The sequence below is a fragment of the Festucalex cinctus genome, chromosome 20 (assembly GCF_051991245.1).
Source record: "Festucalex cinctus isolate MCC-2025b chromosome 20, RoL_Fcin_1.0, whole genome shotgun sequence".
NCBI classification, from domain to species: domain Eukaryota; kingdom Metazoa; phylum Chordata; class Actinopteri; order Syngnathiformes; family Syngnathidae; genus Festucalex; species Festucalex cinctus.
The window spans coordinates 154,912-227,000 of record NC_135430.1 but is presented as its reverse complement, the minus strand read 5'-3'; the positions used below and the strand labels follow the sequence as shown (position 1 = coordinate 227,000).

Here is a 72,089-nt window from a genome sequence, read left to right as displayed (position 1 = left end):
TGAAGAGCTCAAAGCCTCCTGTACTGTCAATGGAACATCACAAGTTACACGATAACAATAATCAACATCTATTGACCCTTCATCTTCAGTTTTTACTTCGTATTCATAATCAGTATAATACTGCGGGGGTCTTCTTTCTCTCTTTGGATAGCGAGGACTTTGGTTTCCCTCATCACTTTTTAGATCACTATTGGACTCACACAACTCGCTTTTTACTTTTTGTGGAATTACATTGGACAAATCAAGTTTCGGTTGCTGAAGGTCAGCTCTCATTTTGTGTTGGAAATAGTCGTGCAAATCATCTGTCTGAGTATCACATTCATTTGTATTCTTTGTGACAAACTTCACTAGCCTGTTTTTCATTACTTTACCCGTATTTGGATAATAGATTAAAAATGCAGGACTGTTTTTATCATAGCCAACAAATATTCCCTTTTCACAGCGCGTGTCTAACTTTTTCTTATCATATTTGTAGGCAAAACACTGTACCAAATGCTCTCATTTTGGACAAATCGGGTTTCTTCCCAGTTAATATGAAATATGGGGTTTGTTGAAGACGTCTATTCACGCATCGATTTCTAATTATAGCTGCAGTTTGTACTGCATATGTCCACAACTCTTTTGGTAGTCCGCTCTCAATTAACATACATCTTGCCATTTCAAACAGAGTCCTCCATGCTCTTTCTGCAGTCCCATTCTGATGGGGTGAGTAAGGAGCTGAGGTTTCATGTTTGATAGCGTTTCGACTGAGCAGAGACTGAAACAAAGAAGATGTAAATTCGGTTCCATTATCTGATCGCATACATTTTATTTTCCCATAAGGAGCAACATCTGCTATAAATTTTTCCGTAGCTTTAACTGTGTCACTCTTGGTTTTGAGGAAATAAGTGAACATAGCTCCTGAGTAGTCATCTGTAAATGCTAAAGCAAATCGAAAACCATCTTTTCCAGCTGGTTCTATAGGTCCAGCCAAGTCTGCATGAACAAGTTCCAAAATGTTTTTAGCTTTTTCATCAGAGGCTGTGTTTCTGCTCTGTGCAAATTTACCTTTGATGCACACTTCACATTTCAAATTACATTTCTGACTTTTCCCTTCAATTTTCATACCTTTTGTGACACTTTCCAGCTTTAACACGTCATCATAATTGAGGTGACCCAATATTTCATGCCATGTCTGGACATCATAACACACATTGCACTCATCAATATCATTTTGAATGGTACTCAAATAATATAGTCTGTCTTTTGTATTTATGTCAAAAATCATACCATCTTTATGGATGAGTCGATTTTGTCCCTCCTTAAAGATGACTGTGGCTCCCTGCCCCGTTGCCTCTGTGACCGAAAAAACGTCTTGGGAAAATGACGGGACGTAGAGCGCCTCCATCAAGTTCACGTTGACATCGCGGCCTTCGCTGTTCCTTATGCGCACTTTGGCCGTGCCTTTCTTCAGCGCAATCCCGCTTGTCCGCGCTCCGTCAGCCAACTCAAGAATGTGGCGCTGAGGTTTGAAGCTCGGATCAAACTCCTCAAATTTTTACTGCGGTCAAGCCAGCCGCCACTCGAAAAGACGAAGTCAAGCCAGCCGCCCCAACGATTGTTAATACTGTGCATTACGGTAACATGCCGACGTGCCCCTGCGCTGGCCACCTTCAAAATAAAAGATCCTCAACACCTGGTTTAGGGTTTAAAATAAAGAATCATAAAAAAATAACGGTTTGTTATTCCAGAACCAGACCAGTTCTAAGGGACACTACACCACCCCAGGTATCCAGCCAAAGTACTTTGAACAAAATCTGATGTTGCATTTCAAAATAAAACTCATTTGAACATTGCAATCTCGACTATAATCCCTGATTTAAAAAAATCATTAAAAATTCATGGTTTGTTATCCCAGGACCAGACCAGTTCTAAGGGACACGACACCACCCCAGGTATCCAGCCAAACTACTTTGAACAAAATCTGATGTTGCATTTCAAAATAAAACTCATTTGAACATTGCAATCTCGACTATAATCCCTGATTTCAAAAAATCTTTAAAAATTCATGATTTGTTATCCCAGGACCAGACCAGTTCTAAGGGACACGACACCATCCCAGGTATCCAGCCAAAGTACTTTGAACAAAATCTGATGTTGCATTTCAAAATAATACTCATTTGAACATTGCAATCTCGACTATTATTGTTGATTTCAAAAAATCATTAAAAATTCATGCTTTGTTATCCCAGGAACAGACCAGTTCTAGGGGACACTACACCACCCCAGGTATCCAACCAAAGTACTTTGAACAAAATCTGATGTTGCATTTCAAAATAAAACTCATTTGAAAATGAAATCTCGACTATTATTGTTGATTTAAAAAAATCTTTAAAAATTCATGGTTTGTTATCCCAGGACCAGACCAGTTCTAAGGGACACTACACCACCCCAGGTATCCAGCCAAAGTACTTTGAACAAAATCTGATGTTGCATTTCAAAATAAAACTCATTTGAACATTGCAATCTCGACTATAATCCCTGATTTCAAAAAATCATTAAAAATTCATGGTTTGTTATCCCAGGAACAGACCAGTTCTAAGGGACACGATACCATCCCAGGTATCCAGCCAAAGTACTTTGAACAAAATCTGATGTTGCATTTCAAAATAAAACTCATTTGAACATTGCAATCTCGACTATAATCCCTGATTTCAAAAAATCATTAAAATTTCATGGTTTGTTATCCCAGGACCAGACCAGTTCTAGGGGACACTACACCACCCCAGGTATCCAGCCAAAGTACTTTGAACAAAATCTGATGTTGCATTTCAAAATAAAACTCATTTGAAAATGAAATCTCGACTATTATTGTTGATTTAAAAAAATCATTAAAAATTCATGGTTTGTTATCCCAGGACCAGACCAGTTCTAAGGGACACTACACCATCCCAGGTATCCAGCCAAAGTACTTTGAACAAAATCTGATGTTGCATTTCAAAATAAAACTCATTTGAACATTGCAATCTCGACTATAATCCCTGATTTCAAAAAATCATTAAAAATTCATGGTTTGTTATCCCAGGACCAGACCAGTTCTAAGGGACACTACACCACCCCAGGTATCCAGCCAAAGTACTTTGAACAAAATCTGATGTTGCATTTCAAAATAAAACTCATTTGAACATTGCAATCTCGACTATAATCCCTGATTTCAAAAAATCATTAAAAATTCATGGTTTGTTATCCCAGGACCAGACCAGTCTAGGGGACACTACACCACCCCAGGTATCCAGCCAAAGTACTTTGAACAAAATCTGATGTTGCATTTCAAAATAATACTCATTTGAACATTGCAATCTCGACTATTATTGTTGATTTAAAAAATCATTAAAAATTCATGCTTTGTTATCCCAGGAACAGACCAGTTCTAGGGGACACTACCCCACCCCAGGTATCCAACCAAAGTACTTTGAACAAAATCTGATGTTGCATTTCAAAATAAAACTCATTTGAAAATTGCACTCTCGACTATAATCCCTGATTTAAAAAAATCATTAAAAATTCATGGTTTGTTATCCCAGGACCAGACCAGTTCTAGGGGACACTACACAACCCCAGGTATCCAACCAAAGTACTTTGAACAAAACCTGATGTTGCATTTCAAAATAAAACTCATTTGAAAATGAAATCTCGACATTAATCCCTGATTTCAAAAAATCATTAAAAATTCATGGTTTGTTATCCCAGGACCAGACCAGTTCTAAGGGACACGACACCATCCCAGGTATCCAGCCAAAGTACTTTGAACAAAATCTGATGTTGCATTTCAAAATAAAACTCATTTGAACATTGCAATTTCGACTATTATTGTTGATTTAAAAAAATCATTAAAAATTCATGGTTTGTTATCCCAGGACCAGACCAGTTCTAAGGGACACTACACCACCCCAGGTATCCAGCCAAAGTACTTTGAACAAAATCTGATGTTGCATTTCAAAATAAAACTCATTTGAAAATGAAATATCGACATTAATCTCTGATTTCAAAAAATCATTAAAAATTCATGGTTTGTTATCCCAGAACCAGACCAGTTCTAAGGGACACTACACCACCCCAGGTATCCAGCCAAAGTACTTTGAACAAAATCTGATGTTGCATTTCAAAATAAAACTCATTTGAAAATTGCACTCTCGACTATAATCCCTGATTTAAAAAAATCATTAAAAATTCATGGTTTGTTATCCCAGGACCAGACCAGTTCTAGGGGACACTACACCACCCCAGGTATCCAACCAAAGTACTTTGAACAAAATCTGATGTTGCATTTCAAAATAAAACTCATTTGAAAATGAAATCTCGACATTAATCCCTGATTTCAAAAAATCATTAAAAATTCATGGTTTGTTATCCCAGGACCAGACCAGTTCTAAGGGACACGACACCATCCCAGGTATCCAGCCAAAGTACTTTGAACAAAATATGATGTTGCATTTCAAAATAAAACTCATTTGAACATTGCAATTTCGACTATTATTGTTGATTTAAAAAAATCATTAAAAATTCATGGTTTGTTATCCCAGGACCAGACCAGTTCTAAGGGACACTACACCACCCCAGGTATCCAGCCAAAGTACTTTGAACAAAATCTGATGTTGCATTTCAAAATAAAACTCATTTGAAAATGAAATCTCGACATTAATCCCTGATTTCAAAAAATCATTAAAAATTCATGGTTTGTTATCCCAGAACCAGACCAGTTCTAAGGGACACTATTATTTTATTACTATATCATTAGTATTATTATGGGAGTGGAATGGAGAAGAGCGGAAACACGCACACACACTCAAGCAACGTTTTTGAGTCATCGGAGTGCCACTGTCTGATCAATATTTAAACGGATGACATCAAATGCAGTCAAATACAGTAATTTAACAATATGACATTCAATGTGAAAGCACATACATCCATCCATCCATCCATTTTCTTGACCGCTTATTCCTCACAAGGGTCGCGGGGGCTGCTGGCGCCTATCTCAGCTGGCTCTGGGCAGTAGGCGGGGGACACCCTGGACTGGTTGCCAACCAATCACAGGGCACACAGAGACGAACAACCATCCACACTCACACGCACACCTAGGGACAATTCGGAGCGCCCAATTAACCTGGCATGCATGTCTTTGGAATGTGGGAGGAGACCGGAGTACCCGGAGAAGACCCACGCGGGCACGGGGAGAACATGCAAACTCCACCCAGGAAGGTCCGAGCCTGGACTCGAACCGGAGACCTCAGAACTGGGAAGCGGACGTAAAGCACATACAATATATACATATATATATATATATATATATATATATATATATATATATATATATATATATATATATATATATATATATATATATATATATATATATATATATACATATGAAATTCTTTTGTCATTTTTAATGCTGCTTTTGCTGATGTTTTAGATTTTTATTGAGGCACCAACAAAAGATTTTGGTATCATGATAACACTAATTCACATTTGGCATAAAGGGCAAAACCAGTCTCGTTTTCGGACATTTCTCAATTCTTGTGATGTCATTCCTAGGCACTGCACATGGTACCACCTTCCGCAGCCGTTACATTGGATCTAATCAGAGGAAAAATTGAAAAACAAATTATTACAAAACACTTTAATGCAACAATACGTATGGGCAAATTTTAACAAGGACAACTCGATAACATGTTTTTTGTTTTTTTTTAATTACTCACTACAAATTGTATTTTCCAAAACCTGAACAAATCTAACTTCTATGGACTTCACAAACTAATGTGCCACTAATATACAGCAGGACTAAATGAAAAAATTATATTCAAATACATAATATGATCTTGCAAAGTAAAACTCACCCAGTGTGTTACAGGAGGACCTGTTCCAGGCGGTTTGGTCATTGAACACATGCCACAGTGTATGGAGATATCAAATACTACAACATAATGAAAGCAAATATCAGTTAATGTATATATAATTTATTTTATTTTTTTTAATTCACAGTCCTGTAGGTATGCTGTTTGAAATTGTTATTGAAATTTTAAATTCATCTGTGGAGAAAGAATACAGACATATCTTTCATATAGTCACACATTGTGGTACATTGCATGAACAACTGCATAAGTAATGTCATTCAGGATAATCCGTTGTGTTAAAGACTTAATATTAATTAAGCATGTACCTGTATTCATAAGAATTGTTTGGCCAATCAATGTATTGATGATACAACTGCAGAAAAAATGTTTTATTATGGGTGATTAGTGATCACTCTTAAATAGCCTACCAGATTCTTTCAGTATCTTTAAAGCCAGTCTTCTTCTCTCAGACGCCATTTCCACACTCGATGTCCTGAACTTCATGCAAGGAATGTCTGGGAAAGCCTTCATCAGTTCCATTGCCATCTGAAACACAAACAGCTTTTCTTGTCTTGTGGGATTGACCTAATTGTTTAGGGTACACAATTCATAAATACAGTTTATACAAGGCAACATATAGTGTAACTGATTGTTTTTGTATGTAACTCATTATATAGCTACATAAGCCAAATACACAACCAGTGACTGTCCAATATTTAATGACAAAGTAGATATTAATTACCAAGGTAACAATAACGCCACAGATATTGCCATCCTTCTGGGTGGGATGGGACAGACACCCTCCTTTCCATTTGTTGTCCACCCAGTCTGACTTTCCATAGCAGGTTCTCCTCATTATTAGGTATTCACTGTTTGATAAAGGTCACAAGAACAACAACTTTCACACTGTAAAAATAATTCAAAATAGTGTGTAAATAGTAGGGAATATTGGCCATTTTGACGAATATCAGTATCAGCCTTTTTTAAAAATCTGACGGCCGATAAAAAAATCAACCTAAAACCATTTTAATCACAAAGAACTATTTACTTAAATTTTCAGTTAACTTTATAAGAGAAGCTGCTGATGTTGCGAACTTTGTGAACCATTTTTTTCTTAAAAAGTTTGAAAATTTAAGTGTGAAGATTTCTTTTTTTTTTATTTGTAGAAAACGATAGAGAACTATAGTATTTCCTTGTTTAAGTTTCTATTTAACTTTTTAAGACGTACTTATGACTTTGGAAGCTCTCTCTGAACATTTATTAGAAATTTAAAAAGGGATGTTTATTATCTAAGATAAGAAAAAAAGAAAAAAGATACATTTTGACAGGTCTGAAAAATTGTTCAATAAACATGCTATAAGACATGACAACAAAGTCAAGATTGCCATTTATAAAAAAAAAAAAAAAAAAAAAAAAAAAAAAAAAGATTGCCATTTATATATTTTTTAAAAAGTGGACACCAATATCTTCTTTCACCCCTTTTTACTGAAAATTAATATCGGCTCCAAATATCGGATATCAGCCACCTTGACCACTAATAATCGGCATCGGTATTGGCCCTAAAAAAAAGATTGGTCTATCACTAGTAAATAAATTTAATTATTTGAAGATACATTTATGGTACTGAATATGTGATGAAAGGGGTACATTACATTGAGGTACAGACTATGATAGAGAAGGTCAGCACCACAGCAACTGTTTGAAGAGATGGAAGTGCAGTATACATTGTAAATACCTGAATTTTTTGGCAGCAATGTTGGAATCCGTTGCTTCAGTGTTGCTCAATGGATGGACAGACGGACTGAACATTGATTTCAGGCAGTGGTTAATATAAACAATACAACCAAAAAATAATTTTCCAATCAATACTCAATTACAATCGAGGCACTCAGTGGGAAGAAAAAAAAAAGAAGTACAACCCACATTCACATTAATATTAAGATGAGAAAAAATATTTAGATTAATGTCGAGATTTCATTTTTCAATTGAGTTTTATTTTGAAATGCTACATCAGATTTTGTTCAAAGTACTTTGGTTGGATACCTGGGGTGGTGTAGTGTCCCTTAGAACTGGTCTGTTCCTGGGATAACAAAGCATGAATTTTTAATGATTTTTTTAAATCAACAATAATAGTCGAGATTGCAATGTTCAAATGAGTATTATTTTGAAATGCAACATCAGATTTTGTTCAAAGTACTTTGGCTGGATACCTGGGATGGTCTCGTGTCCCTTAGAACTGGTCTGTTCCTGGGATAACAAACCATGAATTTTTAATGATTTTTTGAAATCAGGGATTATAGTCGAGATTGCAATGTTCAAATGAGTTTTATTTTGAAATGCAACATCAGATTTTGTTCAAAGTACTTTGGCTGGATACCTGGGGTGGTGTAGTGTCCCCTAGAACTGGTCTGTTCCTGGGATAACAAACCATGAATTTTTAATGATTTTTTGAAATCAGGGATTATAGTCGAGATTGCAATGTTCAAATGAGTTTTATTTTGAAATGCAACATCAGATTTTGTTCAAAGTACTTTGGCTGGATACCTGGGGTGGTGTAGTGTCCCATAGAACTGGTCTGTTCCTGGGATAACAAACCATGAATTTTTAATGATTTTTTGAAATCAGGGATTATAGTCGAGATTGCAATGTTCAAATGAGTTTTATTTTGAAATGCAACATCAGATTTTGTTCAAAGTACTTTGGCTGGATACCTGGGGTGGTGTAGTGTCCCTTAGAACTGGTCTGGTTCTAGGATAACAAACCATGAATTTTTAATGATTTTTTGAAATCAGGGATTAATGTCGAGATTTCATTTTCTAATGAGTTTTATTTTGAAATGCAACATCAGATTTTGTTCAAAGTACTTTGGTTGGATACCTGGGGTGGTGTAGTGTCCCCTAGAACTGGTCTGGTCCTGGGATAACAAACCATGAATTTTTAATGATTTTTTGAAATCAGGGATTAATGTCGAGATTTCATTTTCAAATGAGTTTTATTTTGAAATGCAACATCAGATTTTGTTCAAAGTACTTTGGCTGGATACCTGGGGTGGTGTAGTGTCCCTTAGAACTGGTCTGGTTCTGGGATAACAAACCATGAATTTTTAATGATTTTTTGAAATCAGGGATTAATGTCGAGATTTCATTTTCAAATGAGTTTTATTTTGAAATGCAACATCAGATTTTGTTCAAAGTACTTTGGTTGGATACCTGGGGTGGTGTAGTGTCCCCTAGAACTGGTCTGGTCCTGGGATAACAAACCATGAATTTTTAATGATTTTTTGAAATCAGGGATTATAGTCGAGATTGCAATGTTCAAATGAGTTTTATTTTGAAATCCAACATCAGATTTTGTTCAAAGTACTTTGGTTGGATACCTGGGGTGGTGTAGTGTCCCTTAGAACTGGTCTGGTTCTGGCATAACAAACCGTTGTTTTTTTATGATTCTTTATTTTAAACCATAAACCAGGTGTTGCGCAGCTTTTATTTTGAAGGTGGCCAACGCAGGGGCACGTCGGCACGTTACCGTAATGCACAGTATTAACAATCGTTGGGGCGGCTGGCTTGACTTCGTCTTTTCGAGTGGCGGCTGGCCTGACCGCAGTAAATTTTTCGATGTCGGTGATGATGTGCTTCGTCGCTCCTGAGTCGACCATGAGGCCCTTCGCATTCACTGTGCTGACAGGCTCGTGCACCTTAAATGCGAACGTGTGGTCCTCCTCGTCCACCGCTTGCTTCGCTTCATCCCGCTTTCTCCGCCGACATTGTGCGTCCTTATGCGTAGCATTCTTGCAGAGACTGCACCATTGTCTTTTCTCTCTACGCTCTCCAGTCGATGCGCACTCCGCGGCTTTGTGGCCTTTTTGTCCACATTTAAAGCAGGTGATCTTTGCGGCCCAATTGTCTCTTCCTTTAACCTTCATCACGCTATCCTCGCCTGAGCTCGAAGCTCCAAACTTCTCCGTGCTTTCATAGCTTCTCAATTTTGTTTTAAATTCGGCGAAGGTTATCTTTTCGTCACTCTGCGTAACATGAACAGAGAACGGTTTAAACGTGTCAGGCAGGCCCTTTAAAACCATTGCGGTCAGCAAGCTGTCACTCAGTGTCTCTCCTGCGTTACGCAACGCTGTAATGGCAGTCTCTGTGCGAATAATGTAGTCCGTGACACTTTCGTTCACACCTTTTTGAAGAGATGTCAGTTCAGTGTACAAACTAATTACGCGCGGCTTTCCTTTACCTGCGTAATGGTCGCGCAGGATCTGCAGCGCTTTCCTGCCATCATCCGCGGCGTCCCTCATCACAAGTGACAAACTTTTGTCGTCCAACAGCTGAATTAGAACTGCGTACGCCTCTTCATTTTTACTGGTGTCTTCATCTGCATCATCCATGTCTGCATCGGGAGGTTCACTCAAGATCGTGTTCTTGAGATCGAGCAGACGCAAATGTGCCAGGAACTTTGTTTCCCACAGTTCATAATTCTTTTCATCTCCGTCAAAACATAAACGATTCCATCGGCTTCCAAAATCTTTCCCGTATCTACTACTGGGCCCATAACCTGTTGGCGCAGCCATGCCTCAGGACTTGGAAATGCCGGCAGACGGAGGAAAACACAAGACAGCAGCAGTTTGCGTTCGGCCTGCATGCAACTCACATAGTGACTGAGTGCACAGCCATTTATTTGAATGAACACCGGTGTGTAACCCCGCCCACACCCAGTAGTAGATTACGTCAATTAAGAACACCTGACAACAATCCAACACGTTGAATCGGTAAGACTACCGAATGAACAATTCTGAGCTCTTTAAAAAAAAATTTAAAAAAAGAAAAAAAAAAATCGATTCAGCCGCCTATTGAATCGATTCGAGAATTGCGCGATGTAGTATCGCGATATATTGCCGAATCGATTTTTTTTAACACCCCTAATATGTATATATATGTATATATATATATATATATATATATATATATATGTATGTGTATATATATATATATATATATATATATATATATATATATATATATATATATATATATATGTATATATATGTATATGTGTATATATACATATATATATGTGTATATATATGTATGTATATGTATATGTGTATATATGTGTATATATATGTATGTATATGTGTATGTGTATGTATATGTGTATATATGTGTATATATATGTATGTATATGTATATATATGTATATGTATATATGTATATATATGTATGTATATATGTATATATATGTAAGTATATATGTATATATATGTATGTATATATGTATATGTATATATGTATATGTATATAGGTATGTATGTATATATATATATATATATATATACATATATGTATATATGTATATATATATATATATATATATGTATATATGTATGTATATATATATATATATATATATATATATATATGTGTGTGTGTGTGTGTGTGTGTGTGTGTGTATATACACAGTGGAAGAGTGGCCGTCTCCCATCCGTAAGGATGTGGGTTCGATCCTCACCCCTGGCCATGGCGAAGTGTCCTTGAGCAAGACACTAAACCCCGATTTTCTCCCAGTGGACCTGGCAGCGCCTTGCATGGCAGCAGCCGACTACTGGTGCATGAATGTGTATGTGTGTATGCGGTTTTAACCCCGTGAAGCGCTTTGTGACCTTCTGTCTGTGAATGGGGCTATACAAATGGTTACTTACTACTTACTTACTACTTCACTAGTCTAAAGATGACATTCTGATTAATATCACATTTGTGAAATATGATTTATGAAGCAAAATCCAGCCATTTGTATCCATTTTGTTACTTGCTGTCGACTGAAGAAGACATCATAGTTGCTCAGGACTCAGGCGACGACCAATCACAGCTCACCTGTTTCCTGAAGCTGAGCTGTGATTGGTTGTTACCTCAGATCTGAGCAACTTTGATGTCATTTTCACTCGAAAGAAAGTGGCAAAATGGCTGCCTTCTGATACTGATAAACACTGCTGGTTTTTGCTGCTTTCCTAATATTCCACTAATGCAATATTAACCAGAATACTGTATTTACACTAGTGGGGCTGCGTAGAACACATTGTTGTCAAGAAATTTTTTGAGAGGGGTGACTTCCCCTTTAACCTCTGTGACTGCCAAAAACGTTTAATAACGATTAGTAAAATCACGATGTATGCCACCATAAACGTTAAATGATGTTATCTACGTTTTTTTGTTGTTGTTTTTTTAAATCAATGGGCAGTGCAACTTCTAAGTGGAGTAAGCGCTGCCTGGTCAATGGGTTGTGGAATCAAAAATAGGCAACTAACTATGGCCAGCAAATGGCAGCATAGTGTCTCTTTTCAATGGGTTGCCAGTGTATGGAATTACAATGAAACATGAAATCGAACGTTTTTCAAGGATGACGTGAATGATCAAAAAGCCTTTGTCACAATAAATCTAATTCACAGAGCGTCACTAAACAAAAAATATTTGTGTCAGTCACTTTTGTGGAGAAAATGTATCTTGTCACAAAAAGCTTGTTTTCTCATTTTCAATTTTTGCTCAGTGTCACTCAAGTGACTTATTTTCAAATAGTGATTACTAAAGAACGGAATAAGGTAGAAACATACTTTTTTTGTCTAATAGAAGAATGGAATCCCATCATTCATTTGGTACTCACATTGTAAATGTAGTTAAAGCACACAATATTCTGTTTGCCTTGAAAGGTGAGTTAAAATGCTCGAAATGGGCAGGTGGCAGCAGAGTATAAGAGATCAGCCAGGGCCATGTTGCAAAAAGCTGGGTTTTTTTTTGTTTTTTTTTTGGGGGGGGGGGGGGGGGGGATAACGTGTGGCAGTAAAAGACTTAAAGATCTGGAGCCAAGAATGACCCACTCAAAAATATTAATTCAGTAACTTTCATCTGTCTATGAGCCTCATATGCGACACATCTTAAGACTAAATCCAGTCGGTAATAGTAGGTTTTGGGGGTTTTTCGCCAACCTGCAGCCACACCCACACAACAGCCTGCATTAAGCTTGTTTTATGCTTTACGCGTCTGCGACGTCTCCATTCAGAAAATTCATTGTTTTCCACTCCTGTTGTGGTGAAGTGCTGTTCATATGCCATAGACACTCTTCACTACCTCCTATAGTCTGGGAGAATATTGGCCACCGCGGGGGCAAGCCACATTGTGTATGAAGGCTGCAAAACGTGCGCTTGCTGGCTTCCCGCACGTCTCATTTCACGCGTCAAACATAATCCAGTCTCTGACCAATGACTGTGGAGAGCATCTACTTCCCCTTTTTGTTTTGCACCAATTGAAATTATATGTATTTTTATTTACTTGCAGTCCTCTCAGGAAAAGATGATGCCGGTCAAGAGGGCAAGGCAAGGAAACTTCCAAAGAAAAGAATGTGGACCAAAGCCGAGGTCGCTGCAGTGATGCGACATTTTGGAAGCCACATAAACAAAGGAAAACTTGCCTCCAAAAATGAATGCAGCCAGTGTAAGCACGCAGAAGACGCTGTTCTGTCACGACGGACTGTACAGAATATTAGAGACTTTGTGAGAAACCGAATAACCACAACCAAAAGGCAGGCCCAGAAGAAACAGCAAAACCATTTGCTGGTGTCTCACTGAGCGGCGAATGCTTGCGAACATAGAGAATTTGGGGGTTTTGTCAGGGTTTGTAAAAGATTGCAAAAATGTTTAGTTTTCTCTTGTAGTTTTACTTGTCGCAAAGGTTTGTTTTTTAAAAATGTTTAAGACAGTTTTTCACTTTCTGTAAGCACATTTTAAAAACTTTCATGAAACTTGACGAAAATCCCAAATTTGCTATGTTCCCCAGCATTCGTCACTAGTGAGATACCCGCATAAGAGATTAATTTCAAATTAAATTCAGGGAACATTTTATTTATGTATTTAATTAAATGTTCACTTAATTTTATAAGAGATGCTTCAGACACTAAGAACTCCCTACACTTTTTTTTTTTTTAAATAGATAAATAAGAGAAGGTTTAACATATTTGTAGTTTTGAAATTTTGCTCCTGGATTGGCTGGCAACCAGTTCAGGGTGTACCCCACCTGCTGCCCGAAGCCCGCTGGGATAGGCTCCAGCACCCCCGTAACTAGTGAGGAAAAGCGGTTAAGATAATGGATAAAATTTTGGTCAACTTTTATTTACAGTTGAAAACTTTAGGGAGCTATTTACTTGCTTATTTTTTAATTTACCTTAACACATCCTAATGACCATTGAAGCTGTCATGAATCGGGTCATGCAGGAGTAATGTTCGGTTCTTGTCACGTCTGGGTTCACGCCTGGGTTAGGTTTGAGTTCATGACCTGTTAAGTTTGAGGTCAAGTGTCTGTTTTGTACTGATGTAACCATCATCTAGTTTCAACTAGTTTAAGACTATGTGATGTTATGTGGTGTCAAGAATCCTGAGTCGTGTTATTAGGTCAACAGCCAATCAGATAATTCCATGTCAGTACTGCTGCCCACATGTCTAGCCACAACCAATGGGATCGATTTACTGTCTATAAGATGTCTGAGAAATGTGTGTGGTTGCTGGATTATTGTCCCCTGCTCCTCTGTGCTTCTCTTCAGCCCAAGGGGGCTTGGCGTCTCGTGATCCTCGATGCAGTCTCGTTGTTTTTCGTTTAATCAAGTTATGTGAATAAATGGCTAAAACCTTATTTGTGTCTGCGCTTTGGGATCCAACCCTTCAGCACACAACAGAAGCACCCAACACTTTTTGATTGTGAATCGACAGATTTGTTTTAAAATTCTGTTTAAAATTAAAATACAAACCTTCGACAATTTGGAAATTTGAAAGCTATGAAGTATAAAATTTTAGTTATCTATGTAGATTCATGCCCCCATCCCTGTAAAAGGCCACCTGGTTTGACCCAAACCTGCTCTGACACATTTTCCTTTCTTCTGACCCAGCAGACATATGTAGGGGTTTTCCGATCACGTGTGCTCTGGCTGGCCTTGGAGGCATTCTGTGAGATAGGGGTTTTCCGAACACGTGAGCTACACGTGCTACACGTGAGTGAGCTCGCCAAGACCAGGTGCAGGCCATAAAAATGTCTTGTCCGCAAGATTTATGAGCAGGAAGGTACACATGAGCTTGCGTAACCATGAAGTTCATACAGAGGTCAGCTTTAAATTAGGCCAAAGGTTGCGAGCCTAAGTTTACATGGAGTAACAGTGCCCCCAATGGTCACAAAATAATACTGCACCAAGTTAAACTCCTATCTTGCAGTGCACTCTAGTGGCCAAAGACATTCATATGAATAATTAGGCTAATATGTAGGAGTGGGCAAATTTTGTAGTGGCCCAATACCGTTAGCTACCTTAAGATGTTACGCCCAAGGAAAAAGTTTTGGGGTGGATTCTAGTAAGGCTATAAAAACCAGTGCATCCCTTTGTTCGACGGATTTCTGATCCCTTCTGGCCAGAATATATGTCTTGTTTGTATGTCTGTGTCAAATAAATCTTTTTGTCTACAGCTTGAATCTCGGCCCGGCACTCTGTTACTTTTTTCTAAATTCTGAGTTGTTGAACTTTTCCTTTAAAGCGAATACAGGCGAAGATTCTCCTTCCGACACCCGGGATGCATAATATACGATCACTCTTGGAGAGGACAGTCGGAGCACACCCCCCCTCCCCGACATATCTCCCCTGTGCGTCGGCCCGGCGGGAGGGCGAAGACGGCCTCCGCCGGGACATAAATCTCGGTCCGGCCGTCTGCCTCTCGTCCGGGCCGACGAAACAACAGCTACTGTATAATGATATTTCAACTTTTTTTTTTTTTTTTTTTTTGACAATATGTTCTGTTTTGCTACAAATGAATATCAGCTCCAAATGTGGTTACTGGCCTTTTTTGACTACAAATAATCAGTATCATGGATAACAGGAAGAAAGCTACAAAGTTTTGAATGTCCGATTTTTGCACATTTGCAGGGGGCATTCTTTTGCCGATTTCTCATACGTTTGATCCAATTGACTTCAACCTTGGCCTAGACCAGGCATGTCCAAACTACGGCCCCGGGGCCATTCGCGGCCCGCTGTCCATTTTTCAGTGGCCCGCGACATATGCTAAAAATGGCATTTGACTCAGTTCAAATAAAATGAAACAAAAATGTTTGGAGATGGTCAAAGTAAGAAGGGAGGGTATTGAAAAACAGGTGCCATGAAAGGTTATTTTAGTTCACTAAAACTAATGAAAAAAATACATTAAAATTCAAAAAACAATATTGTGACTGAAATAAAATAAAAATGAAAATGCATTTTAAAAAAACGAAAACTAACTGAAACTACATTTTATGTTTACAAAACTAACTAAAACTAACTATACTTATTGCAAACGTCCTTTGTTTTAGTCTTTGGTAATTAATTTAATGCATGAGCCTTTGGGGATGATTTTAAATGTGATTTTTAGTAGATTTATTTTTTATATAAACCGGAATAATGACGTTTGAAAGTATGTCACACAGAAGTGACGTTATCTAGCAGCAGCCAATAGAAAAGCACCTTCAGATGACATCCCTCCCATGGTGTTTTTTAAATATTGTGCACAAGTAATACACATTAAAGAAAAATAAAAAATAAAAAATAAAAAAATAAAAAAACAATAATATTGTTACCGAAATAAAATGAAAATGCATTTTAAAAAACAAAAACTAACAAACTACATTTTAATGTTACAAAATTAACTAAAATTAACTATAATTATAGCAAACATGTCCTTTGTTTTAGTCTTTGGTAATTAATTTAATGCATGAGCCTTTGGGGATGATTTTAAATGTGATTTTTAGTAGATTTATTTTGATATCAACCGGAATAATGACGTTTTTTTTGTTTTGTTTTGTTTTGTTTTTTTTGTAACCACTCACTCACACAAGCTTACTTCATGTGAGCCACACATGGGTCTCCCAGGCAGAGGATCGAACCCACGCCAAGCCAAAGGCAAGTGACGGTTCCACCCCTCCACCCGGAGCCCCCGGAATAATGACGTTTGAAAGTATGTCACACAGAAGTGACGTCATCTCGCAGCAGCCAATAGAAAAGCACCTTCAGATGACGTTGCCCCCATGGTGTGTGTTTTTTTTTATTATTTTTTTTATATTGCGCACAAGTAACACAAATTAAAAAAAACAAAAACTAATACAAATACTGAAACTAACAAACAAAACTAAAACTAAGCGTTTTTTTTAAAGAACTAAACTAATAAAAAGTAACAGAACCGCCCTGAAAACTGATAAAAACTAACTAAAATGAAAAATTCCAAAACTATAATAACCCTACTGCCACATTACAAATAAATTGGTTTATGTACTGTAGCATTTTTCTAAATATGCAAAAGCACAAATAAATTATTTGTACAATTTTTAGGACTAAACACAAATTCTCTTCATAACATTATGTGGCCCCTGTGTCCTTCTGATTTTCTGTATGTGGCCCTCAATTGAAAAAGTTTGGACACCCCTTGGCCTAGACATGTCAAGACCTGGACCATCAACAGGGCAAAAAATCTTGACTTTTCGAAATGCTATATAATGGGGACGGGGCATCATATTTTGTGTTTCATATTTCCTTCACCATGAAAGAGGAAATGCGTAATAACTCAATTGTAGACCCTATACTCGTCATTAATGTCATCCTTTTCGTTGTCTTCCAAGTCTTCCAAACTGGTGGTCTTAGAGCAATGGGTGGTTCTCCAATCGTGAATCCAAATTGGATGGTGGCTTGTCCAAGTTCCCAATCACATGGTCTAATATTCAGGGCCCTAATGCAAAGAACACAACTGCGTCCACATGAGTTGCTACGGAAACTCCTGGGGAGAAAACTGGAGTGTCGGCGATGAGATGGGGTTAATTGGTTCCCATCCAAAACATTCACTTTGGGTACTTTTTCAGAACCTAATGTCTATTATTTATTGTCATGATGGATGAATTGGGTTTCTTTCCTGGACCCAGTCCCTTACACATTCACTCAGATCACATATGCATTCCAACTCCCCCCTTTCTTTCGCACCTTTATTCACGGCTTAGTATTTCAACCACAACAAAAAAGTTGCTTTCCCATCTGTCTTAGAAACCTCTGCCTTGGCATGTCCGCCTTTTATACAGAGATCTGTGTCACCACTTAATTCTACTGGTATGTTCCCATTTTTGGCACTGTTGTCCATGGATTGTGCCTATCTAATCCCATCAATATTGTGTCACGACTAGTCTATTCTTCGAGTGAGTCGGATGGTGGGACTTGGCTGACCCTCTTGGACCTGTGATGTTGTACTGCTTATACATTTGGGTGACCATATTCAATTCAATTTTATTTCATTCCTTAAAAAAAAAGAGAAATGAAAATGGAAAGAAAGAAGTAAAACTTATGTTATCTGCCCCTCATCAACAACAACAAAAAATAATCAACACAGAAAAAAATGACAGCAAGCGGTCAAGACGCTTTCAATGTAACAATAAAATAATTCAGCAGCATGTCCTTGTGCTGGCTATATGTATTTTTCCAGTAATTGAGTTTTTGTCAAGTTTTTTAAAATACAGACTAGATGATTTTGTTTTACAATCCAAATTGTTCCATAAGCTGACGCAGTGAGTTGAAATACATCGTTCTTTTTGTTTTGTTCTATATTTTGTTTTGGAGAAAATATATGTTCCTCTTAATTTATACTCCAATTTAAGTTGTATATTAACTGGTAAAATTTCATGATGGGCTTTAAACATTATTTTGAGACGGTTAAACTCTATCAATTCGTTACATTTGAAAGTTTTTAGTTATATAAATAATGGATTAGTGTGGTCTCTGTATCCACAACCGCAAACAACACAACTTGCACGTTTCTGTAAAAGAAAGATGGAATCTGTGTAGGTTTTGGCTGCTCACCCCCACACTTCAATGCAATAGGTCAGGTATTGAACAATCAATGAATTATATAACAACAAAGCGTTCTTCTTCAATGATTCTTTAGCCTTACAACTGCTACAGTTTATGATACCTTAGATTTGACATATATGTGATTTCCATGTTAAGTATTCATCAATAATAATACATAAAACCTTTATTTCATTAGTCCTTTCTAACATAAATCTAATGTTTATAGACAGTCTGTTGGCATTAAACCACTTCATAATTTTCTGAAACTCTTTCTCTATTACTTGTAATTGCATGGACAGGAAGTGTTTGCGTGAATGGAGCACGCATGGGACAAGTGTGATATGAGCGCATAATGCGCATTGCTTGCGCTCCCTGCTCCTCAGTAGTGTTTAAAATATGATTTAGTAGCCAACACTGTATTTTAATTTATTTAGGCCTATTTGCGCCGGGATAATTATAGCTGATTTTGTTAATTAATTTGCGGGATGACGTCTTGTTTTATTATTTTATCAAACACTGAAATATTATATTGTTTGAGTAATTTTTACTGCTTCATTTATTCATATTTGACTTGTTTTAGTACGGTGCATTGGATTATAGGTCACTCACTCCGAGGGGGGAAATTTCAAGTGAGAGCGGGTGACAGTTAAGGCGGCGAGGCCTGGCCCGACTATATAAAAATGTGATCGATCCTCACTAAATATGTGCCCATCTCATATGCCCAAATTTCTGAAATTATTAGAACAACAGTCACAATATATTTTGGTCCTCTATTCACGTCGCCGTTGCCTGACGGGTTGCACGGATGCGTGCGCGCTCCATGCAGCCGCAGCGCTGTAGCGGGGCGCTTTTTTTTTTTTTTTCCCCCTCGAGATGCACCATGGCCCCATCCCATGAACTATCCAGGGGATATATAAATAAATACATAAACGAAGAAATAAACAAATGTATACATAAATAAAAAGAGCTATAAAGTGCTGTTCAGTGTTGATTGACGTTTCGCTCCCTCTCCCTATTGGTCAATGCTATGGAACCAAACGGACGACGACGTAGGTATGTCACATTATGCGTCAAGACGAGCAAAAATTCTACTTTCGTCGTGATGGTCGTGAACCGTCCCGGACAACAGGCGACCAGTGGTTGAACGTGTCACATTACACGGGCGACGCTACGTCAAGACAACCCAAAATCCTTTACGACATGCCCCGTTTGTCCGCGACACGTCGGTCGGGTTGAAATCGGGCTGTTTTAGTGTAATCTGACATCGGCATAAGAAAAACCCAAACCAAAACCCAGACCCTAACAGTGATACATTATATATATTTTCCCAACATAAAATAAAGTGGTGTCATCTGTAAATAAAATACATTTTAACAATTTGGAAATAGTTGTAATTGGGGAGGATATTATGCTGGCTCGTGGAAGGTGTATACACTTCACAGGATGGTGTATCGATCAGAATACAGGAGAATGCGTTATAGTGGTTTGTTGATTCTTTACTGGTTATTCAGGAGATGAGGGTACAGGTGGAGACAATGAGGTCGAGACAAGCGGGTTGAAGCAACAGGTGAAATGGATGTAGATGAAACAGGTGAAACTGATGAAACAGAGTCTGAAATATCAGAATAACAATAATAAGGGGATGCACAATATTTAGATGTCACACAAATTATACAATGACATGACTAATAAGTATTTATATGCCTTAGAAACTCCATAAAGGACAAACACAAAGAAAACATTGCCCACACAATAAGTATTATATTTATACTGCTCAAAATGACCTACTACAGTCATTTAGAATTCACTTGAATGCACGTAAATGTTTTACTGGTCTATGGGGACGTCTAGTGGCCACCAAGAACAGTAAAATAGCCAGTTGGTAATTGCGACTGTTACAGAACTGTAGCGTCCCGCGGTTCACTTCTAAACTCCGTATATAGCCATCGAAACTAGCACACAAGTTGGAAATACACATAAACAATGCAACAATAAACATTTCTTACTTACTTTGTGGTCATGAACTCTGTCAAACGAAACTACGTACAACGTGATCAATCCGACTGCTACAGCACCGCTGTAGCCACCTGCTCTCTACTGAACTGAACTGCGCATGCACGCACGACACATCGTCATACGTAATCGCGTAGTCACATGCCATGGGGAGGCACAACAATACAAAACAAAGTTCTGATTCATGTAAATAAACACTCTTAACAATAATACACTATTTCTAGGAGCCTTTTATACAGTTGTAATATCATTCACATGAAGAAGAACAAGTACTGGCCCCAGAATTCATCCCTGGGGCACCCCTCAAGTTACATAACTGTGTTGACTGTCTACTATTGAATTCAACATATTGTTTTCCATTTTTTGAATAACTAGTAACCCATTGATGTGTGAACCTCTTACACAATATTTAAACCATTTATGCAATAATATTTCATGATCTAATGTGGCAAATGCTTTTTGTAAATCCACAAAAACACTTACTAATGCCTTGGTCAGACTACACGAAAACAGCCCAATTTTAGCCCGACCGACGTGTCGTGGACAAACGGGGCATGTCGTAAACGATTTTGGGTTGTCTTGACGTAGCGTCACCCGTGTAGTGTGATACGTTCAACGACTGGTCGCCTGTTGTCCGGGACGGTTCACGACCATCACGGCGAACGTCTAGCATGTTAGAATTTTTGCTCGTCTTGACGCATAATGTGACATACCTACGTTGTCGTCCGTTTGGTTCCACAGCATTGACCAATAGCGAGAGGTAGCGAAACGTCAACACACACTGAACAGCACTTTATAGCTCTTTTTATTTATGTATACATTTGTTTATTTATTCGTTTACGTATTTATTTATTTATCCCCTGGATATTTCATCGGATGGGGCCAGACAGGTGCATCTCGAGGGGGGAAGAGAAAAAAAAAAAAGCGCCCCGCTGCAGCGCTGCGGCTGCACGGAGCGCGCACGCATCCGTGCAACCCGTCAGGCAACGGCGACGTGAATAGAGGACCAAAAAATAGATATTGTGACTGTTGTTCTAATAATAATTATGTAACACTTGAAAAACTACAAGGCAAAGCAGCTTTATTTATTGAGCACATTTCATACACAAGGTCTAGACAATGTGCTGGACACAAGCAAAGACACAACAAGCATCAGCAAACAAAACAGTTAATGACATTCAGAATCAAAGCAGAGGAAACAAAAGTAGCTTGCAAAAAGGAACTTACCTTGACGACCAGGGCCGGCCCTACATGATTTGGTACCCTAGGCGAAAATGTACATGGTAGCCCCCCCAATCCCATGAAAAAAACACACACAAAAATTATAGATATATTATATTTAATAGCACACCACGCAATAAATACCAAATTCCACAAACAAATAAAAATAAGAAAAATAACAGAAGTACAAGGCAATGCAACTTTTTATTGCAATTTTTGCAAAATGACAGTATTTAAAACCTCAAAATGTTTTCACTACGTACATTAATAATTGTGTAAGATACAAAAAATAGTAAATGTATCAATATACAAACGTCGATATATCGTAAAACTTTGGCAATAAGGTAATTCACAGATAATGTGAATAGTGTGCAAAAAAACTTCACTAAATAACTTAGGAACATAACGGCAAATACTTAAAATAGTGCACGCAGGGACCTCCTTGCAGCAAAGGCATCAATTGGTGCGTCAAAGGATAGCTGCCTGGATACTTCTTGATTGATGCTGATAAGTGCCAGTCTAGTTAGCCGTTCTTGTGACATGGTAGACCTTAAATAGTTTTTTATTAGTTTAAGCTTGGAAAAGCATCTCTCAGCTGATGCTACAGTCACTGATATGGTAGCAGCCACTCTGAGTGCTACCCACATGTTGGGATAGATTTTTAGAAGTTTTTTCTCCTCTAGAAAAGTTAAAAGTTCCATGGTTGACATATTGGATTTTGGCCAGGTAGGAAATGACTGCATCTCTGCTAAGAGTTTTTTTTTTTTTTTTTTTTTAATTTATTAGAGTACATATTGCACAAATAAGTAGACTCAGAGAAAAAGGCTTGTTAATTCCAGGCCTAGCAGACATGTTGCTACCCATAACAGTCATGGAGATCATAGAAAATACTAGATGTAGTCTTTTTTGTTGTGGGTTGCATTTTTTTTTTTTTTGCATTACTTAATTTGATTAAATTGAAGATTTTGTAATCTATGCATCCTATTACAACCTTACTTTCATGTTGTGAGTCAAGTGCGTATTCTACAGAAAACATTTTGTCAATATTTTGGAAACTGTTGTTATGTTTATTGAGATATTGAACATCCATCCATCCATCCATCCATTTTCTTGACCGCTTATTCCTCACAAGGGTCGCGGGGAGATATTGAACAAAATCTTTACATTTTTCAAAGGGGGTATACTCATATATGCTGAGCACTGTACATGATTCAGCAATGGCTGATATATCTGAAATAGTCACCTGGATCTAGAAGATATAACATATTTTATGTTAGAAAACACGATGGGGTGGAGTGTGTGTGTGTGGGGGGGGATATTGTGTTTGGGTTTTTTAAATTTTATTTTTTTTCCTTTCTGCAATTTGGCGCCCCCTCCACAAGATGGCGCCCTAGGCGACCGCCTAGCTCGCCTGTAGCCTAGGCCGGCCCTGCTACCATGTCACAAGAACGGCTAACTAGACTGGCACTTATCAGCATCAATCAAGAAGTATCCAGGCAGCTATCCTTTGACGCACCAATTGATGCCTTTGCTGCAAGGAGGTCCCGGCGTGCACTATTTTAAGTATTTGCCGTTATGTTCCTAAGTTATTTAGTGAAGTTTTTTTTGCACACTATTCACATTATCTGTGAATCACCTTATTGCCAAAGTTTTACGATATATCAAAGTTTGTATATTGATACATTTACTATTTTTTGTATCTTACACAATTATTAATGCACATAGTGAAAACATTTTGAGGTTTTAAATACTGTCATTTTTCAAAAATTGCAATAAAAAGTTGCATTGTTACTTCTGTTATTTTTCTTATTTGTATTTGTTTGTGGAATTTGGTGTTTATTGCGTGGTGTGCTATTAAATATAATATATCTCTAATTTTTTTTTGTGTGTGTGTTTTTTTTATGGGATTGAGGGGGGGGGGGGGGGGGGGGGGGGGTCTACCATGTACATTTTCGCCTAGGGTACCAAATCATGAAGGGCCGGCCCTGCACACACACACACACACACACAAAAAGAGCACTGATGATAAGACGTTGAATCGGTAAGACTACCGAATGAACAATTCTGAGCTCTTTAAAAAAATAATAAAAAATAAAATTATAGTTGTCTATAAATGTATTTAATCTTATCGCATACAATTTTTCCAAAATTTTAGATAGCTGTGGTAGTAGAGATATAGGTATGTAATTCAAAAAATCATTTTGATTTCCTTTTTTGAAAAGTGGAACTACCTTAGCTATTTTCATTTGTTCTGGGTAAATTCCTATTGTAAATGATTAATTGCAACTGTACGTAAAAGGTTCTATGATCGTGATATGTAAATGATACTCACAGTTTACTCAAATATACCATACATTATAACTATTTTTATTGTACACCTCATTCCTGTAGTAAATGATAAATTGCAAATGTACGTGAAAGGTTCTACGCTCACGTCTATTTGTTTTATCAGTGACATATTCACATTTCTCAAGAAAAAAAAACTATTTTATTGTATACCTCTTTATGGGTAGAAAATAAAACAACAAACAACTCTCTTTTGAAGTTTTGACAAATGAATAATGACATGTTCTAAGTCCAACCTTTTTTGCACCCGCCTTCAACTTTTTGTGTCCAGCCTAGTTACATTTAGTATAAATCAATAAATATTACATAAATAACTATATGATCCATCCATCCATCCAGAAAATGGATGCATTTTCTGAACCGCTTGCTCCTCACAAGGGTCGCGGGGGGTGCTGGAGCCGTTTGTACTGATGTAAAACATCTGGTTTCAACGGTAAGACGCTATGTGACGTTTCAACTGGTTTTATGCTATGTGGTGTCATGAGCTTTGTGATGTCAATCTTTCATCCTTTACTTAGTCGCCATAGTCTCTCCAGCGTGTCCTGGGTCATCCCCGGGGCCTCCCGCTGGTGGGACATGCCCGGAACGCCTCCTCTGGAGGCGTCCAGGAGGCATCCGAACCAGATGCCCGAGCATCTGATGTCCTAGTGCCAAGTGCAAATATGGACACCCTTATGTTTGAACATGTTCGTTATGGACAGTCCGTGACGAGCACAGAAGTCCAATAACAGAACACCGCTCGGGTTCTGATCGGGAGGGGGGGGTTCCTCCCAATCACGCCCCTCCAGGCCTCACTGTCATTGCCCACGTGAGCGTTGAAGTCGAGGGAGTCCCCAGGGGGAGCGCTCTCCAGCATACCCTCCCAGGACTCCAAAAAGGGTGGGCACTCTGAACTGCTGTTTGGTGCATATGCACAAACAACAGTCAGGACCCGTCCCCCCACCCGAAGGAGGAGAGAGGCTACCCTCTTGTCTACCGGGGTAAACCCCAATGTACAGGCGCCGAGCCGGGGTTCAATAAGTATGCCCACACGGGCTCTGTGCCTCTCACCGTGAGCAACTCCAGAGTGGAAGTCCAACCCCTCTCGAGAGGACTGGTACCAAAGCCCTAGCTGTGTGTGGAGGTGAGTCCGACGATGTCTAGTCGGAACTTCAAAGCCTCACACACCAGCTCAGGCTCCTTCCCTGCCAGAGCAGTGACGTTCCATGTCCTGAGAGCCAGCTTCTGTAACTGGGGATCGGTCCGCCAAGGTCTCCGCCCTTGGCTGCCACCCAGCCTATTCTGCACCCGACCCCTTTGGCCCCTCCCACCGGTGGTGAGCCCGTGGGAAAGGGGACCCACGTTGCCTCTTCGGGCTGTGCCCGGCTGGGCCCCATGCGCGCAGGCCCGGCCACCAGGCGCTCGCCAACGAGCCCCGCCTCCAGGCCTGTCTCCAGAGGGGGGCCCCGGTGACCCGCGTCCGGGCAGGGGAAGCGTGCTTCCATTATTGTTATTCATCATGAGGGGTCTTCTGAGCCATGCTTCGTCTGGCCCCTCACCTAGGACCTCTTTGCCATGGGTGACCCTGCCAGGGGCATAAAGTAAAGCCCCAGACAACATTGCTCCTAAGATCATTGGGACACGCACACCCCTCCACCACGGTTAGGTGCCGGCTCACGGAGGGGTGTTTTATTCTACGCTGGTCAAATTCACAAGTTCATTGTTAGTTATCCGCCTGATGTTTGCCAAAATTACAAATAAGTTCCGTATAATAAATGTATGAGTTTGGCCCGAATGAGATCAAAAACAAGTCTTTGAAGGAAAACATTATAAATGCCTTTATTTTTTAATTGCACTTGGATAAATGGGTTATTTTTAACCGACCCCATGTGTGTCAACTTGATGCAGTAGCACAAAAATGACTTTTGTTCATAAGATATGGTCGGAAAAATATAGATAATGATTTGTGGCAAGCAAAAATGACTTTTAAAGAATAATGTAAAAGTCTTTGTGAAATAGATTTCAAAAGATGAAGCAAAGAAACACTGATGCAACATTAAATAACATAGGAAATTGATGCGGGTCATTTTTGACCAATGTTGTGCATTAAAAGGGGTGTGTATATGTTGTGATTGGGTAGAAAGAAAGAATTCAAAATTTTACACCCAGAAACCAAAACTCACCTCCTCTTCTTAACAGTTTTATTTTAAACTTGTGCATAACAGTGCTTTGTTCGGAGAGGGGTGGGAAGATGGGGTTTTGCATTGTACTGTGTATATTGTTTTTGTTGTGTTGAAAACTAATCAATTTACTGTTTAAAAAAAAAAAAAGAAAAAAAAAAGGAGGCATTAAGTTTTTCCTCATTTCTGATTTTATTATTCAAAAACTACAGATTCAATTATCCGAATTCCACAAACAAATCCTGGTATATTGGAAAATGTTCTTTGTCAAGTCATCTTTCAAACAGCCTGAGCTGTCAAAAAGCGCTTTACAGAAACACAAAAGAATAAACAAAACAGTAGCAGCAATACAATCACAACAAATCAACATTTTTCCATTCCTACATACATACATATACCTACATATAAATAATATTTACCTGTCGTTTTGTCACGTCGTATCCAATAGATCGTATAACATTAGAACTTATCTTTCAAAACAAGAATGAGGAAATTTCTACAAATCTCATAATCTGTATGGCAAAACATTTCATCTGCAAGAAAGTTACAAACGTAGCCACATTTTTAAAAATTTGATAAACAAATTTGGTATTTACACCATCATTATAATGAAATAAAAGGCCAAAGGTACAAATTATACACAACATTGTGAAGGAATTTCCCACTGTATTGAGTTGAATATGTCCTCATTTTATTTATGCATTATATTTTATTTATGTTTGATTTTGTTATCTTTATGCTGATTATGTAGCAACTGTTCCCTTGGTAGTTATATTGATTGCGTTTTAGATTTTAAAATGAGAGCTAGGCAAAAAAAACAAAAAAAAAAAAAAAAACAACAACAGCAATGAACTTGACCTGATAAATGTTTTTTGGTTTTCCTGACTATCACAAATCCGGGACGTGAGATCAGGGGATGGGAGGCAGGCAGTGCTGCACTACTGCCCCCTGGAGTCATTTCCTTTCTCCTGCATGTGCAGAGTAAACAACTTTTTGATTACATTAAATTATTTTAGTCCTATGGCCCATGCTTTACATTACTTTTCTTTTTCAACCCAATAAGACCCACATAATATCACAGAGGAAGCCAGAAAATATTTGGCTTAACATTGGTCATGAATCACACTTATACTAGATTGTAGGTTATTTATATGCATTGCCATTATGTACACAATCACAATATAATTTTTTTTTTTTTTAGTATGAGCTCATTTTGCGCAAAATTGTGACCTTTCTTTATATTGCCAATCTCCCCACAATATTGTGATCATTATCATATTGTGACCTTCATGTGTTTTTTGTAGGGGTGTGAATTGCCTAGTACCTGACGATTCGATCCGTATCCCGATTCATAGGTCACGATTCGATTCGATACCGATTAATCCCGATATGAATTTACAAGTCGATTGTTACGATTATTACCATTCAGTAAACTTGTACATGTATACTGTAAGATTTTTATGAAAATGTATTTATTGATCTCAAACTTCAGTGTTAGAACTGTGAGCCACTGTATTTAACAAACAGGTTGCAACCTTTTTCATGTTAGAACAGCATTGAAATAAAATATTAAGGCTTAATGTTCCATTAATATAACATTCTTCCATGCTTAAGGTGTGAAAGTTAAGACGTTTTGTTGAATATTTTTTCATCAAAAATGGATGTTAAAAAAATCGATTCGGCTGCCTATTGAATCGATTCGAGAATTGCGTGCTGTAGTATCGCGATATATTGCCGAATTGATTTTTTTTTAACACCCCTAGTTGCTTGGATATCAGTACATCCCTACTCACGATCCATTTTTTTTTTTTAAGGCACTAATTTGCAGCGTAATTAATCTAATTAACGCGTTAAACTGACAGCCTTATTAAAACGATACAGGACTTAGTATATAAGTGCAAATATCTCTGGCATCTTATTCCCCGAATTTTCTTTTAAACCGATTGAACACCATTATCCTGGTCACGTGATCGTTATGACGTATCCCGTGCATAAACGACAGCTGCCTTCATTCATTTCAATGTGAGTTTGCTCACGTAATGGGCAAGAAAAAAAGACCGTCTTGTATCCCAAATACTGCGCCAATTTTGATCAGAGTAAAATCCTCAGCATATCAGCCTCTGGGTACTTCACGATACGCGATACTAGGCTCACGATAACGATTATCTCGCGATATGACGATACTGCGATTATCGATATATATTGGTCAGGAAATAAGTCCACGATAATCACGATAAATCTACTCAAGACCTAAACTGATGTTTTTTCAATGACAAAATAGTTCATTTTCATACCATCACTGAAAAAAACATTAAAACTGGCTTCTTCAGATTGAGTAATTTAGTCAGTTTTTTAAACAAATACAAATGTCTTCTCAACAGAGAACTTTTGTGAACAAATTTATGTCTTTCTTAAACACTACTGTCATACAACATGCCAGTTACATAGTCAATTGTTTCATTTTATAAATTTTGAATTAAATTTAATTGAAATTTTAGATAATAAATCCAATTAAATCAATATTAACATTGATCAGAAATTGTGTGCTTCGAAAAGTATAAAGATATGTTTTAAAACTAACATTGACGATATAATACACATTTTTCATAGAAACCTATGCAAAACTGGGTCACTCGCTGGACAGATAAATGTCTTACACAAGTAAAAGTAAGCTAGTGCTTTTCTTTAACATAAAAGAAAAAGAAAAGAAAAAGATTTCAGCACGTATCACTGATGGAATGTGTGGAAATGGTAAAAAAAAAAAAAAAAAAAAGATAGATGTCCATCCGTTGTTGACTCGCTGGTAAGACCTACTCGTGCCGACTCAAGTGCATTAGTTTAGCCCTGATCTCCTCTTACAAAGTTGGAATTGTTTTTCTCAGTGAAATGACCGGTTATTTTATCTGGTTGTCTTCAGTCGTGGTCTGGCTATTTGTATGTATTCCTTTCTCCCTTCGTTTTTGTTAGCGAGCCTCCGCTCTCGTGTGTTAGTTTGCCGTTACTCATTTCTTGTTGCACTAGTGTAGTTTGGAAGTTCGGGAGAGTGGCCCGACTGAGCACCATTTCATTTTGTAACTATCACAGCGTTGTGTGTTTTTCGTGTCGTATTGCCCCCGCTTAAACTCACCGAGCAAGACATTGCCTCGTGCCCCTGACGCCTAACGAAATCATGTAGCGAAAACCATCATTCACAACTACGCTTTACGGGTGGAAATCGATTGCAAATATACACAGAGATCCTGTGCGTGATCAACTTTGCCCTTGGAGAATTAAATTAGCAGAGAGAGAATCAGCTCTTACCTTTAGCAAGTCTAGTCCTGGATGGTGCCGCTCTAAGTGGCTGTCATATTAGTCATGTTTCCAGTGTAACTATTTGTGAGACAGTTCTTGTATACACCCAAGTCCGTCTCTTCTCTATTCCATTTGATAAAATCCGAAATGTATCCATTCCACACTATCAATATATCCACATTTGACTTGTATGCAGCCGGCGTTTTGTTTACTTGGGTCTTCTTCGGGTGAAGACTGCCGCACATTTCCCCGCCACTCTTATGAGGCGCTCCCTCTAGCGGCCCGCCAAGTAATTGCGCAATAAGGAACAATGGAGCCGTTACAGCGGCTGTATCGATACTTGGCATAGGCATATCGATAACCCATCGTGCGAGAAAATATCGCGATGTATCGCCGTATCGAGATATCGTCACACCCCTACTCCTAATGTGGGCTAAAGCGTGCTTAGCACACAACATGTAGCATGGCCTGTCAGAGTAAAAGTCACCCGCATGTTTACGACCATTTTAGGGACCGTCCACATTTCCAGAGTGTAAAGTGTCAAAGGTGACTGGTAATTTGAGCCTCTGTAACACGCAACTTGCAGACGCTCCCCAGCTTTGATTCGTCCGTCTTAATGAGTCCTCCTTATCGGCAAGTTTCATCCAGGCTTTCGGCTAGATACAAATCAATGTTTGACATTTTTTTTCCAGGGAAGAGTTGAAATTAACAGTTTCACAGAATAGCTGGTTAGTTTTTAGAAGTCTTGCATTCCTTTAACAACAGAATCAGTCACAAAGGGCAACCTTCGCAGTGTCCAACCCTCACTGGAAATGAACCTGACTTTCTACTGGCAACACGAACCAAACGCTGGCATTAGTTGTACAGGGGCCAACCAGAGTGACTGAGCACGCAGAAGCCTCAGTGGAGTGGATTATTTTGTGTCTTTCTAGGGTTTCCTTGTGATAGAATTTTTGGCCACAACCTAAGCAGGTAAAACGTTTCACACCCGTGTGGGTTCTTATGTGTCTTTCTAAGGATTTCTTACGAGAGAATGTTTGGTCACAAACTGAGCAGGTGAAAGGATTTTCCCCAGTGTGGATTCTTGTGTGGAATTTTAAGGTTGTGTTATGAGAGAACTTTTGGCCACAAAATGAGCAGGTGAAAGGTTTCTCCCCAGTGTGGGTTCTCATATGACTTGTTAAATATGCCTTCAGATTGAATCTTCTGTCACAAACCGAACAGGCAAAAGGTTTCTCCTTACCGGTGTGAGTTCTTGTGTGTATCTCTAAACCTCGCTTTTGAGAGAATCTTTCACCACAAACTGAGCAGGAATAAGGTTTCTCCCCAGTGTGGGTTCTTGTGTGAATTTTTAAATCATGCTTCCGCTTGAATCTTTTGCCACAAACTGTGCAGGCGAAAGGTTTCTCAACAGTGTGTATACACACGTGTTGATTAAAATTGCTCTTACAAGTAAATGTCTTCCCACAACGAGAACATGTTGAGCTTTTGTTGTCAATATGACATTTCATATTACCTAAAGACTCATCATTGTGAGGGGTGTGTGGCAACATGTTTTCACTACTTGATAGTGGCGCTAAGAGGCCTTCTGCTTGTGATCCTCCCCAGCGGTCTCCATCACCTTCTGTTGACATGCGTTGATAAGAGCTGCTACTGGGAGGCTCCGCCCCTCTGCTTGTCTCACTTTGACCTTCATCTTCACTCTTCAATGGGACTCCAGTTGATGGCTTAAAGATCTTCTCCTCCACCTCCTCTTCTTTGATGTAGGGAGGGTCTTGTCCCTCCTCTTTTATGCAAGGGTGCTCTGGCTCCTCTTTTTTAATATAAGGAGACTGCTGCTCCTCTTCCTCTTTAAAGTGGGTGATCGCGTCACCCTCCTCTTTAACGTGAGGGTGCTCTGGCTTCTGCTGCTCAGGACGAACATCTTGACTGATGTCTGCAAGACACAAGAATACACATTTGGTATTGTGGTTTAAAATTAGAATGAAGATTATTAGCAGCAAAGACTGTTGAGTTAAGAATAATGAATGAGATTTATATAGCACTTTTTTGGACACTCAATGACGCTTTACAATGGATACATTATTTGTACGCTCACACATTCTCACTACTATACAATGTGGGTACCAAATGAAAGATGGCATTCCATTCTTTCATTAGAAAAACAAAGTATGTTTCTACCTTATTCCATTCTTTACTCATCACTACTTGAAAATAGGACATTTGAGGGACATTAAGCAAAAATTAAAAAGATGAGAAAACGAGTTTTTTTTTTTTTTTTAAAGAAACATTTTCTCTACAACAGTGGCTTTGACACAATTTTTTTGTTTAGTGATGCTCTGTGAATTACATTTAATCTGACAAAGGATATGATCATTCTCGCCATCGTTGAAAACGTTTTATTTCATCAGATTACATCAGGTATCACTGTAATTCCATACACTGGCAGCCCATTGAAAAGAGATACAATGCTGCCATAGTTAGTTGGTGTTTTGGTGATTCCACAACCCATTGACCAGGCAGCGCTGCACTTAGATGTTGCACTTTCCATTGATTTAAAAAAATAAAAAAAAAATTTAAAAAACAAACAACAAAAACAGTTGACGTCATTTAACGTTTATGGCAACATACATCTTGATTTTACTAATCGTTATTAAACGTTTTTGGCGGTCAAAAAGTAAAAAGCAAATGTATTGCCACAATGAGATTAGTTTGAGCTTTTGTTGTCATTGTGACTTGCAATATCACCTAAAGAGTCAATTATTATCATCATCATCATCGTGAGGCATGTGTGGCAACATGTTGACGCTATCTGACAGTGGAGATAATAGGAAACCGTCCGCTTGTTACCCTCCCCAGTTGTCTCCATCACCTTCTGTTATCCGTTGACATGAACAGCTGCTAAGAGGCTCTGCCCCTCTGCCCGCCTCACCTTCAAATTCACTCTTCAAAGGGGCTCTAGTTTATGACAACATGCAAATCTTCTCCTTCGCGTTGATGTAAGGAGGGTCCTCTCCCTCTTGAGCGTGGGCTCTGGCTCATCTTTTTTTTTTTTTTTTTTTTTTAAATATAAGTGGAGTGCTGCTCCTCTTCCGCTTTAAAGAGTAGGATGTCTTCCTCTTCCTCGGGACTAATATCTTCACTGATGTCAGGACAACCACATGAGGGAGGTCTGGGAAGGTGTGAGGATCATCACAGGTCTCAACACAAAGACCAGAGCCTCCAGTGCCTTTAATACCATACAGCCCCCTCTGCTTTGGGACAAACTGCTTGTGGTGAGTAGCACAGGAGCCCCCCAGGGCAGTGGTCCCCAACCACCGGGGCGCGGACAGAGTGCTGCTGCTCTACATGCCCGTCTCTCATGACTTAGAGTAAAAGACTGAAATGCAATCTGTTTTTTCAGAAATATTACTGATGAAAAAACTGCTCTATTGTATAATCAGTTCCATTATGTGAGGGATAGGCACAATCATTTAACCAGGCAAGCAGCTCATCTTCATTTGACAAGACCATTACCGAGACCTGAAGTTGTGCGGAGATCTGTCCTGTTTAGAGCTGTGACAATATGGAACAAACTGCCCACTCAGGTTAGTCAAGCTTCTACAAAAGAAGCTTTTAAAACATTTCTGAAAAAAAAAAAAACATGACTTGAAAATGGCTGCATAATTTTAATGTCTGTAAATTTGAACACATTAAAGTTAGGTTCAAGGATATTTTTGTGGCTGCGTCTTCCGGGTGGATTGTTTCTCGATCCTGTCAATCAATATGTACCTACGTCGTGCGTGCACGTGCCTAGCCGCGCATGCGCACTTCGAGTGTTTGTAGCATGTAGCTAGCTTCGTGTAGTGAGCTTTGGATTCGGCCATTCATTGTTGTAGCTCCACCTAGCTGACCGCGTACTTTGAAAATAGCTGGGAGCCGCAAGAGGACATCCGTATGAAGCGAGGCCGGCTGCAGAGACTGATGAAGATGATGATAAAGACGAGCTCAGAAGTTAACGACATTTGAGAGGCGTTTCCCCCAGACAAGCAGGAGAGCTGGTAGGATGGTCTTCCTCATGCGCAGTTTTTTAAAGGTGCCAAACAGATGTTTGGCTTCCACTTTTCGAGAACATCATTGAATCCACCTTTAATATAAATGTTTTAAAGGACAAAGGAAAAGTATTACAATATTTACATGCAATGCACTAGCTCAATTTAGAAAGTTTAGTTTACTTATTAGTAGGGTGTGTGAATTGCATAGTATCTGGCGAGATTCAATTTTTATCACGATTCATAGGTCACGTTTCGATTCAATACCAATTAATCCATATATGAATCTATAAGTTGATCATGTGTTTTTTTTTTTTTACGCAAATTTAGAAAACACTAATGAGTACATGTGTACATGTACATTGTAAGATTTGTATGAAAATGTGTTTATCTGAAACTTCAGTCTTATAACTGTGCGACTATAACGATCTGTTGCCATCTGTTTAATGTTTGAACAGAATTGAAGTAAAATATTAAGGCTTAATTCTTCCATGCTTAACGTGTGAACCCTAAACCCTAAATAAGACATTTTGTTGAATATTTCCATTAAAAAAAAGCCCACCTCAGAGTCCCCAGACTCCACTTTGAGGAAAGTGGAGATATTTACGGTAAAATCACACACAAGGAAAGTCGGTCTACTTTACAGAATTAAAAGTACAACATTTTAAAGCAAAAAAAAAAAAGAAAAAAGAAATAAGAACTAAAGACACCTACAAAGTATGTAAATAGAGGTTTGAATTTTAGAGTAGGGCTGGGCGATATGGACCAAAACTCCCGATATATATATATATATATATATTTTTTTTTTTCCTCCGCAAGAAAATTTTGAGTCAAAGCTAAAATATAACATGTCACAAATAGTTTTATTGAAACCGGATATTTCAGTGGATGGGGGCTAAATCAAATGAATAAATAATAAACAGGTTTCTTCACCTGGTTCATGAAAAATGTTCAGTTGTTCAAATAAAATATAAATGCTGTGTAACCATTTTTTAAATTAAAGCTCTGAGTGTAGGTTCACAGTTAAATAAAAATATAATCTTAAAAATATCCGATAAGGTATAATCAGCCGATCTTTTTCTGAGCTTTATGCACGAGAAAAGTACACACATATACACTGATAACTATAAGTGGTTTACAGAATTTCTTCCCCTTTCTGAGAAATCCACAGATGCAAATAAGGATCAGTACAAAAGTACAAAGTATGACAAACCCTAACTGACTGGACCTCCTGCAGTATGCAGCTACACATACTTTATCCTTAAATTTGTGGCACTGTTTAGTAGGGCTGGATATTGCCGCCTACCTCACGATACGATACGTATCACGATACAGGGGTTACGATACGATACGTATCACGATACAGGGGTTACGATACGATAAGTATCACAATACAGGTGTTACGATACGATACGTATCGTGATACATATGTATCCCAATACTTGATCTTCAAGGCGATACGTATCCCTATATATTACATTAATTTTCTTGCATTTTATAATAACAGTCATATCAATCAATCAACTTTATTTATATAGCACCTTTCATACATTTAAAATGCAACTCAAAGTGCTGGATATCCATAATACAATAAAATAAAAGAAAGAAAAAGCCCCCCCTTCCCCATGATCGTACCCACAGACACACCCAAACCTCAACAAACACATGAAAACCACAACATGGCGGGGCACAGAAGTACGCTGTAAGGAAAGGCACCCAGGAGGAGTTCATCCACAGTGAGATGGATGAAGACCAAGCATCCCTCTCACTGTGGAGGCTCCCCCATGAGAAAACACTGGAGCTAAATATTTAATAACTACCAAATAAAAACATTTAAACACTAAAAGAAAACAGTTAAATTAAAAATATAAAGAATAAAAAATAAAAATAACTAGAGCTGCGAGCAGCTATAAAGGGCCCTCGCAACACGGGCCACGTTGGCGTACTTGCACGTTGGGGTACTCGCACATTGGGGTACTGGCACATTAGGAGCAAAATTTCTTTGAACATGGCATGATAAACCTTTACATGTGGATTTTTTTTTGCCAGGTGTGATGTGTGTGTCAAGCTCAATGGGTTTTGGTGATTGTTAACATCTGCAAAAATCAGCGTCCATTTTTATTTTTTGGGAATGAGTTGACCTGATTGGTATTTTTTGCAAAAGTATATATACCCATCATCGCTCGTACTCATTGCACGATGTTGCTTTTATTGTCCAGAGAGGCTATGAAAAATAAATAAAAAAAATTAAAAAAGTACATATGTTTGGATCGGTCTGATACCATTGAACATCTTGAGTAGTGGAAAGTAAAAGAATATTCATAAATGACTTAGTTATAACATTTACAGTGAGTTCACAAATTTTGTACAAAATACCGTAAGTGGGGTTGTTTTTTTTTATGCCTCAAGTGCTAGGTGGCGCTGCATATAGAACTGACTGTTGTCATAGAGATACCTTCAGGCCTTGACGATAAACATACATGTCAAGTTTGGAATTTTTTGGAGCATGTACCGGGGAGTTATCAAGCATTTCCTTTTTCATTGCGAAACGTGTTTACAATTTTCGTAAAAATACCGCAAGTGGGGTATTTTTTTTTCATGCCTCAAGGGCTAGGTGGCGCTGCATATATAACTGAATGTTTTCATAGAGATACCTTCAGGCCTTGACGATAAACATACATGTCAAGTTTGGGATTTTTGGACCATGTACCGGGGAGTTATTAACCCTTGTGCCATTTGCTTAGCCAAATATGTAAATTAGGAGTTGATTGTGCAGGGGGAAAACAAAAAAAAAAAAAAAAAAAAAAAAAAAAATGAGCCACGGCTTTGGAAAACTGGGGGACCGTCAAAATGCGAGTGTGCCAACATTTCTCAGCCATTGCATGAGGGAGATAACTATTATAATATCCCTGGAATCGGCGTTAGCCAACCGCGTAACATTAATGTACATTATAAGTGACATTTTTGGACCGATTGGACACTGCATGTATTTTATTGCAATTTCCGTGATTTCTGCATGAAATCCTTCTATGGACATTCCTCGACGGTGCCATGGCCATGAGAAAGATTTCGCACCCCAAATCCACCAGGTGGCGGTAGAGGCCAATTAATGATTTTCCTTGCAAACGCCGCACTGATTCCAGCACGCCATATTCCACACAGACTTATTTCTTCGTGCTTTTTACTGATTGTGCATTCGACAGGATGTTAGTGGATGCGCGTGCACGTTAGTGGGCGCGCGTGCGTGTTCGTGGATGCGCGTACACGCGCGCCACTTATATTTTTGTGCAGAAAAAGGTATTGCGAGCTATTGACTTATGTTTCGTGTTGGGATATGCTGTTTGTTTGTCTGCATGGACGCGGGAAGCACGTTCCCTAGTGGGAGGGGTCGAATGGCAATGCTCTTTGCCGTTGTTATGTCCCCAAAATGAGCCACTGTTAGAGGTGTGCGTCGTTGCAATACAGCGGTTTTCCTCAGTGTGTGAAGGCTGTTATTAAATTTTTTTTTTCTCTTTCTTCACTTCAGAACTTCAGAATTAATAGCGTGCATATTCCACACGCATGCACAGTTCGATCATCCATTTTGAACAGCCGAGCATTGACATTTGCTCTGCCAAGGCTGCAGGGGGCAGGCGTGCCATTGTGGCCAAACGTGCGTGCAACGTGGAGGTGACGTATTTCCCTTCGTGCATTCTTCAAAACATGGCAAGGAGCATGGATCGGTGAAAACAATAAGCAGAAGGGATAAGACAAAACAAAAAAAACGTTTTTTTTTTGCAACTTATGAAGTGTAACATGTAACGGTTGTCGAGATGAATTCCTCGTCGGTTATCTTATCTGGCCGTTGCATTTCTACGTGTGAAAGTGCTAAGCTTCGATTTTTATTCGGCTAGTTTGTATTCACAACAACGTGCTAACGTGCTAAGAGGCTAACGTGCACGAGACATGAGCTTCCTGGATCTAAGGAAAAGAACGGCGATCGGAGACACAAAAAGCTGCAAATGCAAGTTGGCAAGCAAGTACTTCTACAAAATAAACATAAACGAACATATGAGCACGTCCTGGAATGCCGCGGGGGCCGTGTAGCTTCCCAACGGTATGTAGCTCGTCGCTGTGTTGACTTCCGTTCGCCGGATACAATTGGATACAGGCGGTGTAAATTTATCCGAAAAACACGCACGATTTCCGGGTAAAGTAAACGGACGGATCGGTGTAATGGAGCTTTTTCTTTCCGTTATTTGTCCGGAACCGTACGTCCTACGGGGAAAATGACACATATCTGACACATACCTGGAACCGTGAGCACAAGAGATACGTGGCTCGTTGAAGTGCGACGCCGGATACGGGGGTGTAAATCGGGCCTTCCTGTACCCGAAAATCAAACACAATTTGCGGCTAAAGTCACGGAGGGTCCCGGTGCCGCTCCGGAGCCCCACAAAAAGTACTTTTTTCCCCAAAGTTTTCTATCAAAGCTACCGTGTTGCCTGATGCTCTAACTATGTCATATGAAAGATTCAAATTTATTTCTTTATTATACATATATACAACACAGTTAATTTTCTTCATAATCTATTATTTGGCTTCTGTTGTCCTATGGCGGGGGGAAATAATAATAATAAATAAATATACTATATTTATGCATAGTTTTGATGCCAATGAACATTTTGGGTGGTTGAAAGAAAAAAAAATGTTAAAAAATGACTTAGTTATCACACCTCAAAGTAGAATTACTTATTTGGCTAAAATGTACTCTTCGAGGGTGTTCTGAGTTAAATTGCCATTGTCAAAAAATTTGGCATGCATTGAAAAAATTGTTGTTATAACTTATTGCCTTATTTGAAGCTCTAATTATGTCATATGAAGTATTAATTTTTTATTTATTTTTTATACATGTATACAGCACAGTTCGTTTTCTTCATAGTCCATTCTTTGGGCTTGTATTGTCCTAAGAGGGGGGAATACATAAAAAAAAAAAAAAAAACTTCATATGTATGGATAGTTCTGATGCCAATGAACATTTTGAGTGGTTGAAATAAAAAAAAATGTTAAAAATTGACTTAGTTATCACACCTCAAAGTAGAATTACTTATTTGGCTAAAATGTACTCTTAGAGGGTGTTCTGAGTTAAATTGCCATTGTCAAAAAATTTGGCATGCATTGAAAAAATTGTTGTTATAACTTATTGCCTTATTCGAAGCTCTAATTATGTCATATGAAGTATTAATTTTTTATTTATTTTTTATACATGTATACAGCACAGTTCGTTTTCTTCATAGTCCATTCTTTGGGCTTGTATTGTCCTAAGAGGGGGGAATACATAAAAAAAAAAAAAAACTTCATATGTATGGATAGTTCTGATGCCAATGAACATTTTGAGTGGTTGAAATAAAAGAAAATGTTAAAAATTGACTTAGTTATCACACCTCAAAGTAGAATTACTTATTTGGCTAAAATGTACTCTTAGAGGGTGTTCTGAGTTAAATTGCCATTGTCAAAAAATTTGGCATGCATTGAAAAAATTGTTGTTATAACTTATTGCCTTATTCGAAGCTCTAATTATGTCATATGAAGTATTAATTTTTTATTTATTTTTTATACATGTATACAGCACAGTTCGTTTTCTTCATAGTCCATTCTTTGGGCTTGTATTGTCCTAAGAGGGGGGAATACATAAAAAAAAAAAAAAACTTCATATGTATGGATAGTTCTGATGCCAATGAACATTTTGAGTGGTTGAAATAAAAAAAAATGTTAAAAATTGACTTAGTTATCACACCTCAAAGTAGAATTACTTATTTGGCTAAAATGTACTCTTAGAGGGTGTTCTGAGTTAAATTGCCATTGTCAAAAAATTTGGCATGCATTGAAAAAATTGTTGTTATAACTTATTGCCTTATTCGAAGCTCTAATTATGTCATATGAAGTATTATTTTTTTATTTATTTTTTATACATGTATACAGCACAGTTCGTTTTCTTCATAGTCCATTCTTTGGGCTTGTATTGTCCTAAGAGGGGGGAATACATAAAAAAAAAAAAAACTTCATATGTATGGATAGTTCTGATGCCAATGAACATTTTGAGTGGTTGAAATAAAAAAAAATGTTAAAAATTGACTTAGTTATCACACCTCAAAGTAGAATTACTTATTTGGCTAAAATGTACTCTTAGAGGGTGTCACTGATTCCAAGGCACAAGGGTTAAGCATATCCTTTTTCAGTGCGAAACACAAATTTTGATGCCCCGCCCTCATCATATAGTATTTCGAAAAGTCAAGATTTTTCCCCCTGTCGTTGGCTCAGGTCTTGACATGATCCAGGTCAAGTCTGAAGTCAGTCGGATGAAACGTGTAGGAGAAGTGGGCAAAAGTATGCCCCCTGTATATGTGCAAAAATGGTCAAAAATGGGACATTCAAAAATTCGTAGCTCACTTCCTGTTCATTTTAGCATATGGGTCCAAGAGACTTCTTTGTATGTCTTGAGCTCCCTCATACACCTAAAAATATTCATAGATCTTGCTTAAACGAACAAGCGGGGCTGCTTCGTTAAAAATTTCTAGGGGGCGCTATTGAGTCATTTTTGTAAAAATACCACACTACATGATAAAATATTGTTCATTTTGCCAGGCCAGATGTGTGTGCCAAGTTTCACGAGTTTCTGTGCACGTTTAGACCCTCAAAATTGGCGTTTTCCTGGCGAACAGTGCTTAGCCACGGCCACAGCGATTCACGAAAACTCACAAACTTCATGTTGTGACATCATGAAGGCCGAAACCCTCATCTGAGCAAATATGAGGTAGGTTCAGTTAACGTGGTTAGAGAAAAACATTGAAGAAAAATCGTAAGGAAAAAAAATCGCCAGTAGGTGGCGCTATCAGTAAGATGAAATATAAGTTTGTAGATGAGTTAAGGGCTGCACTCTCATCAATTGTGTGAAATTTTGAGAAGATAGGATCATCTGGGTCAAGTGAAAGCAGCTTTTATTGTCACGAAAAATCTTCAGACTTTGTGGCACCGTCACGGCCACACCCTTTGGCGAAAAGTTACAATATTCGGTGTGGGGCATGATCAACATGTTCAGGCTTTTCTGACCAATTTTCAACTGGATCCCTTCAACGAGCTTGGCACAGTAGCTAAAAACATAAAGTATGACATTTATTGTCAAAACTAGGTGGCGCTATATGTATAACGGAATTTTATCATATAGATGTTTTCAGGCTGTAGCTATTAAGTTGTATGAGAAGTTTGGGATTTTTTGGAGCTTGAACATGGGAGTTATTAAGCATTTGCTCTTTCTGGACAAATGAAATTTTCAAGGCAATATTTGATGCCCCGCCCCCGTCATATAGTATTCCGAAAAGTCAAGATTTTTTGCCCAGTTGTTGTCTCAGGTCTTGAGATGATAAATGCCAAGTTTGAAGTCCATTGGATGAAAAATGTTTGCAAAGGGGTAAAAAGCATGACCACAGTGAATGTGCCAAAATGGGCCAAAATAGGACATAAAAAAATTCATAGCTCACTTCCTGTACATTTTAGCTCCATGGTACCAATAGACTTTTTTGTGCGTCTCGGGGTGCTACACGTGCCTGCCAACTTTCGTAGCTCTAGGTCAAACATGCCGGGCTTGTTTTTTTTATTTTTTTACGCTAGGGGGCGCTATAGAGTCGCATTGTTATGACAACGGCAGAATATCACATTTTTTGCCCGGCCTGCAGAGTGTGCAAAGTTTGGTGAGTTTTCGTAAATATTTAGGTCCTCAAAAATGAGATCGTTTGCGGAGAATAAAGAAGAACTAGAGCTGCGAGCAGCTATAAAGGGCCCTCGCAGCCAGGGCCACGTTATGGTCCTTGCACGTTGGGGTACTTGCACGTTAGGGTACTGGCACGTTGGGGTACTGGCATATTGGAAGCAAAATTTCTTTGAAAATGGCATAATAAACGTTTACATGTAGAATATTTTTTTTGCCAGTGTGTGTCAAGCTCAACGGGTTTTGGTGATTGTTAAGACCTGCAAAAATCAGCGTCCTTTTTTATTTTTAGGCAATGAGTTGCCCTGATTGGTATTTTTTGTAAAAGTGTATATATACATCATCGCTCGTTGTACTCATTGCACAATGTTACTTTTATTGTCCAAAGGGGCAATCAAAAATGAATAAAACAAAATGGAAACGTACATACGTTTCGATCGGTGTGAAGCCAGTGAACAATTTGAGTGGTGGAAACTAAAAGAATATTCATAAATGACTTAGTTATCACACTTAGAATGAGTTTACATTTTTTGTACAAAATACCGTATGTGTTTTTTTTTTTTTTTATATAAGCCTCAAGGGCTAGGTGGCGCTGTATTTATAACTGAATGTTGTCATAGAGATACCTTCAGGCCTTGATTATAAGCATACATGTCAAGTGTGGGATTTTTTTTGGAGCATGTACCGTGGAGTTATTAAGCATATCCTTCATTCACGATATTGCTTTTAATGTCCACAGAGGCTATCAAAAATATATATATGTTTGGATAAGTCTGATGCCAGTGAACATTTTGAGCGGTGGAAACTAAAAGAATATTCATAAATGACTTAGTTATCACACTTAGAATGAGTTTACATTTTTTGTACAAAATACCGTATGTGGGGTATTTTTTTTTATGCCTCAAGGGCTAGGTGGCGCTGCATATATAACTGAATGTTGTCATAGAGATAACTTCAGGCCTTGACGATAAACATACATGTCAAGTTTGGGATTTTTTGGAGCATGTACCGGGGAGTTATCAAGCATATCCTTTTTCATTGCGAAACACAAATTTTGATGCCCGGCCCTCATCATATAGTATTTCGAAAAGTCAAAATGTTTCCCCCTGTCGTTGGCTCAGGTCTTGACATGGTCCAGGTCAAGTCTTAACTCAGTCGGATGAAACGTGGAGAAGAAGTGGGCAAAAATATGCCCCCTGTAAATGTGCAAAAATCATCAAAAATGGGACATTCAAAAATTCGTAGCTCACTTCCTGCTCATTTTAGCATATGGGTCCAAGAGACTTTTATGTAGTTCTTGGGCTCCCTCATACACCTAAAAATATTCGTCATTCTTGCTTAAACGTACAACCGGGGCTGCTTCGTTAAATATTTCTAGGGGGCGCTATTGATTCTTTTTTTTTTAAATAGCACAATCAACAATAAAATATTGCTCATTGTACCAGGCCAGATGTGTGTGCCAAGTTTCATGAGTTTCTGTGCATGTTTAGACCCTCAAAACTGGCGTTGTTTTCTTGGTGAACAGCGCTTAGCCACGGCCACAGCAATTCGCGAAAACTCACAAACTTCGTGTTGTGACATCATGAAGGCCGAAACCCTCATCTGAGCAAATATGAGGTAGGTCCAGTTAACGTGTTTGGAGAAAAACATAGAAGAAAATTCGTAAGAAACAAATATGCCACGAGGTGGCGCTATCAGTAAGATGAAATATCAGTTCGTAGATGTCTTTAGGGCTGGACTCTCATCAAATGTGTGAAATTTTGAGAAGATAGGATCATCTCGGTCAAGTTAATGCAGCTTTTATTGTCACGAAAAATCTTCAGAATTTGCGTCACCGTAGCGGCCACGCCCTTTGGCGAAAAGTTACAATATTCGGTGTGGGGCATGATCAACATCTTAAGGCTTTTCTGACCAATTTTCAACTGGATCCCTTCAACGAGCTCGGCACAGTAGCTAAAAACGTAAAGTATGACATTTATTGTTACCACTAGGTGGCGCTATATGTATAACTGAATATTATCATATAGATGTTTTCAGGCCGTGACTATTACGTTGCCTGAGAAGTTTGAGATTTTTTGGAGCTTGAACATGGGAGTTATTAAGCATTTAAATAAAGTAAATGTGCAAAAATCGTCAAAAATGGGACATTAAAAAATTCGTAGCTCACTTCCTGTTCATTTTAGCATATGGGTCCAAGAGACTTTTTTGTAGGTCTTGGGCTCCCTCATACACCTAAAAATATTCGTCGTTCTTGCTTAAACGTACAGCCGGGGCTGCTTCGTTAAAAACTTCTAGGGGGCGCTATTGAGTCATTTTTGTAAAAATAGCACAATCAACAATAAAATATTGCTCATTTTACCAGGCCAGATGTGTGTGCCAAGTTTCATGAGTTTCTGTGCATGTTTAGACCCTCAAAATTGGTGTCGTTTTCTTGGCGAACAGCGCTTAGCCACGCCCACAGCGATTCGCGAAAACTCACAAACTTCGTGTTGTGACATCATGAAGACCTAAACCCTTATCTGAGCAAATATGAGGTAGATGCAGTTAATGTGGTTGGAGAAAAACATTGAAGAAAAATCGTAAGAAAAAAAATTGCCAGAAGGTGGCGCTATCAGTAAGATGAAATATAAGTTCGTAGATGTCTTAGGGGCTGGACTCTCATCAAATGTGTGAAATTTTGAGAAGATAGGATGACCTTGGTCAAGTAAAAGCCGCTTTTATTGCCACGAAAAATTACCAGACTTTGCGGCACTGTAGCGGCCACGCCCTTTGGCGAAAAGTTACAATATTCGGTATGGGGCATGATCAACATCTTAAGGCTTGTCTGACCAATTTTCAACTGGATCCCTTCAAAGAGCTTGGCACAGTAGCTAAAAACGTAAAGTATGACATTTATTGTCACCACTAGGTGGCGCTATATATATAACAGAATTGTATCATATAGATGTTTTCAGGCCGTGACTATTAAGTTGCGTGAGAAGTTTGAGATTTTTTGGAGCTTGTTCATGGGAGTTATTCAGCATTTTGTCTGTCTGGACAAATTAAATTTTAAAATCAATATTTGATGCCCCGCCCCCGTCATATAGTATTCCAAAAAGTCAAGATATTTTGCCCAGTTGTTGTCTTGGGTCTTGAGATGATACATGGCAAGTTTGAAGTCAACTGGCTGAAAAATATTTGCAAAGGGGGAAAAAGTATGACCACAGTGAATGTGCCAAAATGGGCCAAAATTGGACATTCAAAAATTCATAGCTCACTTCCTGTACATTTTAGGAAATGGCTTCCAATGACTTTTTTGTGCGTCTCGGGGTGCTACACGTGCCTGGCAATTTTCGTAGCTCTAGGTCAAACGGGCCGGGATTGGTTTTTATTTTTCTACGCTAGGGGGCGCTATAGAGTCGTTGTTATGGCAACTACATAATATAAAATTTTTCGCCGGGCCCGAAGAGACTGCAAAGTTTGGTGAGTTTTCGTAAATGTTTAGGCCCTCAAAAATGCGATCGTTGAAGAAGAAGAAGAAGAAGAAGAAGAAGAAGAAGAAGAAGAAGAAGAAGAAGAAGAAGAAGAAGAAGAAGAAGAAGAAGAAGAAGAAGAAGAAGAAGAAGAAGAAGAAGAAGAAGAAGAAGAAGAAGAAGAAGAAGAAGAAGAAGAAGAAGAAGAAGAAGAAGAAGAAGAAGAAGAAGAAGAAGAAGAAGAAGAAGAAGAAGAAGAAGAAGAAGAATAACTAGAGCTGCGAGCAGCTATAAAGGGCCCTCGCAGCCCGGGCCACGTTGGGGTCCTTGCACGTTGGGGTACTTGCACGTTGGGGTACTTGCACGTTAGGGTACTGGCACGTTAGGGTACTGGCACGTTAGGGTACTGGCACGTTGGGGTACTGGCATATTAAGTAAGATGAAATATAAGTTCATAGATGTCTTTAGGGCTGGACTCTCATCAAATGTGTGAAATTTTGAGAAGATAGGATCATCTCGGTCAAGTTAATGCAGCTTTTACTGTCACGAAAAATCTTTAGACTTTGCGGCACCGTAGCGGCCACGCCCCTTGGCGAAAAGTTACAATATTCGGTGTGGGGCATGATCAACATCTTAAGGCTTTTCTGACCAATTTTCAACTGGATCCCTTCAACGAGCTCAGCGCAGTAGCTAAAAACGTAAAGTATGACATTTATTGTTACCACTAGGTGGCGCTATATGTATAACTGAATCTTATCATATAGATGTTTTCAGGCCGTGACTATTACATTGCCTGAGAAGTTTGAGATTTTTTGGATCTTGAACATGGGAGTTATTAAGCATTTGCTCTTTCTGGACAAATGAAATTTTAAAGGCAATATTTGATGCCCCGCCCCCATCATATAGTATTTCGAAAAGGCAAGACTTTTTGCCCAGTTGTTCTCTCAGGTCTTGAGATGATAAATGCCAAGTTTGAAGTTAATTGGATGAAAAATGTTTGCAGAGGGGTTAAAAGCATGACCACAGTGAATGTGCCAAAATAGGCCAAAATTGGACATTAAAAAATTCATAGCTCATTTCCTGTACATTTTAGCTACATGGTCCCAATAGACTTTTTTTTGTGCATCTCGGGGTGCTACACGTGCCTGCCAATTTTTGTTGCTCTAGCTCAAACGTGCCGGGTTTGGGTTTTATTTTTCTACGCTAGGGGGCGCTATAGAGTCGCGTTATCACGACTTCATAATATCAAATTTTTCGCCGGGCCTGAGGAGTGTGCAAAGTTTGGTGAGTTTTCGTGAATGTTTAGCTACCCAAAATCGGGATCGTTTGCGGAGAATAAAGAATAATAATAATAATAATAATAATAATAATAATAATTTTTACAAAAACAATAGGGACCTCGCAGCGGTCGCTGCTCGGGCCCTAATAATAATAATAATTTTTACAAAAACAATAGGGACCTCGCAGCGGTCGCTGCTCGGGCCCTAACTAGAGCTGCGAGCAGCTATAAAGGGCCCTCGCAGCCCGGGCCACGTTGGGGTAATTGCACGTTGGGGTACTTGCACATTGGGGTACTGGCACATTGGAAGCAGAATTTCTTTGAAAATGGCATGATAAACCATTACGTGATTTTTTTTTTTTTTTTTTCCAAGTGTGAGAAGTGTGTCAAGCTCAATGGGTTTTGGTGATTGTTTAAGATCTGCAAAAATCAGCGTCTTTTTTTATTTTAGGGAATGAGTTGCCCTGATTTGGTATTTTTTGCAAAAATACATAGATACATCATCGCTCGTACTCATTGCACAATGTTGCTTTTATTGTCCATAGAGGCGATCAAAAAAAATTTAACGAAAAAAAAAACATGTTTGGATCGGTCTGATGCCAATGAACATATTGAGTGGTGGACTGTAAAAGAATATTCATAAATGATTTAGTTATCACATTTACAATGAGTTTACAATTTTTGTAAAAATACCGTAATTGAGGCATTTTTTTTTATGACTCAAGGACTGGGTGGCGCTGTATTTATAACTGAATTTTGTCATAGAGATACCTTCAGGCCTTGACTATAAATATACATTTCAAGTATGGGATTTTTTGGAGCATGCACCTGGGAGTTATTCAGCATATCCTTCATTTACGATATTGCTTTTAATGTCCATAGAGGCTATCAAAAATCAATAAAACTAAATAAAAATATGTATGTTTGGTTAGGTCTGATGCCAGTGAACATCTTGAGTAGTGGAAAGTAAAAGAATATTGATAAATGACTTAGTTATAACACTTAGAGTTTACATTTTTTGCAAAAATACCGTAAGTGGGGTATTTTTTTTTCATGCCTCAAGGGCTAGGTGGCGCTGCATATATAATTGAATGTTGTCATAGAGATACCTTCAGGCCTTGACGATAAACATACATGTCAAGTTTGGGATTTTTTGGAGCATGTACCGGGGAGTTGTTAAGCATATCCTTTTTCATTGCGAAACACTAAATTTGATGCCGAAAAGTCAAGATTTTTCCCCCTGTTGTTGGCTCAGGTAGGTAGGTAGGTCCAGTTAACGTGTTTGGAGAAAAACGTTGAAGAAAACTCGTAAGAAAAAAAATTACCACTTGGTGGCGCTATAAGTAAGATGAAATATAAGTTCGTAGATGTCTTTAGGGCTGGACTCTCATCAAATGTGTGAAATTTTGAGAAGATAGGATCATCTCGGTCAAGTTAATGCAGCTTTTACTGTCACGAAAAATTATCAGACTTTGCGGCACCGTAGCGGCCACGGCCTTTGGCGAAAAGTTACAATATTCGGTGTGGGGCATGATCAACATCTTAAGGCTTTTCTGACCAATTTTCAACTGGATCCCTTCAACGAGCTCGGCACAGTAGCTAAAAACGTAAAGTGTGACATTTATTGTCACCACTAGGTGGCGCTAAATGTATAACTGAATTTCATTGTATAGATGTTTCCAGGCCGTGACATTTAAGTTGCATGAGAAGTTTGAGATTTTTTGGAGCTTGTCCATGGGAGTTATTCAGCATTTTGTCTTTCTGGACAAATGAAATTTTAAAGGCAATATTTGATGCCCCGCTCCCGTCATATAGTATTTCAAAAAGTCAAGATTTTTTGGCCAGTTGTTGTCTTGGGCCTTGAGATGATAGATGGCAAGTTTGAAGTCAACTGGCTGAAAAATATTTGCAAAGGGGGAAAAAGAATAACCACAGTGAATGTGCCAAAATGTGCCAAAATTGGACATTCAAAAATTCATAGCTCACTTCCTGTACATTTTAGGAAATGGCTTCCAATGACTTTTTTGTGCGTCTCGGGGTGCTACACGTGCCTGGCAATTTTCGTAGCTCAAGGTCAAACGGGCCGGGATTGGATTTTATTTTTCTACGCTAGGGGGCGCTATAGAGTCGCATTGTTATGACAACTACATAATATCAAATTTTTCGCCGGGCCCGAAGAGATTGCAAAGTTTGGTGAGTTTTCGTAAATGTTTAGACCCTCAAAAATGTGAACGTTTACGGAGAAGAAGAAGAAGAAGAAGAAGAAGAAGAAGAAGAAGAATTCTTACAAAAACAATAGGGACCTCGCAGCGGTCGCGGCTCGGGCCCTAATAATAATAATAATAATAATAATAATAATAATCCGATCGAAAAACAATAGGGACCTCGCAGCGGTAGCTGCTCGGGACCTAATAATAATAATAATAATAATAAATAAATAAAGTAAAATAAAAAAACATCAATCAAATGCCAAACTAAAAAAGTAAGTCTTAAGCCTCCTCTTAAAAACATAAATATTCTCTGCAGACCTGATGCTCTCCGGCAGGCCATTCCATAGGTGAGGACCATAGTGGCTAAAGGCAGCTTCACCATGTGTCTTGGTCCTCACCTTTGGAATAGTTAAAAGGCCACTGCCAGAAGACCTCAGAAGCCGCGAGGGGTAATAGGGTAAAAGCAAGTCAGATAAATAAGACCAAGACCGTTAAGACATTTAAAAACTAATAAAAGCACCTTAAAATCAATCCTGAAACGCACGGGGAGCCAATGCAGCGATTTTAAAACTGGTGTAATGTGCTCCCGCCCTCCGGTCCCCGTCAGCACACGTGCAGCTGAGTTCTGAAGGAGCTGTAGGACTGAAATATTCTTTTTGGGAAGACCAGAGAGCAGGGAATTACAATAATCTAAACGACAAGAAATAAAAGCATGCATCAGCACCTCCGTGTTAGCCTGCGAGAGAAACGAACGGACTCTGGCAATATTCTTAAGATGGTAAACCTTATACCTATATGTATACCTAAAGGATATGTTTGTTATGCTGAAAATATTTTTGTTAGCATCTCTTCTGGTTTACCACCAAGCGGCATACCTGGTCTAAATGTGCACGCACTGCAGAGCAAGGAGCAGCTTTCACAGACACACCGGGAAACTTTTTGAATAGGCATGGGCCAATTTGAGCAAAAATATCAAACTATTCAAATTACAGCTCTAATATGTGCTTATTTGAAATATTTGGGGAAATAAAAACAGCATTTTTTTTCCATTTAATTTTTAAACAACATATACAAAATTTGGTACATTACATACATGTTGATATTCTTCCTCTGCTTTCATTTTTCTTGGCAAGACACAGTGTCCAATCACTGGTGAGCTATTTTTGCATTAATTGAGAGCAATTAACTCTTTGACCGCCAAAAACGTTTAATAACGATTAGTAAAATCACAACGTATGCCGCCATAAACCTTTAAATGACGTCAACAAAGTTTTTTATTTTATTTTATTTTTTCTCAGTGCGACGTCTAAGTGCAGAGCTGCCTGGTCAATGGGTTGTGGAATCAAATGCATTAATTATGACCAGCAGATGGAAGCAATGTAAATAATTTCGTGAACGATCAAAGCCTTTGTCATATCAAAGTTTTTTTTCTTCATAACGTGTGGCAGTAAAAGAGTTAACGTCAAAGACGCTGCAGGTTTTTATTTTTTAGGTACAATGCAAGCTGCAAAGGCAAACCGTTAACTGCCTATTTAAGGTTAATGAGCAATATCGATTCTGACACCTGTGTATCGATACGCGTATTGTAATGAGGCCCGCAACGATATATTGCCGTATCGATTTTTTGAGCACACCCCTACTGTTTAGATGGTGAAAAGTATTTGTAGTGCTTCCGCGGTCCACCCCTCGCTTGCACTTGTCTATTGCTCTCCTCTCAGTGTAGCGAGTGTAGTGTAGCTTGTTGCTAGCCAGTCATGCTCACTGCTGCTCGCTGGCTCAGGGGCTCGCCACACGAGAGGCGACGTTGCTCGCTCTCCATTCATTTCCTATGGAAGCAAGGCGACAAGGCGAAAATCGCCTCCCCTCTTCCCTCTCGGCGACAAGCGACTTTCGTGCATGTGAAAAATCACACGCGTACACATCTACGTAGGTCCGTGTCGCCTACCGTGTACAATCCTTCTGCCATGCTTGGCGTGTTGGAGAAGAGAAGTGGAATAAGTGTGCTTCACACACAAGTGCGAAGTGTCGCCCCTGCCTCGCTCCCTCTTTTTTTTTTTTTTTTTTACCGCGATTTGCATGAGTACTTCACAAGTGTGAAGTGTCACCCCCCTCCCCTCTCCCTCACACCTCCTGCGTACGAAAGAGGAGGGGGGGGGGGGGGGGGGGGGGACAGCACGGGGCAGTGAGTGCAACAGAAGCGGCATACAGCGCGAAATGGCCTAATTCCATATCCCGTTTAAAAATATATCGATATAATTGTTTGTATCGATATATCGCCCAGCCCTATTTTAGAGATTACTAAAGTTAGTAGATAAAACTTACAGCGTAAGAAAACTAATTTGGGGTTAAAGCTACTCTATGTAGGATTTCCCCAAAAAATATCTTAACAATAGCCTTTTTATTTGACCATTTATGACTGAAACATATTCTAATTAGTAGATCAACATCTTCGCTGTTCACAATGGGTACTCCTACAAGCCTCTGGCCAATATTATTTAGGAAGCGTCCGGTCCGAATCCTTCGAATTTCCCGCCCTCTGTCGGCGGGATGTGACGTCATGCGCGTCATCGTCAGTTGTTTCCTGTCGCGCGAAGACGGAACTAGTACAGATTTTCGCTGCCCCAGACACCCGCTGTTACTCCGCGGAAGGCTGCTCAAAAAAATAAATAAAAAATGAAAACAATGCCACGAAAAAAAATAAAAATCTAAACTTGATAGTGACCGACGTCGGGCAAGAACAGGAGTCAACATTGGTTTGACATTTCAGCGGTGGAGAGAGTTGAGATCGGACTTGGATTAGAAAAGTGATTCACAGCTGGCTTTCTTTCTACTCCAAAAGGTAAGAAGCGAGTATCTTGACATTTAGAAGAAAATGTGTTGTTTTCAAATAGCAGTAACCTCAAGATCGATCACTTCTCGGTCGTAACTATTGGGGTGAAAGTGAGGTGGATGGCAACATTTAGCGTGAAAGGGGCGGCAAAGTTGAATGTAATAGAACAGAATGACTTTATGAAGAACAGACGTTCCATTCCACGGCGTTTCAATCAGGCTAAATGTTGCCTTATTTTCCTCCGTGAAAACAGCCTATTGTAGCTACATTATGCTAACGGAATGTGAACGGTACTACTGAATGGCGATAACATTCACGGCCATATCACACTAAGTAGTGAATGGGTCTATATGTTTTTCACAATCGTCACTTCCGTAAATGACAGCCCACCTTTCGGCTCATGCACAAAGACGCTAGCCTGGGGGCGACATACACTAATAATGACTAGAATCAGGTTGACGCCCGTCGAGCGGGGTGACTACAATATGTAACTGCATATTAACATCGGAATGAGGTCCAATTAATTTACGTAATTTGCACATCATTTTGGAGTACAGCACAGGACTGGACTTCGACCGACTAAAGCAATATGATCTGCACGTCCCGTGGACATCAATTGTTTAGTGGGGATCGAGAGTCTCATTCCGTGAAGTGGCCAGCTTTGTATAACATTATAAAACTTCTTACCTATGAAAACACAGTTTAATTGGATATGAAGAGCCCAGTCTTGAGGTCGTGTACGTACGAGTGCGCGCAGCGTGTACGAGCGTGCAGTTTGTTTTCGGCCACAGGTGGCAGTAGAGATTTGAAATTTTAACTCTTACATATAGCTGCTTTAAAAGCTTTGAAAGATCTCAATCATCGGCATGATGAAAACTTAAAGTGTAAGTTTTTAACCTGAAATAAAAAATATTCACACGTTAATATTTCATATTTCATTTAGAAGTCGAGTAATATTTTCTTTCAACCAATGTAGTCACATGCACCGAAATGTAGTATGTGACAACAGCATATGAATACTACTCTTGAAATTTTAAAGTATTTCCTAAACAAAAGACATTTTTAAGTAGGGCTGTGCAATTAATCAAAGTTCAATTACAATTTCAATTACACTCAACAATTACAAAATCAGCATAATACTAAAAAAAAAAAAAAAAAAAAAAAAAAAAAAAAGGTATTAATACTCATTTCTGAGTCATTTAAGTTAATACATTTTGCACCTTTTTTAAATTTTAAAATAACTATTCAGTAAATTTTGTTAATTGTAGTATTTCAAAGAATTTTACTTGTCTCAATATTTTTTTTTTATAAAAATAAATGATCGTCCTACTGCACAATGCACAAGCGGCACGCCAACTTCAAGTTTTTGCCAATATATATAAACTAAATAGAAAAATAAATTCTATTTGGTCTAATTATGGTGTTTGTATTTTTTAATTGGTCTTAATATTTTTTTAAATGGTTAAACATGTTCTTTTTTTTAACCAAATATTAAATAATCGTTTTAATTTCAATTATTGCCAAAATAATAGTTAGTGATTATTATTATTATTATTTTTTCTTCTTCCTAATCTCAAGGGGTTTTCCCCTGGTTCCAACAAGGGGAGAAAAAGTTAGAATAAGAAGTGACCCAACCTGTTCTGTGAAGCACAATACTTGGCTGCATGATGCTAGTGACGTCCAGTAGTTGACCTTCTCGTTCCTCGTCCTCTTTTGATCCAAAACGTTCCTCCTCATACGCTGCTGTCATTCTGCACACATATTCCCATGACAATCACAAATCTATTATGCTCACACTTGATCTATGCTGAGCGATGTGTTGATGATCAGCAACGCGTCTTTGTTAGCGCTAGCAAGCTAAACTAAGCTAGGCTAGGCCGAGAAGCTTCATCGTACGAGATCGAATTTCATAAGCCACACGATAATTCAGCAAATGATGTTTTTCTCCAGTTAAGTGATAATAGACGTCCTGAGTCGAGGTTTTTGTAGGTGGGCTACAAATTCAGTAAAATTTACGGACGTACATCCATCCCACCTGGAGGCTCATTCCTGTCGACTCGTGATGTACTTCTTCTTCTACTTTATTTGGGCGGTTGGCAAGTAACTTTTAATCACGGCTGTTGATGCATTACCGCCTCCTTCTGGGCTGGAGTGTGGGTCTCGGTATGTACTGCTTCGAAGACTCCCGTTTTCTTTCGGTAGAGGCTTCTCTTTTGTTGAATTACAGGTATAATTCTTTAATAAAAATTGTTTTATAATTAAAATACAAATTTAAATTTAATTTATACATGTAAGGCAAGTGGTAGCGTGTCGCAAACGGAGCCGGGCGAACGTGTCAGCTGCGTGACGTCACTTAAATGGACAAAAACGTCATTTGTTGAAATATTGTGTTGTTTAAATTCGATCTTGCCCTCCAGGTGGAGGAGTGGACCAGGGCCGGTGTCGGTACCATATGTGTTCGGCCTGCCAGATCCATTCGGGGGCCTTCGCGTCTGGTCGGCGCTTGCTGATGACGTCAGTACAGCAAGCGAGCAGTGTCAAATGTGTTCACGTTGGTTTGGTTCCGAATTTTGCGGTTCACGTATCACAATACATCACAAAAACAGTCGTAATGATTATAGGAACACATTAGCACGTCAACTGACAATATTTCGTCCCATCGCAGTTTTACTTTTTTGCATTTATGTGCTATTTTACCTCCATTTTTTATATTTATTTTATCTAATGTATTTTTTCAATCTATTTCATTATTTAGTCAATCTTAAAGTATCCTGCTTTTATACTTACGTTTATTTACGGTTTGCAATCTCAGCCCATACATTTTGTTATTTAAATGACATCTTTAATATTTTCTTGCCAATGTCACCTCAGAGGTGTCACTGCACTATGAGTTGCGGAGGGTCGTGCGTATTGCAGAAAATAATTACCATGATGATGATAATAAAATGATGGAATTATTGCCTGAGATGTGACATTTCCTCACCAATATGTTCTGTATTCAGCCTCAGGTTATTAGGTAACTACGAATTTATTTGTAACCTTCATGTGTGTGCATGTGTGTCTCATGGACTATTGATATAAATATTAATCAAAGGTAATGGCCTACTACCGTAAAGTCGAAACTCATAAGTTAACTTCATCAACTACAGTAGCACATTTTACTTTTTCTTTAAAGATGTCAAATGCATTAACAAATCAATGAATGACACATTAATGAATGAATGAATGAATGAATGAATGAATGAATGAATGAATGCACAACTTTTCTTTATATGTTCAGTATTTTTTTCCTTCCACAAAACAACAACAACAAACAAGTCTGAAAGGGTTTCACGGCAAACCTTTAATCCTAGACAAGGGAAGACGAGAAATCAATACATTAGAATAGCCACGGTGAGATGTAATTGATTGATGATGATTGATGAATGATTTTGACGCGTTACGAATCCTTGCCTTTTGGGTCGCCGAACAGTTTGATCCAGTAGTGCGGCTGTGATAAGTCCCATTAGATAAATAATAATAAATTTCTTCGTAAAAAGCGTCAATGTTTTCCCTCCAACGACTGGAAAGTTGCCTCACCAATCACAATCGTCGACATCTCAGCCAATCCTGTAGCGTAAAACGTCTCAGCCAATCCTGTAGCGTAACGTCATCTGTAGGTGAAGGACCCCGAATGGATCTGGCAGGCCGAACACATATGGTACCGACACCGGCCCTACATGATTTGGTACCCTAGGCGAAAATGTACATGGTAGAACCCCCCCCCAATCCCATTTAAAAAAAAAACACACATACAAAAAAAAATTAGAGATATATTCTATTTAATAGCACACCACGCAATAAAAACCAAATTCCACAAACAAATAAAAATAAGCAAAATAACAGAAGTACAATGCAATGCAACTTTTTATTGCAATTTTTGAAAAATGAGCATGGGCATGGGCCTCTCCCAGGCGGAGGATCGAACCCACGCCAAACGGCACCAAAGGCAAGTGACGGTTCCACTCAGGCTTCAGGCGAGCTAGGCGGTCGCCTAGGGCGCCATCTTGTGGAGGGGGCGCCAAATTGCAGAAAGGAAAAAAAATAAAATTAAAAAAACACAAACACAAAAAGCCCTCCCCCCCTCTCGTGTTTTCTAACATAAAATGTGTTATATAGCAAATATATTTTATTAAGTTCCTTTTTTTATTACTTCTTTTTCAAATAAATGACTGAGTTCACGACCTGCTGTCCTGGCGCCCTGAACCTGACCCGCTGCTGCCGATTACAATGAATGAAAGGTAGGGGGAGGGGTCGTATATCATCTCAGAGTGTAGTGGCAGCACTTTAGAAAGATAGATAGATGGTTGGCACACTTGTGTTGTTTTTACATTAACATCGACAACAATGAAAAGGTCCAAGCCTTCAGGTGCTGCATTAACTCTTTGACTGCCAAAAAACCCCAACGGTGCCAGCATTTTCACTCAATTTCAAAGCAAACAGAACATTGTACAGTATGACTACATAAACATGGTGGACACCATATGAAAGATTGGATTCAATTCTTTCATGAGAAAAAAAAAAAGTATGTTTCTACCTTATTCCGTTCTTTAGTAATCACCATTTGAAATTAGGTCATTTGAGTGACAAAAGCGAAAACACAAAAATATTGAGAAAAACAAAAGCTTTTTGTGAAAATATACATTTTTTTGCACAACAGTGACTTTGACACTAATATTTTTTGTTTAATGACAAGGCAGCGCTGCACAAGACGTTGCGCTGCCCATTGAGAGAGAAAAAAACAACGTAATAAACGTAAATTGACGTTTTTGGCTGGATTCGTTAGGATTTTAGAATACGTCATTAAACGTTTTTGGCGGTCAAAGAGTTAAGAAAGCGGCGAAAGGAGGAGGAGGAAAAACAGGCCCAGGGTAGAGGTATGTATGTCAGTCAATCATCATTTTTTATAAAATAAACACGAAAATAGCGTTAGCTTCTTAGCTTGCTTGTAACTTGTTTACAATTACATCACCATTGCACCATTACATCCATGCTAGTAGCTACTTTGCACACAAGAGTGGGGCAACGCTTGCTGAGTTTAAACTAAAACAGCCAGTAAGTCCAGATACCTGCAAATGGTATATAATATATATATATAATATATATATATATATATATATATATATATATATATATATATATATATATAATATATATATTAGCTGGAGACCTCAAATAAATAGCATCTGTTCCAAATTAGCAAAAAATATTGCAATAATGAGTAAATGCAGGTATTTACTTGATAAAAAATCACTCCACATACTTTATTGTTTACTTGTTCTTCCATACTTAAGCTACTGCATCGAGGTCTGGGGAAACACTTATAAAACAAACTTGGAATATTTATTTAGACTGCAGAAGAAAGCTGTTAGGATTGTGCACAATGTCGGATTCAGGGCTCATACGAACGCACTGTTCCTGGAATCTCAATTATTAAAGCTTGAAGATCTCGTAAAACTTAGATCTTTATTAATATTATATAAAGCAAATAGCAGTCAACTTCCTAAAAAAATACAACAATTGTTTTCTTATAGAGAGGGTAATTATACTTTTAGGAGAGCACATCATTTTAAGGTACAGTGTGTTCGTACGACCCTGAAGAGCCATTGTATAAGTCGAAGAGGCGTTAATTTATGGAATGGTCTAGGAAATAACCTAAGGAGTGCTACTAATATCTACCAATTTAAAAAATTATACATGATCGTTATTTTTAATAAATATGTTAAAGAATTACATTAGATACAAGGTGTCTCTAGATGGAGAGAAGATGTTTGGAATTAAATGTTGGGTGGCATTGCATCTGGAATAAGGTGTGGTGTGACTGTAATATAGGAACTAATAATTGTAATTTCCATTTGTATTTGCTTTACACAGTATTTTGTACTGTATTCTTTCTCATTTTCATTTGATATAATTGATGTTTTCTTTTCTGTTGAGTATTTGGGCTCTTGTATTATTATATCATGATGGGGTTGTGATGGTTCTGTTGTCTCTCTAGCAGTTCCAGAGTGTGGCAGGAGGCGGCGCCAACCTCGCAGGCAGAGGCCTGCTCCCACACCTGAGGCTCATCAGCCTGATGAGCCAACAACCTATTTAACCAGCCCCTCCTTTGGTTCTGTGCCGGAACATTCCCTTGCCATACCTGCTACGTTTGCTTGTCTCCTCCTGCCACACCCTTGTTGTGTTCTAGTCCCTGGTCTCCGGCTTGTAGTGGTTTTTTGTTTCTCGTTCTACCGGTCTATTAAGACGGCTCTTTCTGTTGCTACTTTGGTCCCTAGTGTTTTATGTTGCTACTTTGCGCTTTAGTGTTTCTTCATCCCTGAACAAGGTGATTTTTGGTTGCTACTTTGTTTTCTAGAACTTTTTCCCTGAGCAAGGTGATTTTCTGTTGATACTTTTGTGAACAATAAACTGTGGACTTTGTCTCTCACTCTGCATCCTGGGTCCTGGCCTTGCTTTGCCTCACGGCACATAACAGAATGTTCCGGCCATAATGGACCCAGCAGAGTCAGAGCGCTTAAGGAGTGCGCTTTCGGCACAAGGAGCACTTGTGGGACAACACCAATCAACCCTGCAACAAGTGATGGACCATCTACAGCAACTCACCACCAGTGTGGACCAGCTGAACAAGCAGATGGCAGCCATGAGTCACCAACTGCCGTCGTCCAGCTCCTCTGGTTGCTCGCCCTCTCCATCGGCGGCAACCCCTCCGGCCTCCCAGCCGTCTTCTCCCAGAGAGCCATTTATTCCGATTCCTGCTAGGTATTCTGGAGACTTAGGCACATGTGCTCAGTTTTTGCTACAATGTAGATTAGTGTTTAACCAGCAACCCAGTACTTATGCTACTGCCCAGTCAAAAATCGCTTTCATTATGAGTCTGTTATCAGGACAAGCGGCCGCTTGGGCCTTGGCAATCACAGAACAAGGATCGGCAGTGCTAAATGATTATGAACAGTTTACCGGAGAAATGAAACGCATTTTTGATCACCCGGTGCGAGGCAAGGAAGCAGTTGGCCAGTTGCTGGATCTGCGTCAAGGTAGCCACTCTGTCTCTCAATATGCATTAACTTTCCAGGTTCTGGCAGCCAGTAGCGGATGGGGGGACTCTGAGCTACAAACTATTTTTCAAAAGGGGCTCGCTGGGGAGATAAAAGATGAGTTGGCTTTAAGGGATGAATGTAACTCACTAAATGACCTTATTACATTAGCAACACGGATGGACAATCGGCTCAGGGAGAGACGGCGGGAGAGGAAGATGGACATGGCTCGTCGCTCGTCAACTTTCTCACCGTCCAGCTCAACCGTCATGGGGAACTCCACCGCCTCATCTCCGAGCACCGCTCCTGAACTCCATTCCAGCACGACACCTCGCGACGAGCCCATGGAGTTGGGCAGGGCTCGACTCACCCCTGTCGAACGACAGCGACGCATGAGGAGCCGACTGTGCCTGTACTGCGGCCAGGGGGGCCACTTCTTGGCAAGCTGCCCCGAGTTGCCAAAAGCCGGGGCTCACCAGTAGGAAGGGGGGCACTGGTGAGCCGAATATCTTCCCCCTCGTCCTCCCAAATACAGGTACCAGGTATGATTCACACGACACTTTGCTCGTTACCTGTCCAGGTGCTGATAGACTCCGGAGCCGATGACAACTTCATAGACATTGACTATGTTAAAAACAACAATCTTTCCCTGACTCCACTGACCTCCCCCAAGAAAGTTCTTGCAGTCGACGGGAGGCTTCTAGAAAGGGTTACACACAGAACCACACCCATTAAACTGACACTCTCTAGTAACCATCATGAAGTAATTGAGTTCTATGTGATTTCCTCCCCCCTCAACACCGCAATTCTAGGGATTCCCTGGTTGAAGCTGCATAACCCCCACATAGACTGGTCCACAGGCACAATTCGGAACTGGAGCAACTATTGCCATGCCCACTGTCTAAAGTCAGCCCTACCTGCCAGGGGTCCTAACTCTCCCCACTACTCAAAAGATATTGACCTAAGTAACGTCCCCAGTGAATACCACGATTTAAAGGCAGTTTTCAGAAAGGACTTGGCGTGCTCCCTTCCCCCACATAGACCCTATGACTGTGTTATAGAACTGCTCCCTGGGGCTCCACTCCCAACACACAGACTATACAACTTAACCAAACCCGAACGGGAAGCAATGGAAAAATACATCACCGACTCATTAGCTGCAGGACTTATAAGACCGTCTTCATCTCCATTAGGCGCAGGGTTTTTCTTTGTGGAAAAGGATAAAACTCTGCGTCCTTGCATTGACTACACTGGCTTAAACACCATCACAGTTAAAAACAAGTACCCTCTGCCGCTCCTGGACGCTGCATTCAGCCCTCTCCACAATGCAATGGTGTTCACCAAATTGGACCTCCGAAACGCCTACCACCTGGTAAGGATACGCGACGGCGACGAGTGGAAAACTGCCTTCAATACCCATTTGGGACATTTTGAGTATTTGGTCATGCCCTTTGGGCTCACAAACGCTCCAGCAACATTCCAGTCATTTGTGAATGATGTACTCAGAGACCTGCTCGATAAGAATGTTTTTGCATATCTAGACGATATTCTCATCTTTTCTCGATCACATGAAGAGCATGTGGGGCACGTAAGAGATGTCCTGCGGAGGTTACTAGAAAACAAACTGTATGTTAAAGTTGAGAAATGTGAATTTCATGTTTCCACTGTTAATTTCCTGGGCTATGTGATAGAAAAGGGGCAGCTCAGGGCCGATCCCTCTAAAATCGAAGCGGTTAAAAATTGGCCTCTGCCTACCAATCGGAAGCAGCTGCAACGTTTCCTTGGATTCGCTAACTTCTATAGGAGATTTATCCGAAACTATAGTAGTATAGCTGCTCCTCTCACGTGTTTGACCTCAAACAAACTTCGCTTCGTGTGGTCTGCCGATGCTCAATGTGCTTTTAACCGTCTGAAAGAACTCTTTGTTAATGCCCCTGTTCTCGCCCACCCAGATCCCGAGCAGCAGTTTGTGGTAGAGGTGGATGCGTCAGATTCAGGAGTGGGGGCCGTCCTCTCTCAGCGCCTGCCTGCGGACCAAAAACTACACCCCTGTGCTTACTTCTCCCGCCGGCTTTCCCCGGCGGAGCGCAACTATGATGTGGGCAACCGCGAACTCCTGGCAGTGGTCCTAGCCCTCCAAGAATGGCGGCATTGGCTGGAGGGTGCAACTCATCCCTTCATTGTTTGGACGGACCACAAGAACTTGTCCTATCTCCGCACCGCCAAACGACTGAACTCTCGTCAAGCTCGTTGGGCTCTCTTCCTCGGACGCTTCAACTTCACCCTCACCTACCGCCCCGGCTCCCGAAACCTGAAACCTGACGCCCTCTCCCGGCAGTTCGCCTCTGGAGAGGAAGAGAGGGACTCAAGCACGATCCTCTCCCCTGAGTGTGTGGTCGGGGCGATGCGGTGGCGAGTGGAGAAGAAAGTTCAGGAGGCACTTGACAACCAACCAGTTCCAAATGAATGTCCTCCAGGGAAACTGTTCGTGCCACCTGCCGCCAGGACTCCTGTGCTCCTCTGGGGACATACCTCAAGAATCGCTTGCCACCCTGGGATCCACCGGACACTCTCCCTGATCCAACAGCGCTTCTGGTGGCCAACCATGGCTGCCGATGTTCGGGCTTTTGTTGCGTCATGCTCAGTTTGCGCCCGCAATAAACCTTCTCATCAAGCCCCGGCAGGCCTATTACGCCCCTTGCCCATCCCCTCTCGGCCATGGTCGCATATCGCGGTGGATTTCGTCACGGGACTTCCCCCATCCGAGGGCAATGACACAATCCTTACCATCGTCGACAGATTCTCCAAGTCAGTTCATTATGTCCCCCTCCCAAAACTCCCCACCGCCTTGGAGACTGCTAACCTATTGGTCCAACATGTATTCAGGCTCCACGGAATCCCCACAGACATCGTGTCGGACAGGGGTCCACAATTCACCTCTCAAGTCTGGAAGGCTTTCTGTCGGGCACTGGGGATCTCTCCCAGTCTCTCCTCCGGCTACCACCCCCAAACCAACGGTCAGACGGAGCGTGCAAATCAAGACCTGGAAACAGCTCTGCGCTGCGTAGCCTCACGCCTTCCTGCCTCCTGGTCCGCGCACCTCCCATGGGTGGAATACGCGCATAACACACTGATCAGCACTGCCACAGGCATGTCCCCATTTAAGGTGACCTCGGGCTACCAACCCCCTCTGTTTCCCAGCCAGGAGTCCGAGGTTGCCGTCCCGTCCATCCATGCCCACTTCCGCCGTGCCAGACGAGTCTGGAGGGAGGCTCGAGCAGCGCTGTCCAGGACAGCGGAGCGCAACCGACGCCTGGCTGACCGGAGGAGAACCCCAGCCCCCGACTACCAAGTGGGACAGCGTGTCTGGCTTTCCGCACGTGACCTGCCCCTTCAAGTGGACTCCCGCAAAATGGCTCCACGCTTCATTGGCCCTTTTCCCATTGACAAGATCATCAACCCGAATGCTGTCCGACTCCGGCTCCCGTCATCCCTCAGGATCCACCCCGTTTTCCACGTGTCTCTCCTGAAACCGGTCGTGGATAGCCCCCTCCAGCCACCCGCCCCACCGCCACCTCCTCCCCGGATCGTTGATGGACACCCTGCATACACCGTGAATCGCATCCTTGATGTCCGCAGGCGGGGCAGGGGGTTCCAGTATCTCGTCGACTGGGAGGGGTACGGCCCGGAGGACCGCTCCTGGATCTCACGTGCCCTCATTTTGGACCCGCAACTGCTGCGTGAGTTCTATGCCCGTAACCCTGATAAGCCTGGTCGAACGCCGGGTGGCGTTCCTTAGGGGGGGGGTACTGTGATGGTTCTGTTGTCTCTCTAGCAGTTCCAGAGTGTGGCAGGAGGCGGCGCCAACCTCGCAGGCAGAGGCCTGCTCCCACACCTGAGGCTCATCAGCCTGATGAGCCAACAACCTATTTAACCAGCCCCTCCTTTGGTTCTGTGCCGGAACATTCCCTTGCCATACCTGCTACGTTTGCTTGTCTCCTCCTGCCACACCCTTGTTGTGTTCTAGTCCCTGGTCTCCGGCTTGTAGTGGTTTTTTGTTTCTCGTTCTACCGGTCTATTAAGACGGCTCTTTCTGTTGCTACTTTGGTCCCTAGTGTTTTATGTTGCTACTTTGCGCTTTAGTGTTTCTTCATCCCTGAACAAGGTGATTTTTGGTTGCTACTTTGTTTTCTAGAACTTTTTCCCTGAGCAAGGTGATTTTCTGTTGATACTTTTGTGAACAATAAACTGTGGACTTTGTCTCTCACTCTGCATCCTGGGTCCTGGCCTTGCTTTGCCTCACGGCACATAACAGGGGTAGGCGACTATAAGCTTTTGCTTCAGCCTACTCCTTTTGGGCATTAACAGTATACTGTTTGTTTGATCTGTCTTGTTATTTGTTTTTTGTGCTCAAATAAACTAAACTGAACTGAACTATATACATATATATATATATATATATATATATATATATATATATAATTTCATGGTTGCTGTTTTGCGGTGTTTCGTGAATTTATTTTATCTGTCAAACTCGCCCGTCAAAGTTAGTGGGCGGGGCTGAGGCCTGATTCACTCAAATCTTGTCTCAGCGCCTGCTTCGGCCTCAAGTGGTTGTCAACATGGCGGCTACGGTGATGGATTTTTTGCTGATATAGAGTGATCGAGGCTTGTTGTTGTGCAAAACCAACATCAAAATGAAAGCGATATTTCTTTTATTTCGATAAAGTACAATTTTGCTTTTTAGGCGTTTCCATTGAAGAGTAATTTGCTTCCGAGGCGTAGTTCTCGTAATGTCCAGCCTCAACTCTCGTGAGATCTCGCAGTTCATGTAGGCGGTCGCATCATGCAACGTCACGAGAATAAATTGTTTGCGTGTTTCAGACTTGATACATTTAAGGGATTTTAAATATATTTCAAATTCTATCAGAAAAAAATATTATAGATAGATGCAGGGAGATTTAAGAAGTCTTGTTTATGATGCCTGGAAACAGCAGTGGCGCGGTCAGCAAGTCAAACAGCGACATCTGCTGGCTTTTAGGTACACACGTTTGGAACGTGATAGTTTACTGTTTGTATGTTGTTAATTTAATGTTTTAATTGTTTTCGTATGTATGATTTTTATTCCATGTTGGCTACAGCAGTTTTCATTGCAGCAATTTTTTTCAAGTGATCTCAAAATAAAGTTAAGCTGAATTTAAATTTGCTACTATTGTTAGTAACGTTTTACATACATAAATGCAATTTTTTTTTTTTTTTTGCAATGTTTTGATCGCTTTGGTGATGTTTGTTGTTGGACTTGCAGCAGTTGTTCAATAGAGCATTTTAAAAAGTGGCGGACTGGCCACCATTGTGGCTTCTCGTTGAGCCACTGATCCTGTACTTCCTTTTCTCCGTGACCGGGCGGAGTCACATGACTAGTAGGAAATGCGGAAAAAAAGTGTTTCCATTAAAATTTTGCGAAGAACTTCCATTTCAGCACGTCTAAAAAAAGCACCTAATGAAAGCGTAAATCTAATGTCTAATGGAAACGCACCTATTTAGGTGAAAAGCGCCACCCAGCCTATCAATTTTGTTTACTGGCTATTCACTCCGCATCAATTGACGATTCTGAAATGGATTTGCCTTGACTTGGTGAGCAGATTGACCAATCAGGTGTTAGGACCCGCCCACTAACTTTGACGGGCGAGTTTGACAGACAAACTAAATTCATGAAACACCGCAACACAGTAACCATCAAATAATTAAATAGAGAAATAAATAAATGAAATAAATAAATAAATAAACATATAACTAAATAAATAAATAATCATAGTGAATTTAATTAATTAATGAAACATTTAATTAATTAATGACACATTTAATTAATTATTTAAGGGTGTATTTATTTATTTAATGTTGGCACTTTTGGTCCTCATTGATTAGTTTAATTCTATATTTAATTAAAACATGAAACATGTAATTAATTAATGACACATTTATTTATTTAATGGCGTATTCATTTATTTAATTTTGGCACTTTTGGTCCTCCATAACTCATTGAATTACTTTCTGGTGGCACATGCGCCACCATGCGGCCAAGCCCAAGAATCACAAGCAGAGAAGGAAAACAAAGAACACAATATGGATCCATCCATCCATCCATCCATCCATCCATCCATCCATCCATCCATTTTCTTGACCGCTTATTCCTCACAAGGGTCTCTGGCGCCTATCTCAGCTGGCTCTGGGCAGTAGGCGGGGTACACCCTGGACTGGTTGCCAGACAATCGCAGGGCACACAGAGATGAACAACCATCCACACTCACAAGCACACCTAGGGACAATTCGGAGCGCCCAATTAAGGAAGGCCGGAGCCTGGACTCAAACCGGAGTCCTCAGAACCCGGAGGCGGACGTGCTAACCACTCGCCACCACCGTGCCGCCACAATGTGAATCCAGCAACTGGTTTTGTTATTATTAAGTTGATTTTCTGCAATGTACGAAAATTAAATTTTTAGGGTTCCAGTGGCATGAATAATCCTTAATAAAGGAGTTTATGTATCCCATAAGCAAAAACATTTACAATATACTAATAAAATGATAAAGATGCAGATACTCATTGTTTTGGTGAAGGATCAATGAGGAGAATTCATAACAACAAAGACCCAGGGTTTTTTGGTCCGTGAAATGAAGGAGCTTGTTGAAGGGACATTCTACTGTAATGGACATGACATTGACATGTTTTTTTTTTTTACTTCTGGGGTCAACCAATGTGCTCCTGAGCTACATTTAAAAGAAAATACTATAAAAACATGTTCATTGTGCACTTTATTATGTGGTTCACTCCATGAGAAATTACTATACAGAAAACATATACAATTGACTGAATCTGAGGATTTGAAAAGTTTCAATACTTTCAAAGAGTAACTAAATACTGTATGTTATTTAAAAGACTGATGAATTGATTATTTATTCATCTACCAAGTTAAAAACAGTAAAAAAAATGTAAAAAAAAATCACTTCACTGTTGAATCTTTTCTAAGGAGACCTGTTGAGTTTGTTGTGATGCAAGCTTTCGGCAGTGCAAAAAGGCAGACACCGGGTGGATGAGGGAGAACAGGACAAACACCGCCATTGCGATGTTGACCTGCAGACACATGAAGGCCGAGACCATATCAAAGTGTGTGTTAGATGACAGATGCTGACTCCCTTCCATAGGTGCTTTTATGGGGTGGCAGTTGCCAACCTTACCAAATTGCCAAAATGAATCTATCAATACTAAATTAAAATTAAAATTAATTAAAATTAAAATAAATTGTCTTACTGTATGCCTCCATAGTATATGAAAAGTAAAAATAAATCATTGTAGGCCACCTACCTGTATGTTGGTAATCAGAAATATTCTGCCCGACACAGCTATGAGGGGAAGGGCTGGGAAAAGCAGCAGGGACAAGGCTGGTGGGGAATTAAAAAAATTAGAAACCCACATGTCCATCTTTAAATATTCTGCTTTTCTATTCCCATTTTGTGTTGGAAATCAGATGACAGAAGCATAGACAAAAATTACCTGGAGTTGAGAAGGCCAACATCAAGGCACCCGAGATGTAAAAACATCTCTTATCACACAGGTGAACAAAAATGTCACAGATGCGGGTAAACATGTTTCATTGATGCTGTGATGGTCGAACAATGGATAACTCAAATGCAGGAAGCAGAAAGTCAAAGCTGTATGAATTTGGTCACCGTCGGTAGGTACCATATATGTTCCAGCTGCCAGAATGGCTCCTCGCATGTGCTGGCCCAGGTCCACACTTTATTTGGGCAGGAGACACATGGGCACGTTTCACACACAACACCTATGGAATAGCCTGCCAGAGGACATCAGGACCGCAGAAACTGTTGATATTTTGAAGAGGAGTCTTTCTTTTCACAGTCGGGAGTTGTAGATGTTGACAAGCTAGGAGTGGAGGAAAGAACTGCAGAAGCCGCGCTGTTTCAAAACGCTGTTGCAAAAGGAGAGGCTTTACCTTAGCCAACTACCTTAGGTTAAAAAAAACCCAACAACAACAACAACAACAACACCAACAACAACAACAAACGTAGATTTAACAACAGCACAAATTTGACAGTCCAATTTAAACTTATAGAAAGAGGAATCAATCTATTCTTCACCCAATCTCTCAATCTAATCTTCAATCTCCTTTTTAGCCACCTCCATAGGATTCCTTTTTTTTTTCCTTTTATTATTTTTTTGAACATATAAACAAATGAACAGCAGAGATAAAACAAAAAAACAACAACAATCAAAATAGAAGAAAATCCCAATAACATAATCATTCAATTAATCATAACTTACATGTTCAAAAGGGAGTAGGAAGAAGTTAAAAACTTATCTAGTCCTACCCCTTTTACTAAATATATTTAAACTTATTTCATTATTAATACAATTTTAATTTACTAATTATTAAAAAATAATAAAATAATAAATGATATATATAACCCAAGTTATATATATATATATATATATATATATATATATATATATATATATATATATATATATATATATATATATATATATATATATATATATATATATATATATATATATATATACACAAGTGCACTTAACATATTCACATTTACCAAAAACATGTATACATAAATTTACTAAATATATACCATAATACCTATCTAGATCACTTACACATACTCACATGTACATTTTTCATATACTGGTCTGACATAGATAATTTTTTTGAACTTTACTTTTAAACATTTTTTTAAACTCCAGCATTGAGTCACAATTTTTCAGAGCAATTTCCAAATGATTCCACAGATCAACACCTTTTACAGATACACACCTTTGCTTAATATTTGTTCTTGTTTTGGGTTTTTTGTACACACTTGTACCCCTCATATCATAAGGACTGTGTCTAATTTCAAATAACTTCTGAGTACTGTGGCAGAGTAAATTGTTATAAACTTTATACATTATTTGTGCTATTTTAAAATCCACCAAGTCATAAAATTTCATTGCATTTAATTTAATAAATAGTGGATGTGTTGGCTCTGTATACTTTGATCCATTAATAATTCTTATAGCTTTCTTTTGCAATTTGAAAACGGTGTTAGTATTTGTTTTATATGCCATTCCCCATAATTCCACACAATAGGTCAAATATGGTAATAATAATGAACTATATAATATATATAATGATTTAATGTTTAAAAAATCCTTACTTTTATAGAGTATCCCTATGATTTTTGACATTTTCCTTTTAACAGTTTCTATGTGTGGCTTCCAACATAATTTATCATCGATAATAACTCCAAGGAATTTATTTTCATTCACCCTTTCTATTTCAATTGAATTCACCATAATTTTGACTTGATGAGTGATTTGTCTAGTGCCAAAGACTATGAACTTGGTTTTATTTAAATTCAATGATAATTTATTTACATCAAACCATTTTTTTTTAATATATTCAATTCATACTCCACAGTAGTCAGAAGCTGCTTCAGGTTTTCTCCTGAACAATAGAAAGTTGTATCATCAGCAAATAAGACACTTTTCAAAGTTTTTGAGACACAGCAAATATCATTTATATACAGTATAAATAATTTAGGGCCGAGCACAGACCCTTGGGGAACTCCATGAGTGATCTTCATGTGTTCTGATTGTACATTATTAAACTGCACATACTGATATCTATTTTCCAAATAACTTTTCATCCACTTATAAGCTAAACCTCTTATTCCATATTTCTTTAATTTATTCATTAATATAGAATGATCTATAGTATCAAAAGCTTTTTTTAAATCCATAAAAATCCCAACAGTAAATTTTTTATTATCTATTTCGGTAGATATTGCTTCTACAAGCTCCATGACTGCCATTGAGGTGGTCCGTTTTTCTCTAAACCCATATTGGGTTTCACTTAAGAGCTTATGTTTCTCAATAAAATTATCCAATCTATATGAAAATAATTTTTCTAGAATTTTTGAGAACTGTGGCAACAATGAAATTGGTCTGTAGTTATTAAACGTGTGTCTTTCTCCACTTTTATGAACAGGAATGACTTTGGCTATCTTCATTTTTGATGGAAATATACCAGTTTTAAATGATAAATTACAAATATATGTAAAAGGTTGTACAATATAGTCTATAATACTTTTTACTAATGTCATATCAATGTTAAGACAGTCAGTAGACTTTTTATTTTTTAATGTTTTCACAACATTTAATACTTCAATATCATTAACACCATTAAGGAACATAGTGGATGAATTATTTACAATGTTCTTATCTATTTCATGTTTGTTTCTTGGCTCTGGGATTTTGTTTGCCAAGTTGCTGCCCACGTTAACTAAATATTCATTAAAATTATTAGCTATGTCAGAAATTTCATCAATTACCATATCGTTATCTTTTATAAAATATTGTGGAAAAAATTTTCAATTGGTTTGAGGTCTGGGGACTGAGATGACCATGGGAGGAGCTTGATTCTGTGTCCGGTCAACCATATCTATAATTTTCAATATGAGAGTACGATTTTGCAATAAAAATTGAATTTATTTGAAGGCTTTGTAGACATCATAACCAGAAGTGGCAATCATTTTGGTGAGAAACTGTATGTAATAAAAATTTGGAATTCCTAACTGGAGGATAGGGCTGGGCGATAAATCGAATTAATTCAATTAATCCGTCCATTTAAAGTATCACAATGTGAAAATTAGCTAAATTGTGAAATCGAGGTGCCTATAAATACACATTCTCTCCCTTGAGCGGCTTGCGTCTGCTTCCACTCGTTGTTTTGGGGTCCTTTGTTTTTTTGTTGCACAAGCTATGTATGTGACAGAAGTTGAGCAAAAGCTCTGAGTGGCATTTTTTTTTTGCACAAGCTATAAGTAGCTATTTTTTTTGCACAGGCTATGTGGCATTTAATTTATGCAAAAGCTATGAGTAGTTTTTTTTTGCACAAGCTATGTATGTTAAATTTACGTTAAAACTGATTCAAAATCAGTGTACGTTATTGACTGAACATTTTGCACAAGATTTATTTTTGAATAAATCCAACCTTGTTTAAATGTTTTTTTCCCCACACTTTTGATTAAAATTGATTAAAATCGTCCAGAATGACAGAAAAAAATTATTTTTTGGCCATATCGCCCAGCCCTACTGAAAGATTACACGTGGCAATGACTGCGTGTGAGAAGCTGCTTAGGTAACTTTACCGCAGATAAGTGGATTCCATACAAGAGGAAAAAGGTGTTTGTTTATACCTGCTTGGACACAAACGCACTGGCTTAAGAATTCCTTAAGATATCTTGCGCCCTTGACTCTTATCAGACAGTGTACGTTTTTGGCAAGATATGATCATCTGGGTCAATTCCTCTCCTCTGTTGTGACAAAGGAAATACAGTATGAAACACAAAATTTGATGCCCCGCCCCCGTCACATATAGTATTTCGAAAAAACTCAAGATACCCCACCCCCAGTTCTTTTCCCCAGGACTTGATATCTCAAGATAGTACAGCCCAAGTTTGAAGTCAATCAGATGAAAACTGTCGGACATTCAAACACTCATAGCTCACTTCCTGTATATTTTAGCATATGGCCGCAATGGACTTTTTTGTACGTCTCTGGGTGTTTCACATGCCTGCCAGTTTTCATTGGCCTCGGTCAAACGTACACATGGCAGTGTGATTTAATCACGGCGACATCATGTGAGAAGCTGTTCAAGTACTTTGCCACAGATAAAGTGGATCAGATATATGAAAAAAATGCCTTGTTTGTTCCCATTTGACTTATGTAATAATGTGACATGGCCATTGTCAACAAATCATACAACACAGTATCACGCGTCATAACCCTTGTTGCAGAAGCCTCTGCAATTACATTTGAGTCCAGAGCATAGGTCCTTGGCATATATGCAGTGTCTGGGTTCGAGGTGGATGTGTACAATTAATAAAACCAACAAACGTGTTCAAAAAACTAATTAAAGCTCATTGAGAAAAAAAGTCAACACAAAATTAAAACTAACTGCACTGAAAAATCCACAACGATAACCCTGTTCATAACTATCAATGTTAATTCATTTTTGGGACTTTATTTCATTACATCAATAAATGCTCCTGAATCAACTAGTCTATGAATTCCGTGGCAGCAATTTCAAACAATCTCCTTGTACAACCAAACAAGAATTGAATCAGTTTAAAGAAATTGGTGAGCACAACAACAATCCTTCTATGATCTTGCCTATGTGAACCAATACCAAATATGCAACATGGTTGATAAACAATAAATGGGAGGAAAGTGGTTTGTAATGCACTTCAATGCAAAATCAAAACCCTTTGTTGTCGCAATCATTAGAACAGGGGTGTCAAACATACGGCCCGCGGGCTGGATTAGGCCTGCAAAGGGGTTTAATCCGGAAGTTAAAAAAACTTTTAAAAAAAATTAATGTTGGACCAATTAATCATTCAAAACATAAATTTGTAATTTCACAAGCAGTCCTCAGATGAGCAATGCAACTTGTATGGGGAAATCGTCCAGGATGTCGTTATTTTACACACAACTTAAAGTTACAGTTTTTTTTATTTTGTTTTTTAAATCATAGATGGACATAAACGTGTTAAATATGGCATAAATTTAATTACTGATAACACAAATAGATATGATAAGAATTAACGTCGATTTAACACGTCCAGAACTCATACAGGCAAAGTGTTGCCGCGTTCCATTTTGTATTTGTGTTGTTGTTTTTTTCGAACCATATGATTACAGTTGAGGTCTGTAATTTAGGGCTGGACCACAAATAGTGAAAATCTGCAAATAATTGAAGGCAATTGTTTTTAAAGGGATACTTGACTCATTGAACAATTTTCAGCAGTGAAAAATTAATATTTTGTCCAGAATGAATTTGCTAACTTTATTATTCCATTTTCAATTCATACCTTTAAAAAGTAATTTTTCTATTTGCTGTCGACTGATGATGACATCACCTGTGCCGAGGAAGTAGGTCACAGTCAGTTATGACTCGCCTGTTGTCTGGCTTTGGTCTGCAAACTGAGCCAGGATTGGTCGTTACCTGCTTTCTCAGCACAGGTGATATCATCATCAGTTGACGGAAAAGTAGAAAATTTAGATTTTAAAAGGTACTAAATGTACATGAAAAATAATGAAGTTACGAAATTAATTATAGACAAAATATGAACATTGTACTGCTGAAAATGGCTCAATGAGTCAAGTGTTCCTTTAAGTTCTATACCATTATTTTACCGATGCAGCCCAATTGGTGATATATTTTCCTCCATGCGGCCCCTGAGCTAATACGAGTTTGACAGCCTTGCATTAGAATAACCAATCCTTCAAATGTTCAATAGTGACAGCCTTAATTAGCAACACCTCTACCCCACTAATTTGCTGTGTTTGCTCCTGATTGGTGGACTTTTTCCCGCAGACGTGTTTGGAGTTTGAGACCTGTGTCTTGTCTGTTGTCTCCATAAGCAAATTTGGCTGTGAGAATGCCCGCTCCTGATTGGTGGGCTGGTTTGATGCTTGTTTCTGATTGGCTGCTGTCCTCAGCTCTCTGAAGCGCAAGTTTTGAATGTTGCGTTTACAAACAGTAACGGAAAAACTTCAGACCAACTTTTATTGACGAAGGTTGGAAGACAAGCACGTCATCAACATTTTTATATCA

General features: G+C 39.1%; 1 protein-coding gene and 1 long non-coding RNA gene across 5 annotated transcripts; both read right to left on the bottom strand.

Annotated features, from left to right (window-relative positions):
* Positions 1-5,424: 5,424 nt before the first annotated feature.
* Positions 5,425-7,837, bottom strand: LOC144008939 (uncharacterized). Of its 2 annotated transcripts, XR_013280787.1 has the most exons (5): positions 7,609-7,837; positions 6,616-6,742; positions 6,302-6,419; positions 5,877-5,953; positions 5,425-5,616 (listed from the first exon to the last, which is right to left on the bottom strand). It is a non-coding gene; the product is annotated as an uncharacterized LOC144008939 (long non-coding RNA). The 2 variants fall into 2 exon arrangements; XR_013280788.1 differs by lacking the exon at positions 6,616-6,742.
* Positions 7,838-26,661: 18,824 nt separating this feature from the next.
* Positions 26,662-53,834, bottom strand: LOC144008936 (uncharacterized). 3 transcript variants are annotated; one of them, XM_077508330.1, is made up of 3 exons: positions 53,775-53,834; positions 52,961-53,076; positions 26,662-31,715 (listed from the first exon to the last, which is right to left on the bottom strand). In XM_077508330.1, exons 2-3 carry the CDS (start codon positions 53,073-53,075, stop codon positions 30,583-30,585), a joined length of 1,248 nt encoding a protein of 415 aa, XP_077364456.1. In that variant the 5' UTR covers position 53,076; positions 53,775-53,834; the 3' UTR covers positions 26,662-30,582. The 3 variants fall into 3 exon arrangements, with proteins under 3 accessions (XP_077364456.1, XP_077364454.1, XP_077364455.1); XM_077508328.1 differs by lacking the exon at positions 53,775-53,834 and adding an exon at positions 53,350-53,441; XM_077508329.1 differs by lacking the exon at positions 53,775-53,834 and adding an exon at positions 53,361-53,390.
* Between the last annotated feature and the right edge of the window lie 18,255 nt (positions 53,835-72,089).

Bases quoted from the DNA above. Each gene is read 5' to 3' on its own strand.
- LOC144008936 (XM_077508328.1), bottom strand. From the start codon at position 53,372: ATGAGCCTCCAGGTGGGATGGAT. The intron at 53,077-53,349 runs GTACGTCCGTAA...ATATGTGTGCAG, and splicing joins AGCCTCCAGGTGGGATGGAT to AATGACAGCAGCGTATGAGG. The intron at 31,716-52,960 runs GTTGGGTCACTT...TGTGTCTTGCAG, and splicing joins TATTGTGCTTCACAGAACAG to ACATCAGTCAAGATGTTCGT.